At 35.4% G+C, this 72,089-nt stretch overlaps 1 protein-coding gene across 2 annotated transcripts; it reads left to right on the forward strand.

The window, feature by feature from the left end:
* Window positions 1–19,120: 19,120 nt before the first annotated feature.
* Window positions 19,121–55,283, forward strand: LOC149786617 (galactoside alpha-(1,2)-fucosyltransferase 1-like). 2 transcript variants are annotated; one of them, XM_089977128.1, is made up of 4 exons: window positions 19,121–19,374; window positions 32,645–32,709; window positions 49,276–49,338; window positions 51,168–55,283. In XM_089977128.1, exons 3-4 carry the CDS (start codon window positions 49,308–49,310, stop codon window positions 52,361–52,363), a joined length of 1,227 nt encoding a protein of 408 aa, XP_089833254.1. In that variant the 5' UTR covers window positions 19,121–19,374; window positions 32,645–32,709; window positions 49,276–49,307; the 3' UTR covers window positions 52,364–55,283. The 2 variants fall into 2 exon arrangements, with proteins under 2 accessions (XP_089833254.1, XP_089833255.1); XM_089977129.1 differs by lacking the exon at window positions 32,645–32,709.
* The last annotated feature ends 16,806 nt before the right edge of the window (window positions 55,284–72,089 follow it).

A 72,089-nucleotide genomic window follows, 5' to 3' on the forward strand; every position in this document is an offset into this window, starting at 1 on the left:
AAGGTTGACCTGTCTTGAGTGCAATAGACGCAACGGCGCTAGTTAAGACCACGCGGAGGCAATTGAGTATCGTCAGGTATCACTTGTAGTTGCTCGCGTGTAAATCCGCGCTGTGGGGCAGTTGAATCCAGTCTATAGATCGGTGGTCTACCAGTTGATCGTGTTATCGTTGATATGTTATGTGTGGTAACACTCCAGATAGGATCAGTAGCTCTTTTTTTTACCGCCTTCAAGCTCTCCTGGTTCATACAGATATCTCACGGTAACATCGCCGAGAATCAGCCTGGAAACGCTATCTATTTTTGATCTTCCGGGTATATACTCGTATTTAATCGCGTCGCTGGGCTTCATGTTGATTGCTCGGGTAATCTCGTTATTTAACGCTGCAATTACGCCTGGCAACCTTTTGACCCATTCACGAGATCGTTTTTCTTGGATGAATTCCTTCGCGTATTGATACCCAAATAACCGTTCAGCAAGAGTCCGATTGAATCGTTCAACAATTGCCTGATCACGATGTAGCGCAGTATGACCTCGTCGTATCGCGACGCTATGATGTTTCAGCGTTGATAAAACAGCGCCGCGAAATTCATTGCCAGGATCAACTTGTAATAGATTTGGCCAGCGCAGAGGACCCCTTCGATAAATCCGCTCAAACGCATCGGCTACTTCAGTTGCTGACTTTGTTTTTAACGGTTCCGCTTGTTTGTATCGACTCGCAACATCAACTACGGTTAACGCGTATTTGTAACCGTTGTCATGCGGCAGAAATAGTATATCAGCCTGATGAACTTCATTAGGTACGCTGACATCAAAGCGCGAGAAGTTGATTTGTTTAGGCGGTGGTAGATAGATTTGCCTTATAGCCTGTTTGGATAACCAATTAGCCGCAGTGGCCTTTGTTACCTTTGCAGCGCTTGCAAGCTTACCAATTGCGGCCTTCCCCTTCCAGTATCCTCTCGGAGAATAATAGATGGATTCCATGTTGTTATTAATTACCAGCGCCCATCATTAATTTACCTTTCATAGCCGATTTTACCAACCATGAGGCCAATTTTTCTTTGAAGGATTTATCAGGAATAGCATTTAACGCGTGAATTAATTTTACATCCGCGATATGACGCTGTTGCAGATCGCTACTTTTGTAGTAAGCAACATCATGAGCATGACACGCCTTATCGATAGCGTTTATTGGATACTCACCGGGTTTGGGCTGATTTTGATCATCGAGTCTGATATCTAATCGTGTTCCGGGGCCACAGTAGCTATATCCTGGGAGGTGCTTTTCTCCTGGATACTTTGCCCACGGTGTTCCGGGGAGTTTTGATAACTTGGCTGCAATATCACCTCCTCGCTTTTTTTTAAAGCGTCCCGGGGTCTAATAGAAATAAATCTAAATTTCTTTGTACCGCATTGTACACACTTACCAGTAAGTGCCGATCTATTATTTCTTGTTGTAACGGTTGTCATATCATTTGTGCCAGTACGCACTCTACACTTCACACAATATAGATCCATAATTTATGTATAGAGATATGAATATAATTGATTTTTCGGCGACTAAAACAAGAGAACCAGTTAAGCATGTTGCAGCGTTACCAAACTCGATCCGGATGATTATCATCGGACCATCTGGATCCGGCAAGACGCAATTGTTACTTAATTTAATAATGAGATGGATGAAGTGGGATAAGTTGTATTTAATCGCCCCTAGCGTAGATGATCAACGATGCTACGAGGTGTTGAAAGATTTCAACGAGAATGCATCAGCGATCGCTGAAAAAAATGTTATTGAGTTTATTACAGATATCAATGATGCACCGGGTATTGATGATATTGATGGCGACGTTAACAATTTAGTCGTGTACGACGATGTTATGTTAGACAATCAAAAAAACCCAGCTAGGATATTTTCCAGAGGTAGGCATAAAAACACTGACGTGATATATGTCACTCAACGATACACTCAGATTCCAAAAGTAATCAGAGACAACTGTAATATTCTTGCTGTATTCAACGGCGTTGATACACACACGCTACGAAATATTTGGCAAACATGGTGCGGCGGTGACATGGACTTTAATGTTTTTCGAAACTTTTTTAGTCATGCTCAGTCGACCCCACATGGATTCGTAACGATAAATTTACATGACCCTCGGACACGATATCGTATCGGACTTGACCAAATATTCGGTTAAATTGTAAGATTATTGTAACTCTTAGCAGCAGAGGGGGCGATGACAACAACGCGGGACACCCGATGATTGCCACGGGAAAACACCAACGGGATGTTGTCGCGAAATATAGCGTTTTCGAGCAAAAAACACTAAGGCTCCATTTGCCAAACGGAGCCTTTATTTTTTTTTTTGTTTGAAAAGTGAGATTTCAAAGGAAGGCTCTATTTGTCGTTTTAAAACCTTAATCAAATTTTGTCGAAAAAGTTGTCCGATTCGCCCCCTCTGCTGCTTTTGCTTTCCTGGGAATAAGAAAGACTTGCAGCCATTTTTTGATCGCAATGGGCCACCAAAGATCCATGACAATCGAGATACCCAGAGCACTGTTCTAGATTCCTAGCAGAGATCAGAAAAACCGAAATGTCTTCCAAAGATGAATTTGCGTCACCCCTTCCCATATGGACGATTGTGGTTGTTTGGTTGGTTCATTGTGGATTTTTCAACGCACCTGACCTGCAGGGCTACATGGCGCCACAGAAAAGGCGATATATTGTATGATGGTTTGTATTAGAAAGGTATATTACCAACAAGCAATGTAAGTACAAAAAGACAACAATGATATTGTGAAAATATATGAAGGTTCCCGATCAACGAGGGCGATAAGTGATGCGTATAGAGGGTAATTAGATAATTAAAGAACAATCTGCGTAATTAAGAGTACAAATGCTGGGAAAATACTCAAAATTAATATTATTTCACAGAAGCTATACTTATGAATAAATGTTAACTTCTATGAATAAATTTAAAATACAACACACATCTACCGCATCAAAAAGTTGCTTCATGTGATGAACACTGCATTAACGATCGTGTTAAGTTTGGAGATAGAAACAATCTATTATAAAGTAAGTCACGGCGATAGGTTCTCTACAAGTAGGGTTTCGTCTCAGTGCTCAAAGAAACAATTTTTCAGACACAGACAAAAAAGCTCACAAGCCCGGATTGAAATTCCACAAGCCCGGACTCTAATTTCCGCATGACCAAAATTTCCCCTAATTTAATACTGTCACATAATATTGCAATGGCCACAATTCGAATAAAAACTCAATAGGGTTCAAGGGGGTTTGAAAGTAATGCGAGTGTCATTTGTGTTCTTAACTACACTAGGTACTGGATCGTCCTGGTGTTCAAACGTCTCAGCTGGATTCTCTGAGTGAATCGTGGTCACAACGGAGTGGACATATGTCAATGTCTTGTTTGTAGTATCTGCAAAGAATTAATAACCCCTCTTTTCTTTTGTTTTTTTTTTATCTGGCTCGCTTCACAAAGTACAATTAGGAAATCAGCTTAAACGATGAATCACACTTGAACACTATTGCAACAGCTGAAATGATTTTGCTTTGCATTCTATATGCGCAGTATAATCCTACTTGAAGAAAACATTACCGTTGTTCACAACAACCTTTTCACATATATAATTCATATGGCTTAAACATTTTCATTCAAATCGATGAAATGAAATAACTTTCGTTCTCTTACATGCACCTGACATATCTTTGTTTTACCTTTAATGGGCTTTTCCACTTCCATTCCTTACCTATGCATATTAGCACAATGGGTACACCCACTAGAGTATTTACAAACATCTCACTAGCTATTGTTTGCCAGTTAAAAACTATGTGAAATGGTTTATACCTGACCTATTTGTCTTTAATTGCCGCTATTTAAACTGCACACGGATAGTTTTACATCAGCTCCAACCATAACTGTTTACTGTTTATACATGATACATGTAACGGGCATATACTGAAAGTGGTTTTTGTATCTTTCTTTCTAGTTTTGAAGATTACTCAAAATTGCTTTTCTTAAACACAATCGTATCAGCAGCTTTGGGAGTACAAAATCGTGTTTTTGGCATGACAGTCGTTCTTCAATTTGATTAAAATCAGATTTCTACCTCGCGAAGGACAGTGATGATCTGAATTAGACTGCACCATATTACGGCATGTATGTCAACATACATTTCATCTTCGCGATCAAAGCTTTCTCAGGCAAATTAGATTTTTGTTGACAAGCCCGACAGGCACCTCTCTTAGCATACAGGACGGGCTCGATCTAAAATTAGAGAGGTCCCGGGCGTCGAGCTATTAGATTTTTCGATAGGTAGGAGTGGGTTATCTAAGTTTGACCAGTTCTATTTCTTGCAATGACTACCTCGTCTATTCGCCTATGGTTGGTTTGATAGCATGGAGCTTGTTATTAATAACGTCATTCCATCATATATGCCACTTACTAAATAAGGATTTTTTTTTACACCGGGTATAAAATCAGTATATGTACGTTTAAAATCAGATCGTTGCAGTAATATGTTTATTTTCACAGCAGGGCCTGGTCTTCATTATCTTTAATATCGACGTGACTCGGTAACCAGCAAATTACATATTGTGTTAGATACAAAGATGAGCATGCTTGACGAGAATATGAGTCGTCAATGGGTTTTCCAGCTTCTTATTCTAAAAGAAATAATGAGGGCCAATCCCAAAAAATTATAGCGTTTAAATTAAAATTGGTTAAGAGATATTTCTGCTCAAGGTATATTGACATTGCAATGATTTAGACTGCTAATATCAATGAACATCTGGCTAGAGAATGTTTGTATTGTGATGTCCATTCAACAATCCTGCAGCAGCATTTTCGTCATCAGTTTTATAGTATATTCTACAGATAATGTTTCTCTACGATATGATAGTGTCTCATTTGCTTCATCCAAAGGTGCTTCACATGTCAATGACACGATCGCTCCCAAAGCGAATTTTCCTTGAAGATGAATAAGGTCATGCAACTTTAAATGACTTTCTGTCTGAACTATAAACAACACAACCATAGTCAAGTCTGGCATTAATAAAGGTTATATTAGGACCATATTCAGTGGGCGCTACTACGTTGAGTAAATTAATGGCTCTCAAGCATTTAGCTTTCTTTTTCACAATGTTGATATGTTTTCGGTGGAAGAAAAGACCTTACACGTTTGTTTCCTCAATAACTGGAACTTGAAAGAAAGTTCAATATTAAATCGGCGGAATGCCTTCTAGACCCATATCGTGCTGGCCGTTCATTATGCCGCACTTACATGTTGTAACAAAGGCCTTTTCCAAATCGAAGAGAACATCTATTACATGTTCTTTTTTTATTAAAACGTGCCAATGAATGTTTCAACCCTAACCAGATGGCCACTGATACTACGGTCATCTGGGAATCTACTTTGGAAAAATTATATTCAGTTGTTAGTATCCAAATATCAGTGAAGCCTTGTATTGATCACTCGTTTCATCATTTTGGACACTGCTGGTCATGGCAATAAGACGAAAGTTTATAGGATCTGTACTATCTAAAACTAGCTGGAGAACAGGGTTTTCCGTCACCTCTTTCCAACTTTTGTTGTATTGTCAGCGATTCATAAATCATTTAAAATTTTCATAAGAGCTATTAATGTTGGTTTTCGTAGGTGTTTATAAAAACTGGTTATGCATTTTGTATAGAGCTTCGGATGTATCATGGGTCTTTTGCAAAATTTCCTTAAGTTCAAAAATTTTAAAAGTAAGGTTATTACTTTCTGAATTATTTGATGTGAAATTTGTGTGCATCTTTTCTTCTTGGTATTTCAATCAGTCGTGTCAGAAAATTAAATCTTCTACCTCTTCGCCACAGTTATGTGTGTTTTTCGATCCCCATACAATGTTATGGGTCGTGCAACACCCGAATATTTAACAACTGGGTAGATACCAATTGAACGAGTGTGTCTATTTCATTTGGTAGCATGTTGTTGTTTGGTGGTATATACATGGAACAAAATGTAATCATTGAATGGTGAAGCTTACGTCAAGGGCTTGTAAGTTTGTATATAAAGCAAGTTACTCCTAAGGACCCGCCACATAGTTTAGATTAACTGCTTAGAAAGAAGTAATTAATAATGTAGTGTTTTCAGAATATTTGCAGCACTCACATAACGGCAGAATCGTGTTCACTTAAAAGCAGAAGTATATCATCGTAGCAGGTTTAGGGTCCTGGGCAATTCCATTTTGCGATGGTGTTCTTTCATGATGAATTAAAAGTAGAGATGTTGTGTTAATTACGTTCGACCGTTCGCGAAGGAAATCTTGTATGTGCTTATCTATCATGAGGAAATACGTGGTTACATCCTTTGGGGTGGGTAGGTGGGTTGGGTAGGGACATATTTCAGTTACCTGAAACAATTGTAATTTTATACATTTTTCATTAAATATATATAAAATTTAAAACAACGTATGTCGAGAACGACTCAATCTCCATCGCATCACCCTTGAACCTTATGTCTTTAGACTAATTACTTTTATTTTTAATAATTTAATAATTATTTATGTGTCTACTTTTTTAATTGCTAAGTTTATCTAAATACAAGTACTGTGAAGCAAGTTCTTCGAAGAGGCTGGAAACTCTTAAATTATGACCGAAACAACTTAGATTTCTGATTATGAATTAAGGTGTTGGGTGTTTGTAAACATATTTGGGGGATATGATTTAGATTTTTTAATAAAAAGGATTTGTTTGGGGGAAGTCTTTTAAAATTAGGTGGATAGATGAGTGAGCAGCCTGATTGCCTTATTCAGTTATTAATTTTTAATTTATTGCATTCGTACCGATTGTAGGATGTGTATATATAGAGAGTATAAGAATGACATATATGGCCTATGCATTTGTGGATGATAGGATGGTGGATACGGTATTTTTATACAAAATATTGGCAGACAGGAAAATGGATCTGTTTCCTCAAAAATGTGCTGGACAGTTCGTGATCCATTAGGGATGTGTTTGTCGGTTGATTGGTTACAAAAGTGGAAAAAAAAACAAGGACGGGTGGCCTATGATGTTTCTTTTAAAAATGAATTATGTGTTATATACTACTGCTTGTTTGAGGTTTTTAAAGACTAAGACATTCACGACAGTTTATTCATTTAATTCACTTATCGTGGAATGAAGAGTAGCTCAAATGGTGTGAACATCGCAAAACTTATTTTCTCTCTATTTGATATCGAGTTTGGACTTTTTCTTCCACATTCCATGGTCTCGAAATGATGACGATGATGATGACGAAGTAATGATGACGAATACTTTGAATAATTTGTTTATTTTCTTTTTCCCGTATTTCTATGCTGAGTTTTTAATGAAATGTTCTTACAAATTTGAAAACACAAAGTCAATATCGCCAAACCGAAGCCTCTAACCGACCGAGGTCTTTTTTATTGGGTTATTTTATCTCTGACACTTGTATTTTTGTGCCCTCGTTTACGTACCCAGACACTCACTTCCGGTCGTCAACCTCTCTGCTGCTGTGTCTCTCAACCCAATTTCTTTTATCGAGACATACACCATATCACCACCGAGGATCATGCAAATTTATCGTGATAGATCCATGAGGAATTGTTTGAGCAAGAGAGAAGAAATTTCTGAATTTAATCATATCCATGTCCCCTCAACACCCAATCTGATGAATATTTCATAGAGTATGTGTATCGAATCCATTAAACACAACTAAGAGATTGCAGTTATCTGTGAATACTTTAAGTATTTGTGTATATTGCTGAGTGGATTAACAACAATGACGACGAGGAATAAGAAGCGTGCACTTACAGGCAAGTGCATAAAATGTGGTACAAAAATTACACATTTATTTCTAACAAAACAGGTGGAGATATCGCTGCTTCACTGGAAAAATTACCAGGTACTCCATAGGCCAAGTATCATGGCGAAAAGCATCTTCCTGGATACAATTGATGTGGTCCTAAAACCCGAATTGATATCCGATAAGGTGATCAAAATCAACCAAGACCTGGAGAGTATCTAATAAATGTGATTTATAAAGCATGCCACGTACTTGATGTGTCGTATAAAAATCCAGATTTGCAGCGAAATAGTGCTGATGTGATTTTGATTATTTCGTTAAATTCCATAAACTAAATTTTTCAGAGAATTGCTTGCTAATTTGTTTGGTAAGATCTGCGATTAAAGGTAAACTAGTGCTATGGGCTGGTAAGTAGTCGGCCAATTTTTATGATGATAGTATAGCCGATGAGGATATTGGAAGGGTAGAGCAGCGATTAGTATACTTGCTGATGCAGCGGGTGTCGTACGTTCTGTTGCTGAAAATTGGTTAGCACGCCAAGCAATATGGCAAATTTAACTACCACCACCTAACATTATTCAGTACACACATTTTGATGTCAGCAATTCCAATCAAGGTCATCAAGCAGATATTTTGTTTTTACCACACGATATCATTAAAACTGGTAGATGTCAATCGCGCACATACATGATATATGACGACCTCCGCCGTGTGAATCATTGTTGTATCTGAGGATGTTTGCCGGTGGGGCTATTTTTCGCCACGCGCCAACGACCTGTGGATAGTATTTAGCGATGCAATCAGAGATAGCTGGTAGCGGCGTCAACGACGAAATCGTCAAGGAAAAATTTAAGTCGGGTATAACAAATCTGCTTCATAATAATTCTTCGGGTATTCTATAATGTCTAAGAAATAATTGCTTAAGTGTTGTTCTTCTTTCAGGATCAACGAATTCATCACCGTCAACAATCACTGTTTCGACGATAACCTGATTAACAAAATCGATGTCTCAACTAACTTGGTTTAGATGTTGTATTCTTTCAATGACCTGTTGACCCGTATCTTCATTGTAATGTTGTGTTATACTGACATTTGTATTTTAATACATCACATTTACCCGAGACTATTCAGGTCTAATAGCGTTGAAAAATGACTTAATACATTTTTCATCGATGAACGTTTTTTTTTATCTTTGTCAATATTATATTTCTGCTTCTTATCATCTTAGGAGGCCTTTCATCATCAGACGCAGTAAACTAAAGCCTTTCGTCGTTTTCCATGGATATGTTTTTCGATATTCTGGAAGTTTTAAAAATATTCGTTTGACCGTGAAGAAGTCAACACTCTGAGATCCTGGTGGTCGTTGATAAACAGGTGCCATCCCTGGCCATCCTAACACAGTTCGGATCGACGATTGATATATATCGACGACATAATCTAGTGAGTTTGTTTCTATCACGGCTGATAACGTTGGTTCGTGAACAGTGATAGCTATTATGGTTTTTTTTTTTATTCTGCATTGTAATTTATCTTTGATCTGTTCGATTTGACAACTGCCAGTAGGTATACTCAGAACTTTTCAGTCTGGGGTTTCATCAGGTTTATTTTTATATGCAAATACCAGTGAACTATGTATTTGCAACCCACCGAATGGTTTTGATCTAATATTTGGTGAGCTATGATATACTCGCAATTGTGCTAGTGCTATTTCCTTCGCTGAAATCGCAGTTGGAAAGCTAACGCCGAACTCAGGATTGGTTGAGCTTGTATATATCATCGTGGTTTTCAACGGAGTTTTATTAGCGTCGATATGTTGTAGTAATTCTTGCGATGACGTTGTCATTATTGACGATATTATTGTTATTTGTTAAACCCTGATTTTATATCATGATTTGTTGAATCGGGGGTCTAAATATGTTTTTCGTAGATTCTGACACAGTCATTGCCTCGTGCTAAATCTTAATCATTTCTGTAAACTATTGATCTAATATTATTCCATCGTTGACACCTGATGATATCAACGAAGATAATTTTGCGTATGCGCATGTTGCTGTGTGCAACTTTATTGTATACTCGTGTAATTTATCAACCGCGCACGCGGATATTTTTTGGGGGATGGTATAAGGAATATCGGCCATTCCGGTTGCACCTGAAACACAAATTCCTATCACTGGTGCTATCACGTATGACGCTGACAGTGTGCCGATGACAGTTACTGTTCCAGCGATGTCCGCAGGTGCAGAGTTTACAATTATATCAGAAACAACGACACGCATGCGGTATTTTTTTGTTTTGCTGTGTACGCGTCGATGACATGTTTCAGTTGGGCATGTCACGAACACACTTCCTCGTATCTGAAATGTTTAACATCCATTGAGGAGTTCATTATATTTTAAGTAGGTGGTAGATTAGTGATTAATTCAAGACACAAATAGTACAACGAACCTAAGTCTTTTTCTTCGGGTTCCACCACAAATGTTTCATCATCGTTTTGCTCTAAGATCACTAATATAGATCTAGAAGAATCAGTAGATAACGCCCTGAAATTGTGGTTGATATCGTAAATTTTGTAACGCCGTGTACTGAGAATCTGTATATGCCGGTAACCTCAGCGCGATGTTTAATGAATTTATCGAATGGTGTCAATATTGCTGATCCATAAGCTACTGTATATGTTACACCATAGGTAAGATTTTTAATGCCATAGAGATTAATGTCGATGAATGCTGGGTTTCCAAAAGATTCATGAATGTTTATATTTGTGTTTTTACGAAAATTTGTAAACGCGGTTACATGATTTGAATATTCAGATCTAAACCTGGTCAGCCATCACTGATTGTCATTAACGAGTTCATCATCGGAATGTTGCTATCATCGACTTATTTCTTCATTGCAGCGTCGTCGTTTGATTCTGTTTCTCCAAGACCAGTAATTGGATAATCAGCCATATTGAGATTACCAGTCATTGTATCACCGGCGGATAGTAAACGATCATCAATCTCAGTTCTGATAGCGATGTTGTTGCTGTCTACGCATCTTTTTGTTACCACACCACCGTCTGATTTGGTTCTCTCACATTAATAATTGTATTTTTACTAATGTTGAGATAATATATCTAATTCTTCTGACGAGTAGAGTAATCTCTCCCTATATTGTTAAAATCGATTCCTCCGAGTTTTTAATTTTACCGTTTTTAGTAAACACCACTAAGATTTCTTCAGTCGCACCTGGAACCGGCAGTATAATATCCGTCCACGGGATATTACTCGTCTTTAATCATCCTTGTTTATACTGATAAACAACGACTTCATTTTGGTCCACATTTGAGAGACTCAAACGATCAGCTAGTTCATGCTTGACATGGTCGAGGGTTGCATATTTGGATACGTTACCTTGAGGTTTACCCTGAGTAAAACTCCGAGCAGATCTTCCGTAAATATCGACCATTGAATAATCGCTAAGACTCGTTTGAAACGTTGGACGGCGTTGTATACTCGTTCTCGCCTTAATGACGTGGTGTCAGTGACCTTGACATATCATCGAGTGCAGCATTTACTTTACTACCACATATTGGTGGATCGGCTATTGTCTGTGTTGGAAATGTTGAATATCAGATCGGAGTGTATTGGAATCCGCCGACATATTTTAAAAATTCTTTTCGTGGCGCCAACCCATACGAATCGAAATAAACGACTCCACGTGGATCAATCACGTATGCAACGCATTGAGTATCTTTTCCTCAACTGCCATTGAGATTAATCATGCATAAAATCACCACCGAAGGTTGTGATGTTTAATGTTTTAGCAGCATCAAGTAAATCAAACTTGGACATCGGAAGAATCAACAAAGTGTCCCGGGGAGTCTTAGACATTTCCCCGTGGATTGACCTTACCATAATTGAGGGTTTGCTGGCAGTCTTAGACCTTTCATTTTTTGGACCTGTTTAGTCCGTGACCTGTTACTTTCTTTATTGCAGTTCCAACGCTGGTATAGCTACAAAAAATTGGAAATATACCTTCAGTATTGACTTCGCCTTTAATGACACCAGCAAAAAGATTTAGTCGTACGCCGGTCTGTGATTGTTTGGCGTCACTGAAGTGCCTGAGTTGACGTTCATTCAGTGATAGTTTATTTGGACCTTCTGTGATCTGATCCTATTTCAGTATTATTTTGTTCCGCATGTTTTTGCTGATTGCGATTGAAGCTTTTTAATCTGACCAGGAGTCAGAGTAACACTAACATGGTGATATGACATTATAGTGTCATGAGCGATTTAAATACATGTTTTCTACTCGGGCATCAAAGACTCTCATTCGTCCACCAATACCTTCGAGTAGCATTGTTTTGTCTGAGAGCATGACAGCGATTGCTCTATAATCAGTAACACCGACTGGTAGTGCACCTTTACTCGTGCTCGAAAATGTATGTCAACGACTGACTGTCTAAAGAAATCTAGATGTCCAAAGATAAGTAGCAGATCGGATACAATGCCGAGACATCCCACCGAGATAGTTTTCAAACCAGAATATATATTCTGATCACGCCCCATGAATGTCATCAACGATGATAGCCACGTGCTACATGATTATTTTCAGACGGTTCTTGATGTCCATTTATCCTTAAAAGAAACCTCAGTAATACCTAGCGTGTCAAATACGATATGATTTCGTATTTGAGAATCCCGTCGTCGAATATCTTGAAAAGTTATAAACACATGTCATAGTGCTGAAACTCCCTGTTTTGATGCGATATGCCATGCAAATGTGTCAACAGTTGTATTTGTGATCGAATATGAAGTCATTGTCAACCATTATATCGTTGATTTGCCGCCACTGTCAATGAAATATACACAACCGTTGTTCTTTAGCGAGTGATGGTGACATTACTGGCGTCCATAAAAAAGATTTGTCAGTGTCGTATTTCCATGAAGTGTCGCGTTGCAGCTGGATCAACTCCTTCAGCGTGCCAGATAGAATCGTCGCCCGTGGATTTTCGAACGAGAACAACTGTATGCCGGCTCGTCTTCTGCCAATCAGAATTTATAGTCGTTCAACGTCGGAGAGAACATTATTGGGACAACGTTTATCGGGTAACGAATGTTTTTCTTTTTTCGTTCGCACTGCCAGTGGCAAGACCTATTCCGGATTATTTTGCCTGGTTGTTGCAACACTGGCTGTGGTTGTTGTAACCGTGCAAAATAACTATCTATTTGATTGATAACTGCAAAATATTTCGTATTACTATTTATGGCCTGATCAACGTCGTCGTGTATACGAAATATCCATTTTTATTTTATGCTAAGCAGTGAATTACTTGATTTTCTAATTAAAATAATATTGATATTTCACTGTAGTGAAAAAATACTATTTTTTCACTACAGGAACTACTTTTTGGGGTCAGAACATGCTTAGCTCCCTTTGATTTTATGTCAATGAACTGCTTTCCTTATTTACATGGCATTGTCATCTCTGTGGCGTCTGCAACTAAAATTAAAATGGAAAATCTGAGTACTGATGAAAATTGCAGTAGAACTATTACTGTCAGATGTGACAAGTGATGATGAAAGTCTTCAAGAAATAGATTTTCAAATGATACAGCCAAAAGAATTCTTTCAATGTGACAGATTTAAGAAATTGACTTCTGAAGATGTGGATGTTTTCTTGGAAGAATAGGAAAATATCAACACCAAGAAAAACTGAAGGTGACTTGACATTGTTCGTGGCTTTTCTTCAGAGTGAAGGGGAACAACGATTCCCAGAGTTTATTCCACCATCAGATTTAAACCAACACAATTATCATTTCATCTTATCTGTCAGGAAAAAAGGAGTTGATGAATTTTAGCCATCATCACTTAGAGGTTTAACATCATCAATTGATCTACGCACAAAGTCGTATGGTGTTTCCATAATAAATGACATTTAATTTGAGAGGAGTAGATCTGTTCTACAAATGAAGCTGAAGGATCTAAAAAAGTTGGGAAAAGGCAACAAGCCGTGGGCATCAGACCCAATTTCTCACCAGGACCTACAGAAGATGTATGAGGCTAAGACTCTGGGTGCTGACAATACGACTGCTCTTTTACATTCAATTTGGCTCATCTGTACCATGCACTTTGATATGGGGACAGAAAAGGAAACACACAACCTGCAGTGGGGTGACATTTCCCTGCAAATAGATGACAGCAACCAGGAGTATATTGTGTATAATACTGAAAGACAGATAGAAACAAGAACCGGAGTGAATAATGTTAAAATAATTAAAAGATAGAATTAACATGAATAAGTGCGTGATGTAATTAAAAGATAGAATTAACATGAATAAGTGCGTGATGTAAAAAGAATGAATGCACACATTTCTGGAATTTTGCTTAGTGTATAAAGTAAGCCAGTTTGAAAAGTTTTACCTGCTAGAAGACACAAATAACCTTTAATTTTCTTCCGTCACTCTGATGAAACAAGAATTGCCAAAACTCAATGCCAGTGCTGCAGATTAAGCACTTTGCTGGTTATTGAGTTCGTGATATACTTGAAATCAAATAGCAAAGTACCCCAAAAAACTCAAGTTAGCAAGCCTAGGTTTCAGTTCATTATCTTTGTAAAAGCTAAACGAGTTGAATAGATCTGAAAAGAAAATAATGCATCGTCCTTGAATCAATCAAGTTTATAATTTGTCATTAAGACAATTGATTGTACATGTGTACAGCTGAATAAAATCTAATGAAGTCATTCACTCTATTATTTCAGACTAGCAAAACCAAGAGCATATGCCATACATGACATCGATCAGAAAGACCCTGTAGGTGTTTACAAACTTTATAGAAACAAGCGTCCTGCAGATATGAATGGCCCTGAGAGTCCCTTGTTTCTCTCAATAAATTTGGCAAACCCCAAACCTGGACAGTGCTGGTACAAAAAGACACCAATGGGAATCAACACGTTATATGGAATCATGAAGAAAATGATGATTGATACAGGTCTCTCTCCTACTGACAAAGTGTATAATTCCTTACAGGTAAATTCTAAATACTTATTTATCACATGCAAATGTCATCACATTTAAGTAGATGCGATCTCACTGAAGTAAAGTAATCCTGTTCAGTTCAAAATATTACAGATAACCTTTGCTAATCTGAAATTCTCATCTGCACCTTAGCATAATATGAAGACAGTTGTAACAAGTTAAAAAATACAGTAATAATGCAATTTTCCTCTACCATTGCAAGTACTTTGGTGAAAGTGTGTAAGTAAGTAAAGAAAAATGAAAAACTACTGTAAGCTATGAAAACCTGCATGTACATACCACTTACATACATGTAATTATACTGTTTACAATTTACACTTTCTATTTATAGTGTTCGGAAACACTTCATCCAGAAGCTCAATGATGAATGAATTCCAGCGAATCAAACAGTTCAAATATCAGGATACAAAAACATCAACTCATTAAATAACTACAGTAACTTAAACAACGACCAAAGTAGAAATATTTCAAACATTTTATCTAACCAACCTGCATATGTCCTCCAGCCTGCCATACGTGAAACAGCCCCACCAATGTCACCAGCAACCGTCAGCTCCTCTACAAAAGAATGTTAATCAATTCCTGGATATGAACTCCTTGGTATTCTTACAAATGCAATTATTCACGGCGACGTCCATATACACCTTCAGCAAAGAATCGAAACTCAGTCCCTTTCACAGACTACACATTACGCCATTGGTAAAAATGCCAAGAGCAGCGGAAGTATGTCTTCACAGCCGAGGAAATGGAAACGTATTATTTCCAGTGGCACCAACAGTGAATAAAATACACTTGAAATGTCCACTAGATCCTGTATATATGTTTTAAAGTTTCTCACATGATCCTGAATTATTGTTATTTTAGCCAAATTCAGCTTCATTAACTCAAAGCTATCACCGATTCGAATGTTAAAATATGGCGTCTCGTCAGTTTCACTTTGGTTTAACTATTTTAATATTTTCTTGCGCCCTAATAAAAAACCAATTATACATTGATGAATTACTTGTGGTTGTTTTCTTATTAATAATCACTGTCTGTTATCCTTGAAAAAAGTAGTTTGTTATTCTGAAAATATCAGTTAATTTTTATCAATCTGATGTGGAACTAAGTTTGTGCCCAGGTACACATAGCAGAGCAGAACATGTACGGTAAACAGCTGACATTATCGTAAGAAATCTGCTAATTCACTGTGTCACAAACTTTAGGTAGCCAACGTATGTGAGCATAAAATAAAAAGAATATTTGCTTGAAACGAGTGAATAACGGATACATTTCATCTCGTGTGTGAAAAACTCTAGCATTTTCAATCGTGGCTTCGCCACTGGTGAATATACTGAGTTTGTCATCCACTCGATGAAATATATCCGTTATTCATTCGTTTCAAGCAAATATCCTCTATATATCATTTTGCACGACCTACAACATCATTGATGTACTCCGATTTAATTTGTTTTCTCTATTATTAAACGTTTGCCCGGCAAATGCAGATAATATTTCCACGCTGTCAATTTTGTTATGAAGGCAATAATATTCTGGGTAAATTTATCATTCACTTCAGGTCTATATCTTGCTTGTTCTGATTCTGGATCTGATCCGATTCTGGTATACGATCCTTTATATCACCTATATCAGTACGAGATCAACATCGTCGAGTATTTCTCGCATTGGTTGAGCATCAGCTATTTCTTCGTGTAGTTCTCTTAAAATCATTTTGCTTTTGTTTAGTTCTTTCTGCTATTTCTTCAGTGGATTTAGCGGGTTGCTCCAACGTGGGAAGAAGACCCACAGTGGCCTTTGTAACCGGTTTAAATAACTGTTCAGCACCTTCCAAAATCAAATTCCACCTGAGACTCCTTGATGCTCTTGTTATTTTTTTTTGAAATAATCATGGACTGGAATATATTTTTTAATTGTCTCTAGTCGTTGTCGAGCTAGATTAGCTGTGTGAGATTCCATCGTTAGCTATGCGAGATTGTATAATAGGTTGTTTCTGTCTTTAAGGCCGTAAGGCTGATCATAAGTCGGACAAAACGCAAATACACAGTGGTTCATTGCTACGGCATCAACAAAACGAGGAGTCAACAAGTTGAACGCGGTAAAGACCAACTTGTTATGAGCTTACATATTTTCACAATCTTACATTGATACTATTTTGGACTCGATTACTAAAGCTAAGAATTTTCCTGGATTCGTTATTTTTACATAAATAAGTTTTCAAAACACCGTAAGATATAATACATTTGGTATCCTATTCAAGATTGTCCTAATGGGTCACTATTAAGGGTATCAAGCTGATTTGGCAGATTTTAGCCTGATATTACAATTTACTATATTTTATTTGAAAGTTGACCGTTATAATTTGTTTGTTGTGACACACATGGCGGGAATTCAGCGATATAACCAATATATTATGTTGTTTTAATTGTTACCAATATATTATGTTGTTTTAATTGGTATGGGTGTTAATGCTTTTCGTCGCTATCATTTACATTACAGACTTTCCCACTTTGCTTACAGAGTATTTTAGAAATCGTGTAATCAAGCCACGAGCATAATTCTCAGACTGTCATATTTCAAGATGGGTCTGATACAAGATATGTATAGTTGTCATACAATGTACGTTTTAATATTGTTTTTGGTTTTCGAAAACTGACTATTTGAGATGATGCTGTTATTAAAAAACTATCAACATGACACAGACGTTTGGTTTTTGAGGAAAGTCGCAATACAAGCTGCCGATGATTATGCACGTACTTGAGAGCAGTATTAAGAACAAAACGTTGAGGAAAGCATAACCACTGTTTTTGTGTGTCTGGATTAAGCTTTAAGACCTGTTGGTAGTACCGATTATGCAGCTTTATAAGATCAGTATACATTTCTAGTTTCAATTCAGCACAATTAGTGGTTAAACAATGCAGAGAAGAGTCATCTTCAAAGAGACGGATGAGAGAGCTCATACCATTGGGAATATCATTTACTGTAGATTATAAACAAGATAGGCCAAAGTAAGGATCCTTATGATACACCAGCATTTCTAATCGTTTATCGTTTAAACGTACCGCTCTGGTGGCCTGGATGTCCACAGGAGTTCGCAGCTTCGAACCCCGGCCGAGTCTAAACAAAAACTTTTAAAACTGGTACTGTCAGCCGTCTCGCTAGGCGCTCAGCATTAAGAGGTAGGTTAGTGTTAGGACTGGTCTGCCTAGTGTCACAATAATGTGACTTGGTGGGACATGCTGCTACATGTCTGCGGCATGATGCCCCAGTGCTACACATCAGTATAGGCTGACATACTGCATATATCGTAGCGATATGACTAAAAAAAGTGTTAAAATCTACGTTAAAAATCCAAATCACATACATGCACAAACCCCTCGTTAATAAGTATGATGCAAAAGAACAAAGAATCAGTCGTTTGCTATAAATGAAGTTCGTTGAATTTAACTAACAGGGATCGGTGACAGACTCGTGGCTAATTCATATATATATATATATATATATATATATATATATATATATATATATATATATATATATATATAGTTTACTCTTGTACATTTGTTCAATACAGGATATTTCTAAATGTATTTCTTAAAAAGATTGTTGAGATAATGGTATATAATTGTGAATTGGTATAAATTATTTTGATTTTACCCATCTGACCCAGTGACTTTATTGACGGCTAGTTTTAATATATAATTTCGTTGTTCAGAGTTTGAAGTTTCATTTAAGGCCCCAACTCATCTTTGATTTTAATGGAAGTAAAATATTTATTTAATAAGTTAGTTTTTTTCATTTTCATCAAAAATTGCAAAACAAACATTAGTTTATGTTATTTTGATTGGCCCGATGAAATGTGAAGGATTTCATTTTTCAAAAGTGATTCTGCAAGTTTACGTAACTATTTAAGATTTTCTTTACAGACTCTGGAAGATGTACCTGAATATCATCCCTGTTCTGCTTCATGAGTGAATTACCCACGTTGGTTTGAGGTAAATTGAGTAGGTACATTAATTGGATGTTTATTTGCTGCATTTTCAAATATTTCATGCGCATCTGGAAATACCTTTTCCTCGATGTTTGCCAGTTACAACTGAACAGGCGTAAACAACTATGCCATAGCCTGACTTGACATGTAAAATGATATGAGTAACAGTATGTGTTACAAATATCTATCAAGTTTGAACAAGGGACTCAACCAATGCTGATATCCCCATTCCAAGTCCCCTCTGGAGCCTCTCTCAGCACATTTAGCCTCTCCTTGGAGAGTCATTCCGCCATTGTAATCTTCCGTGAAGAAAAGTTTATCATCTGCATGGCATCTTTAAATCACATATATAGGTCTGCTGCCAGCAAGTCATAGTGAAAATCAGTGTCTTCTATGTAACGTACTTCATTCTTGAAATGGAGATAGGAAATGATTAATCAGGGAGATTTTATGGGAAACGTAGATTGAGCATATATGTGAGGATTCATGTTCTTCTTACGGACTGAAAAAAAGGATTTTGTTCCCAGGACAGGTATGTAGCAATTCTCAAGATTCGTATTTCATATGAATGATCCGGAAGTTAAGTGACAAGCTGACACGGCTTTAAACAGTCTGCCATTGCCTTTTTAAAACGCGAAGAGGTGCAGATTCACACTCGCTTATCAGCTAGCAATGCTGTTTCTGCTCTAATTTCCAGGTGATACCGTATGTCTTAATTTAGTCACACATTTCCTCCACCTCTCTAGTTATCCTATCGTAAATGTACGAGGAATAAACCTTTACATACTTCTTTATGAGATTGCAAGGTACTGTTTAATTCCAGTACCATATTGCACATTATTAAAGCTCGTTAAATCACAGATTCTTCGGTTGCCCTAGGTTTGCAACATTAAGAGGATTTACACGAAGATCGTTTGGTATTTTATTGCGGGACCAAAGACAATTAAATCTGAGTCATTTGGATGAATAAGTACTTAGAATAAAGCACGATAACCATTTCCGTTCACTTTTATTTAAATAGACGTTCAAAATCTGGACCAGACTTTGTTTGACCACATTTTAGTTGTTTGCAGCAAAACCGTTTGACGTATTGTATTGTGCACTTGGTTTACACCTATAAAATAAATAAGAATATGGGTCCAATTTTAGCTAGATTGAAACTATTAAGCATCGACAAATCAAATTGTTTTAATTGTGGATTCGATGGCTGTAAGGTGAGTGATTCTATAATATGCTCACGCCTGTTGAAAATAGGTTTATATTGTAAAATCAACAACGTATTTCATTTAATAAGAAAAGCTGTATCAATGGTTTGTAATGTTTGAACTGCAATGTAGGTGAAACTAAAGGACGTTTGACACTTTAGAATAGAAGGATTTATTATATCGCAAACACTTTCAGAGACAAGCAAAACAGGTGTCTGAAACGTTTCGTATAAGCCATGGTAAAGATCATGTGAGAGTGATTGGTATTGAATACAAGATCTGTTGCTCTAAACAAGATAAAATATAAAATTAACAAGCAGAATTAGTATCTTTTATCAGTTTATGCTATTTAGTATTTCCAGCAAACATAGTTCTTATGTCATTTATTGTTTGTTTCGTTTTGTCTTTTCGTCTCTTTTGACTAATTAATTATCATTTTTGTGCTAAACATTATGGAATGACATTGAGGTATAATGTTTGATTACATACATGCATACACACACACACACACACACACACACACACACACACACACACACACACATAGGGGCCCCGAGTGGCCGAGTGGTTTAAAGCGCTCACCGTTCCGGATCACTGCCATCTCACCTCTGTCTGCGTGTGTTCGAGTCCAAGGCTCGGCTAGCGTGGTACGTGGGAAAGCCTGCCAGTAGCTTCTCGTGGGTCGGTGGTTCTTCCCTGGGTTTTCCAGGATTCTTCCTGCAGCAGTTATACTGGCCACCATGTATAGCCCATCTTGTGCTGAAAAATGGCGTTAAACCCTAGAACAACAGCAACAACAACACATACACACACAACCTGTAATGTCCGATATAAATATAAATAAACATACATACATACATACATACATACATACATACACCTACACCAACACACACACACACACACACACAACCTGTAATGTCCGATATAAATAGTACGACGTTCGCTTGTATTCTCTCAGCGAACTTTATATGTATTACTGCATTCATTAATTTCTTCAAAATTATTACTATTGGATTGAAACTATGATAATTTACTGATCAGCACACAAAACACACAAATATCATATCGATGAAATTTACAACTTCCTTGTTTTCTGCCTTGGGCATGTTCGTATTTATGTATCCTTAGCTAGGTCACTGATAAATATAACAACAAAATGTTACCACTATAGAATTTGTACAGGCAAGTGCATGCAACTGATATCCTTCATGGTTGGGTTTAATCTGTCTGGGCTTTTTTTATCTGCTTGTTTATAATGCCGACTATCGAAGAGCATACACTATAATCAAGCACGTGAGTTGCAAAATTTCTGAGGTAAAGTCTAATTTCCTAATTATACTACATTGTAAAAATATATAAGGCTTCAAAATGTCATTAATGGAAATTAAGAAACCTAATACCAAAGTTTAATATATCGCTAAAATATTTTTGCTGTATCAGAAAACTCAGTATTTAAATGTCACTACTGAAGTGCTTGCTATCTGGAAGTTAGATCTCATATTCGATTCGTACGACGTTGTTTCTTGACTTTGTAAAATGCATTTAAAACATCTGAAGTGGTATCATTTATACAGAAAGTATACAGTTTAAAGATGCAATGCTAGTTTTCAGAGACTTGTATTAGAAACTCAAATTACAGCATTGTGCAGACTTAAATTCTGGTCTCTTTTCATATATGTTTGTAATGTTTAAACGAATAAAAATAATTATTTGCGTGAAGGTTAAAGTTGAACGTAAATGTTAGTGCATTTTGTCACACGATAAATAAATAACAAAGTAAATATTTAAGTATTATATCCACAATGTGTGAGAGGGAGGGTTTGAAATCTTATGTTAAATATGTCCGTACGTAAACGTTGATAGTACGGATCATTCAAAACTCTGTCTAGTACTATGGATCATTAAGGATTCTAGATAGTACTATGGATTATTCAATCATCTTGCTGGTATCATGAATCATTAAGGACTATATATAGTACTATCGATTATTCAGTCATCTTGCTGGTATCATGGATCATTAAGGTATCTAGATAGAACTATGGATTGTTCAATCGTCTTGCTGGTATCATGGATCATTAAGGAATCTAGATAGAACTATGGATCTTGCTGGTACTATGGATTATTATGGACTCTAGATAGTACTATGGATTATTCAATCATCTTGATGGTATTATGGATCATTAAGTACTATAAATATTAATATGGATTATTCAATCATCTTGATGGCATCATGGATCATTAAGGTCTATAGATATTACTATGGATTATTCAATCATCTTGCTGGTCCTTTGGATCATTAAGGACTATATATAGTACTATGGATTATTCAATCATCTTGCTGGTATCATGGATCATTAAGGATTCTAGACAGTACTATGGATTATTCAATCATCTTCCTGGTATTATGGATCATTAAGGACTATATATTGTACTATGGATTATTCAGTCATCTTGCTGGTATCATGGATCATTAAGGATTCTAGATAGTACTATGGATTATTCAATCATCTTGCTGGTATCATGGATCATTAAGGACTATAGATATTACTATGGATTATTCAATCATCTTGCTGGTCCTTTGGATCATTAAGGACTATATATAGTACTATGGATTATTCAATCATCTTGCTGGTATCATGGATCATTAAGGAATATAGATAGAACTATGGATTGTTCACTCATCTTGCTGGCATCATGGCTCATTAAGGACTATACATAGAACTATGGATTGTTCAATCATCTTGCTGGTATTATGGATCATTAAGTACTATAAATAGTAATATGGATTATTCAATCATCTTGCTGGTATCATGGATCATTAAGGACTATATATAGTACTATGGATTATGCAATCATCTTGCCGGTATTATGTATCATTAAGGACTCTAGATAGTACTATGGAATATTTAATCATCTTGTTAGTATTATTGCTCATAAAGGATTTTGGGTAGTAGTATGGATTATTCAAGAAGCTGGCTGATAGTTCAGATCATTCAAAACTCTGGCTAGTATTATGGATTATTCATTAATATGGTAAGTATTAGTGATCATTAAAGAATCTGACTAGTTGAATGAATCAATCAAGACTGTGGCTGACTGTATGAATCATTCAATACTTTGGCTAGTACTATTGATTATTCAATAATATGGCAAGTATTAGGGATCATTAGAGACTCTGGCTAATATTATGGATCATTCAAGACTCTGGCTGGTATTGTGGATCATTCAAGTCTGAAATTTTGCCTGACTCGGTGATTTCAATTTTGTAAAAGTCCAACCTACAAATCAGTGATTCAATGTTAGTTAACTAAGAAAGTACATTTAGATGAAATTCACGATGTAACACTGTAAGTATATTTTTGCCATTCTTATTACCAGCTAAATGAGACAGCTTATGCCTTGTAACTTGCATGTTATTTGTAGGTACCCAGCAGTTTTATGAAATTTGGCATCTTTCGCCAAAATCCGAAATATTGTATCAAAAAAGTTAGCGCCGAATGTGGCAAAGCAGCTGGTATATGACAGTCCACGAAACATGTTTTAGTTCATTCAGAAACAAATTTAATCAACCAAACCTTAAAGCGTCTGCTACACGAGTGTACATGATTTGTTTAGAAAGTAGTTTCTAATACGCTATTTTGCACACGTATCCTGCACGTGAATGCAATATGATGGTGTGCAATATCGTAATACTGAACGATTCTGACAATGTAAAGCTAACGGAGAAAAAAATGAGCATATAATAATTCAGGTTACAATAGTGATTTACAGTGATCATCAGATCTATTTAATGAATAAATAAACACAGTAATAAACACTGAAGTGTTTAAAGATGGAAAACCAAGAGTTTCTATTCAGTTTGCAACCATTTGTTAGACTAAAAAAACGTCATAAAAGAAAAGATTTTCTTACACGAGGACACAGATGGTCAAAATCTTGTAATCGATACAAATGAAAATGTACATGATTTATAAGAAAATGATCATAAAACAAATCAACAAGCGTTTGTAATTATGACAGTGCTTGCAGTAGTTGGTGTAATTTATATTTCATTAGCGAACCAGTTAAGTTATATTTCATGTTTATATAAGTTCATTTTCTTTTGCTTGTTTGGTTAACAAATTTACACCTTTAAGAAATACTGCGATGAAGATTATATTTAATGAAAAGATTCACAAAATGGTAGTACTCGCTAAAAAATGACTTTTCCAGCCAATGTAAATGTCAGCTAAATAAAACTGATGATAATTTAATGCCTAATTAAACAATGTATTACAACTGTTAAATTAGTCAAGGAATTTATATGTGCTAGCGTTATTACCGTTACCACTAGCACTTGCTCAGCATAATTTCCTATTAAATCTTTTACAAATTTTGGTATGGCTTTTATGAGCATTGTTGCTATCAATTGTAAAGCTGTTATAATAATAAACCATTAGTTTTTCACCTTTTATTTTAATTCTTGTTCAACTCATTCATCCAATGGTACCTTTTTCTTCACCTATTGAGTCAATATTGTCAGTATTTTCTCTAATATTATATTCCAATTATGCTAAATGTCGAAATATTTCGAAAGGTTTTCTTGCATGTTTCCAATCGCTTTTGCATTTTAGCTTTAAATTTTGCATTTTTTATGTTGCTGATATATGTTTATTTCTTTTCGTTAAAATTTACAATCACTGATTTCATTCATAGAAGTTTTGAATTTATTATTATTTATTCTTTTGGTAAATTAAATCATATTTTAATATTATAATCTCTTTCTATATTGCGTCTAATCTTTTCATTTTCATTTTCAGAATCATTTTTCTCTTTTCACATATCATTATATATCCTCCTACGTTGTTTGGACCTGCTGATGCTAAATCTGCGTCGTCATTTTTGTATTGGTTGCCAATCTGTAACTATAAGGTTGAGTAGTTTATTTATATCAAATAAATGTTGATATTTTCAGTACCTTTTATTTAATTTTGTTACAAAGCTACCAACATCTCTTTGTATATGTATCGTATTAGGTGCTAATATTCTATTTTTATAAATTTGCCTAATATTGATTTTCTTTCAACCATAAATCATACTGAATAATATTCTTTGTATTTATTACCTATTTTTAAAAGTGCATGCTCACTACTTGGTACAACTTCGTCCCTAGTTTGTTTAGGCATGTCTGTAGTTTGTTCGTCAGATTCAGTTATGCTGTAAATTAGTTTTATCGAAATCTGATTATGAAAGATTATTTAAAAAGATCAAAAGCAACATGAAAACAAATTTTGTTTTATACAAGATACAAATACTCGTGATTGAATCAAGTTCGTGTCACGGAATAAACCTGCTGTTATGAAAGTAAATACATTGCTAACTTTGTTGAAGATGTGTTCGAAGAAGAGTAAAATGAAACTTATTGTAGGAAAATTGGTACATAGAAATAAATAATTGATAAATATTTAAAGTTAACCTACAGATATTTAATAGATTTCTTCCAACGACAATGTTTGAAAAAATCTTGAATGCACGCCTCTCAAAAAAGATGTTGTACTGGGTGTCATCTATTTAAGTCAGGATTAAATCCTACTGCACTGGATGAAAGTCTAATAACTTTTTAAGCATGTCAATTTAAATAAATGAGTGAAGATAAAAGAACATTAAAAAAGAAAAAGATCTTAATAATATGTACTGAATGGTATTTTAACTAATGCATTTAAAACTTTAGCAATGTGGAACAACCGTCGCTATAACTGTTATAAATGTTTGTTGTAGAAAGAGTTTAAAAAGGCACGAAAAGAATAATACGAAAATAGGTATTTGAGAAATACAGAGAAAGAATTATATTAGCAGCATATTATTCAATTAATTCATATAACAGCAATTGCTTTAGGTTTGTTTTTAGACTTGTTTTCGTTAATATGCGTATATATTGTGTCTGACCAGTAGAAACATATTAATTGTTGTTATGTATATAGATTCACCATCAAGCAAGGGTAATATTGAAGTCAAAAGATTAATTAGTTCGATTTCAGTATAGAAGTTTACAAATGATTATCGAATAACGTAATAAACACTGCCAGTTCACATCATTATTTGTAAATAAGTGATTGCGAGTAAAATAAGAAACAGCGAGCATTCTGAGAAGTAAGAATAAACAAAAGTCTACTAAAATTTATGCCATTAAAGTGGGAACTCAAAGTTAAAAAGAAATGGTGTTAATTGTGTACATATGAATGGAGGAAAATATATAAGTACACTATGGACATAGCCATATTACAGACAACGTAATTATTATTAGATTTCTAAGGACCAGTCAAGTTAATAACACTCTTGCTATTATGATGGAACATTAAAGAATAAATTAGAGGAAGCGTAAAGAACAGGTTGATAATAAATTAATAACTACAGAACAATGCCCAAATGTAAAATCAACTAGATGTTCAGAACTACCAAACGAAATAGACGGCAACACAAAAATTTAAGATACTCATAATTTATCCATCAGAGAATTTCCTGTTTTATTTCTCTGGTGTTGTTTTAGAAAATCTTAGGCCCTAGACAATCTAACAAAGTTTGCATGCGACGAGATACATAATGGAATATCTGAATCGGTAATAGTCAGAATAAATAACTTTGTCATAAATGACAATGGTGAAACTATTAGATGCATAGTTGTCTTTAACTTCAAAGCTAAATGGTCTTCATAAAATATGCTTGAGGAAATATGTTTGGTACCTGTGGTAAAGAAAGAACAGATAGTTTAATAATTAAAATAGATTAAACGATTACAGCGTCTAATGAGGATGAATTCTTGCTGATTTACAATGTGGCAGGAGAAGGGGTTCGCTTTATATAAACCCCTTATGGGTGAGAATAAATATCAGTTAAAATATTTATCCTATCTATTGATGATGCTAGTAAAATCAGTATGTGTCCTTATTGTTCGTTTTGGTAGCTGTTTACCGCAGTGGAACACGATACTTAACATCACACTAGGAGTAGGTATTTAAAGGAATTTGTTTGAAATAGGTATCTGTCTCCAATATCTGCAAACGTCTGTGCACCTACTGTGTTCAATTTGTGTGTCTAAATGTACCGTCAGATAGTTAAAAAAGGTTAGTGTTGGAAATAATATCGTAACAGTCTAGACAAAAAAATCCACCCGCATAACATGTTAGTTCTTTTGTATATGTCTTTGATTTCGTCAAATTCAAGTCTTTAAATTTCGGTAAACCAAAAAGGCGTCTACTTCTGTGCTTCTGATACCATTACATACTTTATGGTTGGATTTAAAGTAGCGGCTCAAAACGTTAATATCATAAAACACGAATTTTAATCAGTCCATTTTTAAATATCCAAAATGTATTTAAAATCGTCTGTTGTATGACAATGGGTTCATACAGACATGTATGCATCCCGGAAACACTTGGAAAACGTCGTGCTACTGGTCCATCGATGTATTTACAATGATACCCCAAGACAATAAACATGTTACAGTGTGGGGCCATCACGGGGTGGACCAAAAGCCCCCAACCTAGGATTGTTGAGAGTGTAATTACATGTCGTTCCATCAAATGCGTAACTGCAAACAATACCTATTCCATCAACGTGCGTAAGCCGTATCATTCTTCAAACTTGCATAATGCCCACGCGCATAAGTGGTAGTACCATCGGGTAATATCCATCGTGTGGTATCAAGAGGCAACTAACTCATTCCATGAATCATATTTAATAGCAGTTGTATGACGCTTTTGTCATCCCGATCATTTTGTTTTGTTCATCATCAAACATATAAAAAAGTATCGAATTAGGAAAGGTCACAAATATACTTACCTTTAGAGTCAGTTGTAATTCAACCATTGCATCAAAATGCATGCAGATTATGAACCTCGACGGATAGGGAACTTTAAAGAGTCCAAAATGCAATGTGATGACAAATCAAAATTTTAAAACAGACATTGTCAAATAAACAGATGAGCTTTGTGGAATCATCATAAAATTCTGAAGCAAACTTGGACAAAATAAATTCGAACTTACTGTCAGCCCAAAGTGGCTCAAATGCCCAACTCAAATACAACCAGACTTTGCGCGCTTGTATCAAATAATAGTATGTGTCCTGGAGCGTTGCTAATTGTACTAATAAATTTTGCATCATTAATTTTTATTAATCGCTTTTGCAAACATTGTTTCCAGTGCTTCCGCTGGTCCGCTTCTGCTATGTGTTTTTTAAATTCTTTCATCGACTGAAGATTGGTGAGTTTTGATACCACTGTTATATAAATACCAAAACATTTATCTATTTTTTTGTTCTTAGGGATCTCAATTACACCTAGGATATTTGCTAGAATATTCCCTCTCATTATCAGATTTTTCAGACGTATTAGTTAATTTAGTCAATATCTGGGGCTTGATATTTTTCTTTCCTAATATCAAATAATGTTTTTTAAACTAAATCTTGACGAATCTGACACTGACCAAATATACAAACTGCCACCATAGCGACTATTTAGAGCAATGTATTATCCCACCTCCTTCTGTACATTCAATTATACCAATATGGGTTTTCCTTATAAGACATATTACTATATCTAGCTGGTCAAACATTAACATTTTGCTGATATGACCTCCAAAAGAACCGCTAAGACATCCATTATAGCGAATCGATTGTTGCTGCTCCTGAATTTACACTGTGATACAGGCTTCGTGTTGACACGTAGATTAACCTACATGACAATGGCAATACTATATTGTCTAAGATTGCTACAACAACGACAATCTTATTAAAAGTTATTTGTGTTCTTTTGTTATTTTTCCAAAAGGCTCCTGTCTAAAGTTTTACAGGAGTAGTGTAACCGGTAAATTATGAACAAATAGTTATATTATACACGTTCTAGAAACCTTTGCTTTTACCTTTCTGCCCTAGTCCTCACTGTTCATACCTTTCAATGTATTTCAAAGTAACATATTACTTTTCTGTAACATTAAAAATAATTCTTCAAAGCTTTGCCAGTAAAAAAATCGTTGCTTTTGACATGATATTCAATGCTTGGGGAGTTATTTTATTGGTTGTGCAAGTAAAAACTGCTGTTAAAAGTTCAAGTAAATGGAGATGAATCTAATTCATACTGTATTCAAGTTATTCCTAGTTGTTGTGCAGCCTTAATCATTTATCTATCAAGCAATATATAAATCGCATTCCACCGCACCACTTCCACAAATGTGCACAAAGTGGAACAAAGCCAGATGCATATCTCATTTTAAGGTACACATAATTCGCCTTTCAGGTTCACACACTTTCCGCTCCTCATTCGTATCCAATTGCAATTGCCTTTCGTAAATAGTGTCGGAACGTTTTGCGACGATCGTTTTTTGTACGCATCAATGAATACTGTGCCCATGGCAGAATATAGGTTTGAGTGTTCGCGTGACTTATAAGGTCAACAGGATTATTTAAATATACTATGTACTTTATTTTTGTACATAACTATTGGTCATTCGTGTTGAAATATTGACACACATATTTCATTTCGTGAATTATTTCGGAATTTTTTATTATTTCATATCCAACCTTGTTGAGTTGTCTATGCGAATTAATCTTGTCTCCGCATCATAAAACGCTGGAAAAGGAGAGGCACATTTTGAAGAGATTTTATAAATTGTCAATCTATATCACGTGTACCAAGCTGAATATGTCGTTTGTGATCACTTGTAATTTTAAGCGTGATTATGTTTATCGACTTAAGTAAGTATCAATTGTTGTATGTATCTGGTGTAAGCACGATGCCCTCAAACTAGTACTCATTGCAGAGAGAGAGAGAGAGAGAGAGAGAGAGAGAGAGAGAGAGAGAGAGAGATAGTAATCCAGGTTTAAGCAACAAACATGCAGTGAAGAATCTGAAAATATTTGATATTATATTGTTAACATTCAGTGTAATTTGAATTTCAGCATCTTTATCGTTTATAGAAATTTCAAATGTCTTTTTTGGCATTTGTCTCGGCTGCTCTTTCCAGGTCTTTGTTAGTTACAATTGTATGCGGTACCTGTGTTCTCTGTTACATATCCAACATATCTTTTTAATTCCTGTTTGTGCCCTAACTTATCCAAATGTGCTGATAACTGATTGCGCTACGCATATAGGTTCAGTTGCAATTAATTGTCTAGCTGTAGTTTGTCCTTTAATTCGATATTGAATTAACAATACAATGGCTAAATTTCGTGGACAAAAGTAAGTTGATTATACTATTAGTCTTGCCAGTTGTTTTCTGGGTAATGTCTTTAACATTATGAATATGTTACTCCTGTCAAATTTCAGTATCTTTAGCGTTTATAGAGATTTCAAATGCCCTTTTGGGATTTGTCTCGTCTGCTCTTTTCAGGTCTTTGTCAGTTACAATGTTATATGGTACCTGTTCTGTGTTATATTTCCAACGTATGTTTCCATTTCCTGTTTGTTCCTAAAAGTTCAATTGCAGTTCACATCCAGCTGTAGTTTGTCCTTTAATTCGATATTTAAATAACAATACAATGGCTAAAGGTGGTGGACAAAAGCAAGTTGATTATACTGTTATTCATGCTAGTAGTTTTTTTTTTCTGGCAGTGCCTTTAGCATTAAGAATAGGTTGCTCCTAGCAATGATGCTAGTGTGTCACGCTGAGTTTCCGACATGCATGCGGAAAGCGTAGAGGGAAACCTTGGAATGATGGAATGTCAGTATACATCGGAATAGCAACATAGCAAAATAACATTAGTTTCAAGAAAATATAAAATATATTTACATGCACAAAAATATAACAAGATTCGAATTTCGAGGGAAGGCAACAATATATGTGTGACATGCTGTACTTTCGACATGCATGAGGAAGATGCAAAGGTAAACGTTGGAATGAGTGAATGTTATTATACATTGAAACATAATATCATTAGATTAAAGAAAATATAAAATATGTATCCATGAACAAATATATATCAATTTTCGAATTTCGAGGAAAGGCAACAATATATCAGTGACATAATTCTGAATTATAACTGACCAGAACTGGAAGGGGTCGTTCACCGCATTAGGTTCTATTAAGCTAGGTGACCAATGGTATATACTAATGACAATAAAGACTCAATAGGAAATAAAGAGGAAGTGAATAGACAGTAGTGAAGCTTTTGAAGAACATGTAGATAAAACTGAGATCATAATTGATTAATACCACTTTATTTTCTTAATATGCATACAAATATTTAAGGGATATGTAAATATTGTTCAAATCATTTCTCCGAAAACATCATATATGAGATCTGATGCTGATATTAAAAAATACATCAGCAAATATTCCAGATGGAATAAAAAGGTTGTGAGACCCGTAAAAAGGTAGTGAAAAAAGAAGCGCATTTAGTTGCTAATTTAATACAGATAGAGAGACATGCAGAAGAATATAATGCAAATACCCCCACATAATAGTGTATTTATTCGCTAATATAATTGATATTTGTGCAAGAAACATTCGGGATTTTTCACGAAAATTTCTTAAATGCTTTTCTTTGTTATCTCCGATGGAGATCACTACGATTGGTACATCATTTGAACCGGTACAGGCAGATACCGTGAATATTTTACGCACGATACATTGGTTTTGGTTACATTAACAACTATACAAGGCATAATTATCTATAATTGCAACAAGATGCGGTATTTCTGTATCGTTTATAACAGCTTAATATTTTTAGATTGATAAAAATGACTTCTATTCCTATTGTTGTTCCTAAAGCCATCAATCATATACTGAGTCATATTTTATGTCTGTTAAATCTTGCAATGTTTTTCATATATTCTCAATCTAGTTTTTGCTAAATCGTGTGTAGATTGTAAATGTTTCGAGATCTTCAAGTTGTACTATAACTATCCATTTACACAGTGGCAGTTACCGTCGTCAGATGTATTATTTATTATTTCTACATACGATACGGTTTTAACCATCATGCCGTCAGTATTTTTGATGCTTTTTGGGTGATTTTACCATACCTATATAATATACCAAGTCATCATATTTTCTAACCATTACAATACATCTTTATTGATGCTTGAAACATTATTATCTATATTTATTCTGTTGTATGTAATTGATTAACATAAACAATTATGACCAGGTTTTGTCCCATCCAGACCTGTTTATAAATGATACAAAACTTGTTGCTTTCACGTTAAACGCCAGAAATGTCTCTTCTACCTGAATGAAAACTAATGACGTCAGCACAGTCTAGATTTGCGATATTAGCATCGTTTTAAATGTAAATAATGTAAAAGTAAAAGAAACGATTGCTGGGCTTTGTTAACTGTCTTTATAGGGTAACTTGTTTTGCCTATATTTTCGTTTCCGCACTCTCGTATCTCGCACCCAAGTATATACTACTTCAACGAAACATAATGCATGTTAATTAATTTTGTGAACCGTTCTTTATAATTTTGAAGGAAGTTTCAACCAAACTATTTTAACGAAATATAAACTAAATTCAATTATACCCAAAGGTAGGTCAGTGTGATGAAGAAATCGTGAAGGAAGAAAGTGCGATGAAAGTGGATTACTAATTGATAAATGTTTTACGTTAATTTTCTATTGCAGGTTTCATTACTTAAGATCGAAGACTGAAAGTAAAGCAAAGGGTATATTCGATAAAAAAATTATATGTAAGTAAACTGATTTACATTTAGTTGATATATTTATTTTTCTTTTAGAGAAGAAGCAATACAGTTTGATTTATACCTAATATCTTAGTCCCAGGACGATCAAAGTTGATATGCTTAGAAACGGAAGGGTGAATAGATTCTGCTTCTTTTAGAATTCAAGTCCATATTTGCAGTCTAAGGTTTTCTAATGTGTGACAAAGAACATATAGGGCTTTGGATCTTGTTCTGTCTATTTCTATTGGTACGATTGAGAGCACATGGGTAATATTTTGACATTATTTTTAACCTAGTTAATATGTCATACATCCATAATCACCACATTCAGTATACTAATTTGAGTAAATTAATGGATTTCAAGCATTTATCTTTCCTTTTCACAATGTCGGGAATGAAGGTATGTTTTCTGTTGAAGACGAGTTTAGCCATTTGTTTCCTCAACAATTACTATAATAGAATCGTCGACAATTATTCTAGGATCATCATGTTGCCTTCGTAGCTTGATGAAATGAAGGCAAACTGGTTTTGATTTGAAAATTTAGAACCATCGGCAGTGGCCTAATTTTGAACCTTGCATATATTTTGTTGTAATTATCTCCTAATTTTATGCACATGTTTCGAGCGATACGTTATTAGTAAATCATAAAAATATATAGAGCAATCCAAAATATACCCCAGCACTTAGTAATATTATTGATTTTGATGCAGAAAAGAGTTAAAGATAAAACACCGCGTTGGGGTACACTCATCGTTTGTTGCTCCTACGTATCAGAGAGAGTGGGGTCCAATGTACCTAGAACTCTTTATTTGAAGGAAAGTTCGATATTAAAGTGTAGCACAGCCTTTTCCCAATTGAAGAGAACATCTATTAAATGTTCTTTTTTGATACAATAATTCGCCACTGAAAGTTTCAATATATTTCCAGATGGCCATTGATACTACAACCATCTGGGAAGCTATTTTCGAAAGAACATATTCATTTGTTACTATCCAAATATCAGATAAGCCTCGTTTCATCATGTTAGAAAGACAGCAGGTCAAGGCAATAAGATGAAATGTATGTACTCTCCATATCTCATTTGGGAACAGGTATTGCCATCGCATCTTTCAAACATTTGGTGTATTACCAGTGATTCATATATCATTGAATATTCAAAAAGAGCTATTAATGTTGAATTTGGTAGATGGCACTGGACAACAAATTTTTACAAAAGTCATGTTACTGAAATAAAATTAGTCAATTCTTATCAATTTTTATGTGCTGAACACGAATATGACAGTCAAATTGCAAAATTGGCTCTAGTTTTTTTGTAATCTGCAAGAAATTAATGTTTACATAACGAAATGCATTCCAATAGTAAAAGGTCAACTGTAATAGCCTACCTATAAAAAATCAAGTCATTGACTACATCTTAGATTTCATCGCCTGTCTCTTGTACAGCTGTTCGGGAGCATCTCTGAGGAGTGTCCAGCAGTAGTCAGCCAGCATTGTAGTGGACCATTTTCCCTGGTATCTTTGTTCCATTGTTGCGATATCTTGATGAAAACGTTCGCCGTGTTCATCACTAACAATACCACAGTTGCTAGGAAAGAAATCCAAATGGGAATGAAGGAAGTGAATCTTTAGAGACATATTGCAGCCAAGTTTCTTATACTTCATCAACATGTCTTCTACTAGTTCCTTATAGTTTTCTGCCCTAACATTTCCGAGGAAGTTTGTAGAAACTAGGCGAAAAGCATTCCATGCTTGTTTCGCGTCACCTTCCAGCAAGTTGTTGAACCGGTCATCTTTGAAAAGCTCTCGAATCTGAGGACCCACAAAAACTCCCTCTTTAATCTTTGCTTCGCTGAGTCGAGGGAATTTTTCATGCAGGTATCGGAATGCTGGCAAAGTCCGGTCAATGGCTTTCACGAAGTTCTTCATCAAACCTAGTTTGATGTGAAGGGGTGGTAGCAAGATTTTCTGAGCCTCAACCAGAGCTGGGTGTTGGATATTCTTCTCTACAATGGCTACATTCTGCCTGTGAGTCCATTCCTTCCTCATGTAGTGCATTTCCCTTGCTCGGCTATCCCACTCGCATAAGAAACACATGTATTTTGTATATCCTTGCTGCAGTCCCATTAAAAGGGCAACTACCTTCAAATCACCACAGAGGTGCCAGCTGTACTTGTTATACTCAATGGAATTCAGTAGCTGCCTTAAGTTATCGTATGTCTCTTTCATGTGGACAGCATACGCTACTGGAATAGATGGAAGAATGTTTCCATTGTGCAAAAGCACAGCCTTGAGACTCAGTTTCGAAGAGTCCACAAATAGTCTCCATTCTTGTGGGTCATGAGTGATTTTTAAAGCATTCATGAGGCCCTCAATATCGGAACAGAATATCAGATTACTTTCCTTTCTGAAGAAAGGCTCCAATTGCTGGTGGCGCTTTCGATATGCAGTAATTGTGACATCTTCTTCTAGAAGATTCCATTGTTGGAGTCTTGATCCTAGCAATTCTGCCTTGTTCTTTGATAAGTCCAAATCACGAATCAGGTCATTTAGTTCTTCCTGTGTTATTCTGTGTGGGGTTGATGATGCACCACAGTGAAAATCTGGATCACTGCATGCTGATGGACCAGGAGAAGAACAGGTCGACTCACCTTTGTCTTCGTCAGATGAATCAAGAGAATATTCTGCTGGAGGTTCTGGAATAGGAAGTCCCTCACCATGTGGAACTGGTCTCAATGCAGACGGAATGTTTGGGTAGACTATTCTCGACTTCTTTCGCTTCGTTATTCCGCCGGAAAGAGGAGGAACCAAGCAGAAGTAACAGTCATTTAGGTGGTTGCTTGGCTCTCTCCACACCATTGGGACTGCAAACGGCATTGATGATCTTTTGCAATTCAACCACTGTGAAAGCTGTGTTGTACATGTAGCACAGCATATATGCGGAGCCCAAGGCTTGTCTTGGTCACCAACCTTGCATCCGAAGTAAAGATGATATGCCTTCTTCACTTGAGAATTGATACTTTTCTTCTGGTTGGCAAATGTCACTTCCCCACAAATATAGCAAAAATTGTCCGCGGTATTAACACACTTTCGAGGCATTACTGTTCTTTATTGTACGTAAATGGATAAAATAATAAGTTTTATGTAACAGTAGCTTGAACTGTCTCGCACAACGTCTAAAATATTTTAAATGCTGAACCTATCTGATTGGGCTTTATATAGTACACTGCTTACGTCAGCTTCAGCAGCCGCCTGGCATTAGTATAATAGGCCTACACATGTATAGTACACTGCTGACGTCAACTTACTTCAGCAGCCGCATGGCATTAGTATTGCACTGCATCAGAAAATGATGCAATCAACTGTGGATGATGTGAGCATGATGGTATTATGCAATGTTACATCATTATTCCGGATGTTGCTGCAGTCCTACTGGAGAAATTTACACAGTGAAACATAGAAAATGAGGTATATGAATATCTTCAAAACGAGAGCCAATACAACTTTTTCACGGTTATATTCGTGTTCGGCACACCAAAATACTACAGATTAGGGCCTTTTCAAGTCAGTAATGATTTCACTGTTGACCAGTGTGGTTAGAAAAGCCAGTAATGTATTTTGTATGGCCCGTCGGATGTATTATGGGCCTTGTGCAAAACTTCCAAATTACAAAGTTGTAAACGATGGATTATGATTTTCTGAATTATTTGATGTGACCTTTATGTGCGTCGTTTGTTCTTGGCATTTCAAACTTCGAAAACCTGCCGAATAATGAGATGATGATAAGCGTTGAGAGAGGCTATCAGCAAAGTATAGTTGCTATGTTATATTTGGAGCTGATGTTTTTATCGTTTAATTTCAGATGTCGGATAAAGGTGTTCTTTCCATTTATATTTTATTGCGGATCGTGTGCCACACATTCTCTGTAGGCAAACGAGTGTGAAAAGTAGAAATATATTTTACCCATGATGTTCTCTTGTCTTATTTAATTGTTCGGCGAGTTTAACCTACTTAAATTGTTTGGGCGTACTACAATTGTTAAATTTTCTTAATGCTTTTCGGCGTTGTTTATTGGCTACTTTAAGTGTCTAGTGCACCATGGCTTTTGATTTTTTTAGGGTTAGATGAGAACTTAAAGAATGAAATTTTCTGAAATATCGATTAAATAGATGTAAAATGTTTAACAGGATCATTGACGTTTAAACATACATATATGTTGAGTATAAGTTTTCAAAGCGTTTCAAGCCTGGCCCAGTCGGACTAACTATTGTTTCCAGTCTAGATTGGCTCATCGGTGGTAGAAGGTAGAGTTAATCTTCTTGAGGTAGATTATGATGTGAGCACTGCTGTGAAGTTTATCAGCGACTTTCTAATCATAATTCAAGGAGAACAAATTGTCGGATCTATGCATCTATATATACGGGCTACTGGATGTAAATAGATCAGATACTTGGTGATATATATACACAAGTCGTGTCTGGAAATATAATATTTTACCTCTTGCCACTGTAATTTATGTATTTCGATCCCAATAAAATGTTAATGGTCTTGAAACTCCCAAGTAATCAACAAACGGGTAGATACCAGTTGAATGAGTGTGTCTATTCATTGGGTAGCATGTTGTTGTTTGGTGGTATATAAAGGAAAACATGTAATCACTGAAGGGTGAAGGTTACAGCAAGGGCTTGTAAATTTGTATATAAAGGAAACTCCTCCTCAGTAGTACCTGTAAAACCATTTTGATCAGGTGTTTAGAAAGGTATAAGGTAGAATGTGGTGTTGTCAACACGTCTTCAAGATGTTTCCCGAAGTCACAGAACTGCATAATTGTTTAACTTAAAAGCAGCCGAATATCATTGTAACAGGTTTCAAGTCCTGGACAACTCCATTATGAACCAAAAGTAGAGGTATTTTATTAAATACATTAGACCTTTCGCTAAGGAATGTATATCTCTCTCTCTGTGTGTGTGTGTGTGTGTGTGTGTGCGTGTGTGTGTGTGTGTGTGGTTGTGTGTGAATTTTTCAGTTAACTGAAACAGTTGTAATTTTTAAATGTCTCATGTAAATATTTATAAATGTTAAAACAGTATATGACTTGAACGGCTCAGTCTCTATCACATCACCCTTGAACTTTTGTATCTTGAGCTTGGTATCTTTTCACCAATGACTTTTGTTTTTAATAATTTGATAATTATTTATGTGTCTACTCTTTTAAGTGTTGATTTTGTCTGTATACAATTACTGCAGGATGTGTGGGCCTCTGTGTGGCTGTGAAGCAGATTCTTCAGAGAGGCTGGGAAGCCTAAAATTATGACTGGAAGAACTTCGATTTCTGATTATGAATGATGGTGGTGGGTGTTTTTTAAAAAAAATAGGAGGATAGGATTTTATTAAAGAAAACGATTTGTGAGCGGGAAGTTTAGATTTATTTTAAATTAGAAGGATAGATGGGTGAGCAGCCTGGTTACCTTATTTTGTTATTTTTATATAATTTATTGCATGTTTATATATGAGAGTTTAAGAATGAAATATGTGGCCTATGTGTTTGCGAAACATTTTGGATGATCGGATGGTGGATACGATATTTTGTTTATATACAAATCGGGTGTTTAGGAAAAATGGACGTGTTTCCTCACAAATGTTGTGGATATTATCGTGATCAATTAAGAAAGTGTTTGTCGGTTGATTGGTTGCAAAAGTGGAGGGAAACAAGGATGTGCTAATTTTACCATTTGCTATTTTAGATTATTTAAAACAGTTTATAATAATTCACAATTAAACAAAACGGCTTTATAGACAGAAACAACATCATATACAATCTCATATGGTGTCGGTTTGTCCGGTAGTTTACATTTCAGCTCTTGGTATTAACGGGTATTATTTATACATAAGCACAACACGTCTACCAGGAATGTTAAATAATAAATCCAGACAAGATAATAACATAACATTAAAAACTCAGCATAGAGATACGGGAAAAAGGAAATAAACGAATTATTCAAAGTGTTCTTCATCATTACTTGTGTCATCATCATCGTCATTATTTCGAGACCACTGGATGTGGAAAAAAGTCCCTAACTCGATATAAAATATAGAAAATAGATGTTGTGATGTCTGTACCATTTGAGCTACTCTTCATTGCACAATGAGTGTATTAAATGAATGAACTGGCGTGAATGTCTTAGTCTTTTAAGATGGCCAGTAGTATATAATAGCTATCACCACTAGCCCATAATTCATTTTTAAAAGAAACATCACAGGCAACCCAGTTAAAGTTCATAAACAGATTTATTTTCAAAATACTTTTCAGTACACCTGAATCTGAGCAGCAAACTATGGATATAGCTTTACAAACTATACATATAGCTGAACAAACCACGGAAAAGGCTTAAAATGTAGTCAACAAGTACCATTAAATATAATTGATAAATGCAAGGAACACAAATTTAAGCATGAGTTTAGGTATAAGAAGTTCGATATTACGCAACTTATTAAAAGAGTAATTAGACTAGTGTTAGTACATGATGCCATAGATGCACAAAGACATGTAGGTGACTTCCAAACGTCTATAGGTTGAACAGAAGTATAGGAAAGGAACACACACAATAAATAAAAACTACTGAATATATCAACACGGATTTGAAAAAAAAGCTGACAATTACAAATTGGTGATTGATTGATTGATTTTTTAACGGCGCATCAGCACTGTTAGGCTATTTAGCGCCAAACAAAATGTTATTTGTATAATCTTTTTTTTTTAAAAATTATAAAAGGTCCTATATCGATCAGCGATATAAAAGAACAAATGGTTGAAATTAAAAACGGTAAGATGGTAACGGTGCAAAATAAAGTTTCCCGATCAACGGGAGATGTAAATGTTCTATGTTAATGAAAAAAGATGAAAAGGTATTAAAATGGGACGGTATATATATATATTGCATAAAACTGCACAAGGTGATAGCATAAAAGTCGGAGTTTAGAATAAATATTTACGGCTTTCAGGAACTCTATAATACGAGTGATGTGTATGGTATCAAAAAGTTATTTCATGTCATGCACAATGTAATAACGATCGCGCGTAGGTTGCAGGTCAAAACACTCTATCATAAAGCGCTTGACAGTGAATGGTTCATTGCAAGAAACACACTCTGGTGGGTCTTCACCTTTTAGTATGTGGGAGTGGGTGATGTAAGTATGACCAATTCGGATTCTTGCAATGACTATCATCTCCTCCCTACGAATGGTTCTGTAGGAAGGAGTCCATTCTCCTAGAGTTGGCTTGATTGCAAGAATTTTGTTATTTACAGCATTATTCCATGATGCCTGCCACTTCTGACGTAAGGACTTTCTGATACTAGGTTTAAAATCAGTATACGGTATTTTAAAATCAGATGGTTCTTGAGTAAGGGCCATTTTAGCAGCGCGATCAGCTTTTTCGTTACCTTTAATACCAATATGGCTAGGTAACCATCAATATATTATTTCGTGGGAGATACTCATCTCGGTATTTTTGACGAGTATGTTTTTCAATAATGGATTATCCACTTTTCTATTATGTAGTGACTGAAGTACTGATAGTGAGTCGGAGAAGATGATACTGTTTAAAATACGTTTGCTTCCTATATGTTGCAGAGCAAGGTCTATTGCTCTGATTTCGGCTGAAAATATTAATGTTCCATTTGATAAGCGAACTTGCGTTGTGTGATTTCCACAGACGAAGGCTGCAGCGGCCTTTTCCTCATCCTTTGATCCGTCGGTATAAATTCTTTTGTAGTTTTTAAATTCGGTGAGGAGTTCTTGATAACAGTTGTGGAAGACGGAAGGGTTCGTCTCAGATTTTTTTCCATCGTGTAACGTAAAAAGTACTTTTGGTTGTTTAAGTAGCCAGGGTGGTGTTTCGGAGATGGACGTTTGGTGAATTTTAGAAAGATCAATTTTTGTACTGTCAAGGCTGGATGATATTCTAATGCTAAAGGAAGGTATGGCGTTTGGTTTATTTTCGTATAAGGTTTTGTATTTGGGTTGAAAAACAGCCGAAAAAGCAGGATTCAGAGGGTTTGATTTTAATTTGAGAGCATACTGTGCGGAAAGCATTTCTCTACGATGCGATAACGGTGGTTCGTTCGCTACAACTAGCAGCCTTTCACACGGGGATGTTTTAAATGCTCCCAGAGCCAGTCTTATTCCCTGATGATGAATTGGATCAAGCATTTTAAGATACGATTTTCTGGCTGAACCATACACAACGCAACCATAGTCCAGTTTGGAGCGAATAAACGTTCTGTATAAATTTAGGATGACTTTTCTATCAGCACCCCAGTCAGTGTGTGCTACTACTTTAAGTAGGTTAAGTGCTTTTAAGCATTTAGCTTTTAAGATCTTTAGGTGTGGTATAAAGGTCTGTTTTCTGTCAGAGATTATACCTAAAAATTTTGTTTCCTCAACAACTGGAATACGTGTTCCATCCAGCGTGAGGTTCGGTTCATCGTGATGTCTTCGTAACTGACCGAAATCCATGCATGCCGTTTTTGATTTCGAGAATTTGAAACCGTTTGCATTGACCCAATTTTGAATTTCGTTTATATTTTGCTGCAGTTGTCTTTCAATTGTATGCATGTGCTTTGATCGATAACATATTAGAAAATCATCAACGTATAACGAGCAATCCACACCAGGAGCCAAACACTTGGTGATGCTATTAATTTTGATATTAAAAAGCGTCACAGATAAAATACTGCCCTGGGGCACGCCCATCTCTTGCTCGTGCAGATCTGAGAGGGTAGAGCATACTCGTACCTTGAATTCTCTGTCGGAGAGAAAGTTGGATATGAAAAAGGGCAGACGGCCTTTTAGACCTAGATCGTGCAGGTCATTTAGTATCCCGTACTTCCATGTAGTGTCATAGGCCTTTTCTAAATCAAAGAAAACCGCTACTAAATGTTCTTTCTTAATAAATGCATCGCGAATAAATGTTTCCAGTCTAACCAGATGATCATTGGTGCTCCGGCCATATCGAAAGCCACTTTGGAAAGGAGATATTAAATTGTTAGTTTCCAAGTACCAGACAAGCCGAGAATTGATCATTCGTTCCATTGTTTTGCATACACAGCTTGTGAGTGCAATTGGTCGATAACTGTTGGGGTCTTCGCTATCTTTACCGGGTTTGGGGACTGGTATTACAGTTGCTTCTTTCCAGATTTTTGGTACATTACCAGTAATCCATAAATCATTGAAGAGTTTCAAAAGAGATATTAATGATGATTCTGGAAGGTGTTTCAAAAACTGGTAATGTATTTCGTCAGGCCCAGCGGATGTATCATGGGCCTTATCTAAAGCCTCCCTAAGCTCCGATAGTGAGAACAATTGATTATAACTTTCCGATTTGTTGGATGTGAATTTTAAACGTGACTTTTCTTTTTGAGTTTTAAGTTTTCGGAAGGCTTCTGAATAATTAGATGATGAGGAATTTTTGGAGAAACTGTCAGCAAGAGTATTTGCAATGTCACGTTTTGAACTAAAGTTGTTATTGTTCAGTGTCAGATGTCGGAGAGGGTTTTGTTTTCTCTTTCCGTTTATTTTGCATATAGTGTCCCAAACTTTCTTAACAGAGGAACGAGAGTTTAAAGAAGAAACATATTTCTTCCATGATGCTCTTTTACTTTCTTTGATTGTGCGGCGAGCTTTCGCCCGGACAATGCGATATATATTTAAGTTTTCGGGCGTCGGATGATTATTAAATTTTTTAATGCTTCTCGGCGTAGTCTAATGGCTTCCTTACATTCCTTAGTGACCCAAGGTTTTGGGGTTCTTTTACATTACGGCGAGGACTTGGGAACGGATTCTTCTGCAATCTCTATTAAAATAGATGTAAAATGCTGAATGGGGTCTTTAACATTGAACACTGTATCCTCATTCAGCCTAGTTTTACAGAGTGTTTCAAACTTGGCCTAGTCGGCCTTCTTTAAATTCCATTGTGGAATTACTTCATCAGTTGTAGAGTTAAGATTTACAAGGGAGATTGGGAAGTGATCGCTGCTGTGAAGGTCATCAGCGACCTTTCATTCATAGTCCAAAAGCAGCGAAGGAAAACAAATTGTCAAATCAATACATGTGTATGTACCCATCGGATAATTAATTGCTATATAAATCATTCTACAAGCTTCACAAACTGAAATAGATACTCCAGGAGAATATCCAACACAGAACATTGCTTAGTATCATTTGTACGAAGGATAAAAAGCCAGATATCTGCTATAATGAGGCAGAAATTCCTTTTATTTACAAGGTGGAAGGAGCAAGGATTCTCTTTACATACTACAATCCCTATGGTCGAGAATATGCATAAGTCAAAGTATGTACTCTGTCCACTAATGATGGTATTAAAAACAGAATATCTCCTTCTTCGGATATATTGATAGGGGCTTATCGCAGTGGATCACTATACTAAATAAGGATTGAAGTAGGCATGTATTTCCAATATTCTTTAGATTTTGGTGTACATACTGTGTTCGAAATGTGTATCCAATATCTAAATTTACCTTTGATAGTTCACAATGGTTGGTGCTTGAAATACTTTCGTAAAAGTCTAGCCCAAGGCAACCCGAATATAATGTTCCTTCATTAGTATGTTTCAGCTATTTCGTCAAATTCAAGTCTTCAGTTTCCAGTAAACCGAAAAATGTTCCTCGTCGGTACTTTGGTTAATCGTAGTTAATTTATTATTTATTAATTTATTTAGCTATGTTGGAGAATTTCAAAAGCGATATCACAGATTATTTCACACGCTGCTGTTATACGTCCTTGAACGAAACCAATGTTGATATTTCGCATACAATATACCATTTAATTTTTGATGGATTGATTTACATCAGCAGCTCAGTACGTTAATTTTAGAATTTATGAATTTGAATTTGAGTCCATTTTGAAATAACCAAAATGTATTTAAATTCATCTGTTCTAAGACACAGGGTCTAAAAAAGTGCGTATGCATGCGGGAAACATTTTCTAAACATATTAGGGATGTGATGAACAAATAATTGGTTCTTGTTTTAATCCAGTCAGTTGCAAGCCATTTTGACCCGAGTATACAGTAGTGTTCAGAAATAATTCTAGAGGAATTATTTACTTAAATTATTTATTGGAATTACGAAAGTGATGTTCACTGTGTCGCAGATGCGCTAAAACGTGGAAAATTAACATAGCCATGTTTATAACAATTGGATCCTGCGCTGTTAAGAATACATAAAGTACGAGTTTGACATGGATTTTTCAATCTACATTGTGACAAAGATATCGTGAAAATATTTAATCACATACATTCGGATTAGTTACATAGCAGCACTGAATAATCAAATCACACGTGTAAATGCATTAATGTCAGCTAATTCGATTCGACAAAAATCAGTCAGGGTTACTCAGAAAATTATTTCACAGCCGCTATCTTTAGAACCCCCAGGACAAAAGACTATTCAGTATGGATCTGGAGCGTTAGAAGGTGGACAACCTCTTTCTACTGGTCCATCGATGTATTTATGCTACTCCAATACAACTGACACGTTTTTTGGCTATCACAGGGTGGACCAAAACACTACCGACCGAGGAGTTTCGAGAGCGGAACTACAAATCGTCCAGCAAATGCATAAGTGCCATCAATATCTATTTCAACACGTCAACGTGCATCAGCCATAATGTGATTCAAAATCACATGATTCCGAAGCGCGTAAGTGGTAATTATATCGGGTAATATCCATCGCTTGGTATTAATCTGCGTCAAACTCACCATTCCTAACACTAACCTCTTAATGCCGAGCGCCAGGCTAGGCATCTGTTAGTACTACTTTTGTAAGTCTTTGGTATGACTCGGCCGGGGATCGAACCCACGACCTCCCGCATCCGAGGCGGACGTTCTAACCACTAGACCACCGGAGTGGTCCATTTTGAAGGTAGGCGGACAGAAAACGTTACAGATTCCATTACGTGATTTGAAATTTTAAATCAGATTTTTTTCTTCAAATTAACAGTTTAGTTATGTTTGGAATCATCATACAATTTCTGAGGCAAAACTGGACAGAATAAATTCAAACTTACTATCAGCCCAATGTAGCTTAAGTGTCCTATTGCTAAGTATTACCTCAGCTCGAAGACAACCAAACTTTGTACGTTTGTATCCAATAACATCACGTGTCTTGGAGCGTTGATACTTTTCTAAATAGATTTTGCTTCATTGCTTTTAGTAATAGTTTCCGAAAACATTGTTTGAAGTGCTTCCAATGGTCCTCTTCTGCTTGTTGGCATTTAAATTCTTATATCCAGTGAAGATTGGTGAGTTTGGATACCATATTTATATAAATACCAAATATATTTATCTGATGATTTGCTGTTCAGGATCTTCATTACTGCAAGGATCTTTGCTGGAATATTCCCTCATATCATCAGATTATTCAGACGTATAAGGTGATTTATTTAAAATCCGAGGCTTGATTATTTTCTTGCATAATATCATAAAAATGATTTCACATTAATCCGTGATGAATATGGAGACGTCTGATATCAGAATGGTCACCATAGCAACTATTTAGAACATTATGTTACCCCACTGCCTTTTGAACACTATATTCTGCCACTATTTGTTTTCATTCAAAGATTCATTATCATATATAGCTGGTCGAAAATGAAAATTCTGCTAATATGGCCTCCAAAAGCGTCGAGGAGACGGCCATGCTACTCCTGAATATACGCCATTACATATACTTCATGTTGATAGGTAGATGAACCTAGATGACAATGGTGATAATCTGTTGTCTAACATTGCTACCCCAGAGACTATCTTAAAAATATATTTGTTCTTTTCGTTAGTTTCCTGCACGAACTGTCGCTTGGGCAAGGCATCTTTGTTTAAAGGCTGACCATGATAAATAAATGGTCAGTCATGTTACATGTTCTATGTATGTTGTGTATATATATATATATATATATATATATATATATATATATATATATATATATATATATATATATACACACACACAAAACCGCTCGACGACTACTATTAAATATGATTCATGGAATGAGTTTGTCGCCGATTAATACCAAGCGATTGATATTACCCGATGGAATTACCACTTACGCGCTTGGTAATCATGTGATTTTGACTCAAATCTATCTATCTGTATATCTATCTATCTATTGCTCCAATTATAGAGTACGTGTAAAGCGGAAACAGTATATATATATATATATATATAGAGAGAGAGAGAGAGAGAGAGAGAGAGAGAGAGAGAGAGAGAGAGAATTATACGTATACACCGGACAGATGGAAGAGTGCTATCCCTGGATTATGTAGGAGAATGCTTGATAAATAAGGCAGAATTAATTTTTAATACAAATGATACTATCATGTAAGTTAGAGAATTTTAATTCGTAGACTGTCTAGTCTAATGACTGGGTAGATAGACGAGAATTAATTACTAGGTCGTCATGCGAGTGTGTCACCTACACACGAGTGCTTATAACACCTACTCATTTTCATCAATTTTTTGTGATGTATGCTTAGTCGTGATAGAATATGGAGTGGTGTGTGTAGGCAAGTCAAATGGTGTTGTTATCCCGCAGACATGGGTTCAGATCTCCGTAGACTATGAATTAAAACTTATCTAACCCATCGGCAGGAGCATATAAGACTCCTGTAAGTCTAGACACTATCCACTCCTCATTCACTATCGTAAATAGTGATGAACGTGTTGCGACGATCGTAGTTTGTAGGCACCAATTAACTTTATTTTTTAAGTATCGTGCCCATGGCAGAATCTAGGTCTGAGTGTTTGCGTGAAGACGATAATGTGTAATATGTAAATGTATTAATCGTACCAAACACACTCATAACGAAACTTGTATGCACGTTCTGCAGCAAAAGCTACAGGAGGTGGGAAATGTTTAATTTTATCGATATGAATGCTGAAACAATTTGTTTTGTTTCATTTATTGTATTATTTGTTTTAATTGCTACAGCAGATAAACTTCAAATAAATATACCAGTTCCACTTTGCACAAAGAAAAAAGACAAGACTTGAAATAGACGTAGTAGTATAATGCATTTGAGGAAGAACAGTTTTCCTAATGTTGTTGGGTAGAAAATTGGATGTTCAAAAAGTAACAATTTTCATTTTGTACGCGGCAAAATACAATCGCATAATATACTGATCAAATCCATAGCATTATTAAGCATACTGTATACTTTATGTCTGTGCACAAGTACTGGTCATCCATTTTGTAATATTGACGCAAGTATTTAATTTCACGAGATAATTGGATTATATTTTTTGCTTCACATCCAACCTTGTTAAGTTGTATATGCGTATTCCTATTTAAAAATTCATTTTCCCGGTCATAAAATACGGAAAAATGACAGGCAGGTTTTGGAAAGATTTTATAAACTGGCATTCTATATTACAAACACCAAGTTGAATAGCTGAATAAAAAATTGAATCCCGACGTATGTCTTTAGGAATGACTTGTAATTTAAACCCTGATTATGTTGACATGAATCAGTTTCATTTATCGATTCAGTATGTATCAGATGGTATCTGGCTCATTAACGTGTTAAAGCACAATGAAAGGGATAACAATCAAGATGACTAGTTTTATCATTAATGAGATTGTACGAGTACATATTGCATGGCACGATCATTCACACACAATTCTAAGCATTATTGTCTAATCTATTTTCTGTGCACATTCTTTTCGATTGACTTATTTATATTGACGTGATTGAATGTTCTCAAAGAAGTACTCAATGCAAAGAGGGTAATCCAAATTGAGGCAACAAACATGCAGTGAAGAATCTGATAATATTTGATGTTAACGTTCAGTTCTATTTTCAATTTGAATTTCTTAGTAAATCATACTACATTCTGCATAACAATAGTTTGGAAATTTCAGAGTCTTTTGACATTTGTCTCGTTTGCTCTTTTCAAGTCTTTGGCAGTTACAATTATATATCATACCTCTGTTCTATGTTACAATTCCAACGTATGTTTCCATTTCCTGAATGTTGTTCCAAAAGACTCAAAAGTACCCTAGGAAATAGAGAGGAGATCAATAGTCAGTAGTGAAGATTTTGAAGAACATGTTGATGAAACTGACATCATAAGTAATTAATACCACGGAAAATTCAAAACATAGTGCTTACATAGTGCTTACATTTGCAAGGAGAATGTTATATACTCCAAATGCGGAAATATAATTAAGGGTTTTGTAAATATTGTTCAAATAATGTATCCGGAAACATCATATATGAGATCCGATGTTGATATGCAAAACTACATGCAGCAACAAGGTTTTGAGACCTGTAAAAATGTACTGAAAATAAAAAAGAGCGCATTTAGTTGCCAATTTAATACAGTTAGAGAGAAATGCTAAAGAATATATTGAAAGACAACCGCCCACAAACCCTCCCCCAAAACAGAACTAAACAAAAACTTCATCGTTTTTTATTTGTACATATAATTAATATTTGTGCAACAAATATTCAGGATTGTAGCAAAGATTCTTTAATTGCTGTTCTTTGTTTGCGATATTCGATGGAGATCACTACATTTGGCACATCATTTGAACCGGTAAAGGTAAGTCCTAGAAATCATTTACGCCCGATAATTTGGTTTTGGTGTCATCAACAACCGTGCAAGGCATGCTTATCTATATTTGTAACAAGGTGCGATGTTTCTCTATCGTTTCTAACCATTGAAGAATTTTAGATTTATATAAATTACTTCCATTCCTATTGCTATTTCTAAAGCCATCAATCATATACCGAGTCACTATTCTATGGCAATGTTCTCCATAAATTCTCGATCTGGTGTTTGCTGAATCATTTGCAGATTGTAAATGTTTTGAGATCTTCAGGTTGTACTATAATGATCCATTTACACTGCGACTGTTACCCTCATCAGATGGGTTGTTTATTACTTCCGCATACGGTACGGTTTTAACCATCATACCGTCAGTATCTTTGATGCCTTTTAGGGATGTTACCATAGCTAGATAATAATATAAAGTCATGATATTTTCTAAAGCATTATAGCATATCTTTATTGGTTCTTGAAATTAAATTATCTATATTTTTTCTGTTGTAAGTAATTGTTTAACATAACAAACATATCCAAATTTTGTTTCATCTAAACGTATTAATAAATCAAACAAACCTTGCTTTTTTCTAATTAAACGCAAGAAATGTCTCTTCTACCTCAATGAAAACTATTAAATTCAGTACAATCTAGATTTGCGACATGTAAATGAAAGTAATTTAAAGGTAAAACAAAAGATTTGCAGAGCTTTGCTAATTGTCTTCTTAGGCTAGATGTGTATGCTACTTCAACGAAATATGTAGCATCTTAATTAATTACGTGAATTGTTCTTGATAATTTTGAAAGAGGTTTCAACGCAAATATTTTGACGAACTATATAGACTACATTTAATTTTACCAAAATGTCGGTGTTAAAACGAATTCATGACGGAAGAAAGTGCGTTGAAAGTGGAATATAATTGACTTATTATGTACGTTAATTTTCTATTGCAGGTTTCATTACTTAAGATCGAAAATTTAAAGTAATGGAGAGAGTATGTTCGAAAAACTGTAGTCGTAAGTAAAATTATTTACATTTAGATTATATATATTTATTTTCCTTTAATATGTGAGACCAAAGTTCCTATACTAAGAAACAGAAAGGTGAATAGATTCTGCTTCTTTTAGAATTCAAGTCCATATTTGCAATCTTAAGTTTTCTAATTTGTGAAAAAGAACACTTGGGGCTTTGCATCTTGTTCTGTCTATTACTTTTGGTACGATTGAGAGCGCAGCGATAATATCTTGACATTATTTGTAACCTAGTAATATGTTAGGCATCTATTTCTTTAAAACCAACGAAATGTTTCACAGTGTTCTTTGATACGAATTCATACAGTGAAAGGTCTACATGAATGTTATTTCAACTTTTTTAAAATGTCTTTATATATATCCTAAATCTTTCTGTAATGCACAATATGAATGCACTATTTTGTCAATATTAGGACATAACTTTCCCATAAATAATTCCAAAGTTTCGTCATCGATAACTAAGGGTCGTCGATCCACTTCGTTCTACATCAACCATTAACATCTTTAGCTAGTGTAGATGGTTTATACTGCTCCGCTCATTTGATGCATCATTAAAACCTGATCCAGTCTGATCTTTGCTTACATTTAAATTGGACATTGTTAGAAATAATCATAGTGGCCTCGGTACACAAAGACACATGGTTGAAGTGTTTCCCCACTTCAAACAATTGATACAAATTTTAATTTTGAGTCATTGCCTAAGGGCATCAAGGAAATCGCCTTATTAAATAATTAGCCGTTCACGTTATGAACTCTCGCATTGGATCATAAAGTTCGATTGCTATGGGCATATAATTTGTCCCAGCAAGAGTGCATCTATTCAAAACACTGTTTCCGCTAGCTAATGATGCAAAGGGTTGATGTGAAACAAAATGGATCTACAAATCTTGGGTAGCGAAGGTAATAAATTTACATATTGAATATACTGGTTGGATCCTCAGGAACTGTACTCCCAAGTTACTCACAACATAGCATACGACTGTTTAAAAACAAGATAAGCAGATTCCGCAATCGACCAGCGATAAGAAAACACTCTACTATGCATTCTTCGAAAACTGATGCATCAAAAGTGCGTTTGAAGAAAGGTTTGCAAACTTTGAAGCCTATATACGCTAGACTCACTTTCATTCGATTAACATAAGACTTTCATTTAGGCTTAAGAAGAGTGCCGCGTAGATATAAACGCAGAGAAAGATGCTGCTTCATATATCAGATTATACGACCTTGGTGGAAGAATATTTTCTGCAAAGATTTGGCAGTGATTATCAAGATTTAGTCTGTTGCATGGGTCACAGTTAAGCATTTTACGTACCTTACTTTTGAAAGTGTCACATTTAACATTTATTCGCACATTATCTTTTACTAAGGTTATTGTTCTGCTTTAGACGTACACAGGCTTTTGAAATTGACGCATAAACTTTATACGTCCTTTATTGGTTCAGCAAGGTAACACACACACACACACACACACACACACACATACATACATACATACATATACATATATATATATATATATATATATATATATATATATATATATATATATATAGAGAGAGAGAGAGAGAGAGAGAGAGAGAGAGAGAGAGAGAGAGAATTTATACTAAGGCCATTTAAGCCTTATACGTATGCAGTCCTTTGTTAGGGAAATTTGTAAACTCTCTACGTGCATAGGTGTTTGTCTGTGACTAATTTGATCATTTTCGTACGTAGGTATGTTGCTTGACTCACATTTACGCTGTTTAAGCGGCATATCTCTTGCAGCTTTTATGCCCTTTTCATTGCTGTATACATCTATTGTATATTTCTTTCAGGTGGTTGGTGTTTCCTTGTGATTGTAGGCTGGAGTTTTGTTGCATATGTTTATGTTTTCAATTTTAAATTTGGAACTAGGCTATTACCAATGAATGAGCTCAGTATGCCTAGTCACATTTTCCTTACCAACCATCTCAATGTCACCACTCAGCAAACGTTCAGTATAACAAGCCAGAACTTCGTTGCCAACCTGCTCAATACAACTTCCCAGCCTCCGTTCAGTATAACTAGCAAGGATCTCGCTACGAACCTTACCATTATTACTACCCAGCGTCCGTTCAGTATGACAAAGAAGAGTTTGGTTTCTCTCCTGCTCAGTGCTACTACCCAGGCTCCCGTAGACAGGCGTCATTACATATGCTATGTGCCTCAAGGAAGGCTTGGGAATCATCTTTTTCAATATGCGTCCATATACGGAATAGCCACACTTAACAACCTGTCAATAATGACTCCCGAAAGCTGTGAGATCTGCCATTATTTCAAAGTGCAAAATGTGACCGTTAGCAGTGATAAAAATGCTTGCTCTAAATTCAAGTTATTGTTAGAGTCTATGCCACGTGTTTTCACTCCGGAATTATTAACGCTGCCAAGGAACACGGATATTTTTCTGAGAGGATATTTTGAATCCTGGAAATATTTTCAAAACGTGACTGACAGCCTGCTTGGGCAACTTAGATTCAATGAACCTATAGAAACGATGGCAAGAAGGGAGATGGATAATCTGAAATCGAAATACATAAGTAATAACGGATCTAATCTAACAGTGATAGGAATTCATATCCGAATGGGAGATCTTTCTGATGATCCCCAGTTCCATAAAAGAGGCTTAGACCCTGCGCCACCTGGATATATCAATAAAACAATCCGATATTATATGGCCAAATACGATAAGATTTTATTCGTTGTTTGTTCTGATACGATACAACAAGCTAAAGCAACTATTGAATCTTTGAATCTAACCGTAAACATTTTCTATATGGAAGGCAAACGCAAACCAATCAATGATCTTGCCATCCTGGCAAAATGTGATCACGTGATTCAGACGGTAGGGACTTTTGGTTGGTGGGCTGCTTACCTATCGGGAGGGACAAGTGTATATTACAAGTTTCCTGCTCGACAAGGTTCATCAGCTGAGAAACAATTCAACAGCTATGATTTCTTTTATCCAGAGTGGATCGGACTGCAAGCAGCCTAGAACTGATTTTTTCTGAATGTCTCAAGCTTTGTAGCAGCTGTTATCAAATGAGAACACGGATGTGAATTGACAATTTTGTAACCTCCAATCATTCTTATTGTGTGATATATACGTCCTGCCCGCCCTCTTCCCGACAACGTATGCAGATACATTTTCATTTTATACTTAGTTACCCAATTAGTGACTCTATTGATCCAGCTTTCATTCCTTTGGAGTGTTATCCATATCGATGCTGATATTCAATACTTCAATCCTGTTGACACAACAGCACCACGATTTCGAGATGATCTACCCAGTTGGTCGATATGAACTTGTGGTATGTATCTTCAATTGAAAACCATATTAATGTACGTCCAGACTTGGTAAAATACACCAAAAGGAGGAACATCCCCCACATTCTGTCACAGATTGTTACACACAAATCCCACTTCTGTCCTCGACATGAGATTATTCTATAAAATCAGTATATAAACATCAGTAAGATAGTAATACAACATGTTATACGGATATTATTCAGCTGACAAAGATTAATAGAGTTTCATAGAAACGGTACTCATAGAATTCTAAACTTTGTTAGAAATTGAAGAATTCTTTATATGAAGGATATCAATCGGTAAATATGCGAATAGTATACAAAACTGGAGTTTCTGGAACCCTCATATTACCGTGCTTTAACATTTCGTAAAGTGATGGATAAAAAACAACAACAACAAAAATAAACTAAAAAAATAAAAATACCCCACCCCAAAAGACAAAACCATACAAAAAAACAATGACTAAACTCAGCATTAGTTTTCTTTGTCTCGTACATTGAAATTAATAAGTTCTACTATGTTTTGCAGATTGTTTCATCTGCACACATGCCGTAAGAAGGGTTACCTATGGTGCATTTGGTCTTGCCTTTGCCCTTGCTCTTCGCAATGTCTTGTCCTTTTTCACACATGTTCTACTGTGCGTGTATTGGCGATTACTCCAATTTGTAAATGAAATAGCCAAACCCAATCAGCAGCAGAACATTGGTTATGGACAATACCCTAAATGAAACCTTTTCCTCCTTAGATCTGCTATATGATCTTCTTTTAATTCCATTCCCATGTTTTCCTCCGTATGCTTTTGATTTCAATTGTTGCGACAGTATGATCAGTACTCACTCAAATATATAGGACAAAATGATTCTTTAGATCTTTTCCTCATCATATTGTTTGATTTATGTGTACATGTTTTTTGTCCAATTATTTTCCTGTTGGAAGAGGTATTAAGGAAGGTTTATAATAGTATAATAATACCATCAAGTCTAACTGGATTTTCATGATTTTCAAGATACCATGGCCTGTCTAGGATTTGGGATTTTTAAGTCTTTGCAACATTTAGGAAATATCATATCCTAACGTGACTCTTAGTTTCATGTTTAAATGTTCTCGGCCTTTTGAGGGTGATAAAAACACAAATGAAATATAAATGGCATGGGAAGTTTTAATTTTGAATTGAGTTTTATCGGATACTAATATGAGACGATGATACACACATATTCCATGAGCGGTTTAGTATTCCAGCTATGCACACTACTGGAATGCTGCAAAGATTCCACATGAGTACTGTTTATCGAATTACTCAAATTACGTTTTTATTGGGTGCAAAAATATGAATTGTTTTAATGCGGAAAAGAGTATCTTATTTTTTGTTTTCAATCACATCCTACGTGATCATGTCTATTGAACTTTCGTTTAAGAATGTGTATGCGCGCTCGTGTGTGTGTATGCGTGTGTCCGTGTGTGTTTGTGTGTGCATGTACATTTTGGTGTAAATCGAGGGTATTCATGAGATTACACACAAATGTAGTGGGGACACAGCTCCAACCGAAGACGCAATAGGTTGGAAAAAGGGTAAAGTTTAGTTTCTGCAAACAATTTTAGCATTGAGCAATGTAAAAATGTGATTGTTAGTAAGGTCCCCGTTTACAAGCTTTGTGCGTGTTTGAAAGTTTTAGAGTGTACATTTTCTCACAAACTGGCGATACACACGTTTTGGAACTATTTCTGTGCTTGATCGGTGGAAATCTTGAATTGAGATCTTTGTGTATATTTAATATGCATTGTTTGTTAGTTATTTTTTAATTTTTTATTTCATAATAAGCTATTGACAATGTAACATTCCATGCTGGATTTGACCTTGTCCAAAATCACTTTTCTTTTCTTGCTTGTCCTGAATCATTGATGCTTTTATTCTGTAAACAACTAATACATAGCTTAATATTTTCCTTATGAGAATAGGCTAAATATTAAAATTGTTATCTCTGTCTGAGTCAAGGATATTGTGTTCACCATATTATTTATTATTATTATTTTATCTAGCAAAGATTTGGAACCTTCTAGAAAGAAACTTTCCATTAGGAAATAGTTGTTTTTAGAGAATGCTAATTGTGACCTAAGGTCATGCAGAGGACTATATAATCTTGTTTTTCTAGAAATTATTTATTCGTGCTGTAAGATCTTAGCAGAATGAGTTATATTATTATTGTGTCGATTAATTCATATTTCCTGTAATTTATATACACAACGTATAAACTAAATGGAAATACATTGTGCGCATAAAAAACGGTCTTGGAAATAGAGACTTGGACTTATAGGGACACACCACAACCACAAGTGACACCACCGGCATATCAACACTTTCAGCGTTGGATTTATTTTGGGTTACCACTAAAGTTTTTTCAGAACTTTAATTTTTAAGACTTGTGTCAGTAATTCGATGGTTATTTGGGATTTATTTCACAATACCGTAGGTTCGATTTCCTATTTTCACTTTGTTTTCTACAATTCTCACTCTTTTCTATGTATTTATATTAAGACCATAATGGACAAGCGCTATCAAATTGCAGGGCTCCACAAATAAAAATAGTACCTTTAGGTACAAACATCAAATAAAAATGGCTTAGTTAAATAAGAAGATGCAAAAATCATGCATTAAACTGTTCATGGTATTTTTCATTGTTGTTTCATACATGTAAGTCAATATAGTGATTCACATATCCAACATAATCAAATAAATCCACGACCCTTCATACGCAAGAGGTACATGAAACTGCTGTTTAAATTAGGTATTCTTGTAGAGTTGTTTCAAAAATGCGTCATTATCCTACCTTAATGTAATGTAACAATGTCCTGTTTTCGATGAGGTTTCATACGTGCAAAGCCCCTAATGAATAACATTTGTAATATTTACCGACCTATATCTGGTCGTATTACATCACTGCCAGTTTTGCGTTCAAAACAAGAGAGAATAGTTGCGCATCCCATGAATTATTTTGTTATAGTCTCATTGACAAACCGAAGTTTGGACATTACATGCATATAACTCAGCAGATAAATATATAGATCGATATATCAATATATAGATAGATAGATAGGATAGATAGATAGCTAGATAGATGAACGTGATATCCATGCTTGAAACAATATGCACTAGCAGATCATAAACATATATACATATACATATATATATGTATGTATATATATATATATATATATATATATATATATATATATATATATATATATATATATATATATATATATATATATATATATATATATACATTACACTATATGTGCTCCACTCTTACCTCAAATCCTCAAATCTCCACTCAGTCAGTATGGGAATGAGAGAAAGCTTGCCAGTAGATTCAAATGGGTCGACGGTTCTTCCTGTGTCATCTCGTTTTCTTCCTTCATCAAATATACTGGCCGCCATGTATAAATTATCACATGCTGCAATCCTTATTTCTTAGTTGATGAGATTCAGTCCACGTGGAGAGGACTGAAATGAAGAACTTATATGATGCTTTGAAGACAATACACGGTCCACATTCATCAAGGATATCTCCAATAGTGAGTGCTGATGCACCCTACGTCTCAGCGACAAAGAAAACATATTCCAAAGATGAGCAGAACACTTCAGTAAAATTCTGAATCAACAGTCATCTATCAGTGAGGAGTCAATTGATCGACTGGCCCAAGTGGAGACCAAAATATCACTAGCGACTGAAACTGAGAAAGTAATTGACTTACTATCTAATGGAAAAATAATTGGAGCAGATGCTATACTAGCAGAATTATACAACACTGGGGCTTGCACATGGCACAGAAATTGACTGAAGACTTCCGGTAAATGAGGACAGAAGAAACTATTCTTCATGTGTTCAAGTATATATCCATCGTCAAATTGTACAAAGGGCGAAGCAACATAAAATACTTCTACAGCTATGTGAGAATATGTTTGTTATCAATAATCGGCAATTTCGTCCCCAGAATTCTACAGAAATGCCTTGTACAACACATAGATCAAAGGCTCGAGATTGAGTCAGTGTGGGTTTAGGAAAGGCTAAGAAACCATAGACTAGTTGTTTGCAATGATAAATGTCAGGAAAAGAGCACCAACCTCTACTCGATATTCACCGACCTAACACAAGCCTTTGATACATTCTGCTGTGTCGGACTTTGGAAGATAATGGCAAAATTTGATTTCCCAAAGAAACTCATCATACATATTTTACAACAGTTCCATGGCCGGACGTTGGGGAAAACGGCAAGTAATCTGAACCATTCCCAGTCACCAGTTGAGTCAAACAAGGCTGTATATTGGACAAGGGCTTTTCAAATTACGCTTTCTGACGTGCTTGATGATGCTTTCCGTGACCTTAACACTGGGATCGATATCAAATACCGGACTGAAGGCAAGCTTTTAAATCTAAGAAGACTACCGGCAAAGACGAAATTACAAAAAGTGACCGTTAACTATCACCTAATTTACTGACAACTGTTACCTGAGTGCCAGATCTCAGCATGACATAAAACAGATTATGAACTATTTCTATTCAGTCTGATAGACTCAGTTTTGGTCTTCAAGTAGGATGAAAATGACAAGTGATGCAACAACGTGCACGAAGAAAAGCTTTTACATTGAGCTTTCCGTCACAGTAAACGATCAAACCATCGTGGCATTGGACAAGTTCACCTATCGTGGCAACACACTGTGACATGCAGTCCACATCTATGAAGAAACCAAAGCCAGAAATGTGTGGCCTTTGGCATCCAACGCGCAAATATATGTGAGAGCAGAGTCAACAGTATACAAACAAATCCGAAGATTTTGCCAACCCTGCTGTATGCTTGCGAAACATGGACATTGTACAGATGACTTGAAATAAAGTTGAATCATTTTTACGTGGTCTGCCTGTGGAAACATGAGTATAAGATAACAAGACATTTACTGAGGCCTTCACACTGGCAGGAATTCCAAGGACGCATACTATTCTGATGGAATTTCAGTTAGATTAGTGATGGCAAGTCACAAGCATGTCAGAAAAATGATTGAGCAATAGGAGGGAAAGCGATGTCAGGGTATTGGGAATAAATGCTTCGAAGTGCTTCTCAATTCATCCGAGAAACACTTCAACATTGGCTATGAATCTTGGGAAGATCCTGAACTTGATCCCGTCACTTGGATCAGTCTCAGCCATACTAGATACACAGACTTTGAACTGATGAGAATTGCAGAGGCAGTGCAGAAGCATGAGCATTGTAAATCTCAGAAAGACAGCACGTTCTTTATTGATCAAGTAAACGCAAGCGACATCTGGTGTCAAGTGTGCCACAGTCAGTTCAGAGAAATCCTGTTTTGAACAGCCACGCCCGTACTCAAAGAAACCGAACCCGTTAGTGATGCCATATTAATCTTCAAACTCAAAGGACGAGCAAAACACATAGCTGCCCATTAGTGTTCACAACAGGAGTGAACATTACAGCAGCTCATCACAAATCACAACTACGACAAACCGAATTTGGACATTTCCTGTCATCAACATGTCTCTTTCATCATGGGAATCGTAAGGCATGAGACAATAGATATGCAAGCAAATCATACACTATTTCATGCTTTAAGTGTGTTCGTACAGTAACATGCCTTCTTCCATTGATGACTTCAAGTCTTTTGATTTACAGAACACGCATTATGCCCGTATTCATGGTTTCACTATGCATAAAGTATCAGTTAAACAATACACACAATATCAACACATCAAACACCAGTATGTCTACATATATTGAAGTGCAAATCAGATATTGTTACAATATCTTTTCCTTCAAAATTTGAGCAGGCTTTGAGTGACAGCCAAAAGTCACAGAATGGTGTACGGGGCAACAGGCATTTCGTACATGCTTCATTGGTAAGTGACAAGCGCATATTGGGTCAGTGAGTGCATTAATTCCACGACAAGATGTCCACGTACTGAGCCAATGTTTCCAGTTTGCATTTAGCAGAGTCAAATGAAACATCAGTAGACAACTACGTCATAATCGACACCATCACGTGGCGGTGCAAACTACAATAGGTGTTGAGGCATTATCACAGATGCTACACGATGATTTTTAGCTTTGAGAATCAAGCTTCCTACTTGTGGGGAATCAAATCAGCAAGTTCTTTCCGCATGAAAGCGTTTCCGAAATGTTTGAGTTTGTCATTGCGAGTAAATCAAAAATCGTCAGTGTACGTTGTTATTGTTTTTGTTGCTGTAGGGTTTAACACCATTTTCAGTACAAGATAGGCTATACTTGGCATCCCGTATTAACGGCGGAAGAAGAACCTGGCAAAACACCGGAAAGAACCACCGACCCACGAGAAGCTACTGGCAGCCTTTCTCACATACCCACATTTACCGAACCCGAGACTCGAACCCACGCAGAGGAGTTGAGATTTCAGTGATCCGTAACGGTGAGCGCTTTAGACCATTCGGCCACTCGGGACCCTGTCAGTGTACGTACGAGATGCTCTACTTGTGTGCATTTCAACCTCGAGGCCACAGGCGATGACTTTGGCATTATGTACGCTCCAATAGTCGAAGACATCTTCCGCCTTTTCAGAATTATCCCAGATGCGGTTCCGATTGCCCCAGCACAATTGCTTTCACAAACACGTAAGCTTCAGCACTTATCAGCAATGGAAATACCACGATCCTTGAAAATATGCATGTGTTGTCTTTCATTGCCGATACCTTGTATGTACGGAAAATAAATAGCGGCAGCTTCGGAATTGTGCACCTGATTTGGTGTCAATATCAGTAGGGTTCGTATTTTCATCACAGTTTCTCTAGTTTTTCCGGTTCAACATTAGAAGTTTGCTGCTGGGTCGCCAAATGGATTTGAAAACCTGCAGATTCAGTTATCAATTTATGGAAACCATTACTAGTTTCCACAGGCGCTTTAACGACCCTCATTTAGACACTTAGGCTCTACAAAAAAAAAATCTTCTCGGAGTTAATCACGGCAATATATCTATACTGTGAATCTACATTTTCAGCAAGGAAGACGTAACTAAGTCTAGATGCTCGAGAGACTAATGATAAATCTGGTACATCCTACCGAAGTCTTCTGGGAAATCTGTAAAGCTGTGTCAGCAGTTTGGTCTCGGTCCATGTTTACGAGACCTAAGATATTTATCTTGATCACATAATAAAATGATTACGCTAGGGTAATTCCAAATTGGTCAAACCACCTGTTATCCGCGAGCGATTTTCACATTTTGTGATTCGTCTTAAGATTGAAGTCCAGGTACAGATTAATACTGAACTAGATTCAGATTATATCAATTTGGTACAATGCACCGTAAGCATAATTTGCAAAAAACATCATATTTGTTGTTTGTGACTGATGACAGGTATGAGTACTGCAATAATATATGAAGAAAATTTATATCGAACATACGGTCATATTTAGGTGTGTACATATCTAAATATTACTAATATATTGAGCACCTGAGCTCAAATTCTAATGTACCAGGTCTCAAATGTATCGAATAATAATATGCAGCCTGATATCTATATACTAAAATGTTACAAACAATTGCAATCCTTGCGTTATAAACAAACAAAGTAGCAAGCAAAGATAATATTACCTTTTCCCACTTACGTCGGCCATAACTTCATATGTAATTGGAATGCAATGTCTGCACCTGGAAAATTTCATCTTCGTTAGAGACAGTCACCAGGGATGATTTCTGTTTAGATTTAGTGTTATTTTATACTGAATGACCACAAACCAGGTATCACCATTCTATCAGTCAAATTTGTGTTTGAAAGGAAGGAAATGATTTATTTAAAAAGACTATTTATCATTAATCGTTATTTGAAAAAAAATCCAGAACTAGGTTTAAAGGACGCTCAAATATTCAATTAAAATTAAGAGGTGACACCTATTAATTCAGTTGCGCGTAATTCCGTTATGTTTTGGGAATGCTCCAAAAGTATTAGCGTCATAGATTCAAACAAATCAGGTAGTGAGTAATCTAATAACATTCGCACATGGCGAACAAATTGTTTAAAGGAGGAAAGAAGAAATATAGGCCCCCTTTTAAAGCGGATATGGGAAGAAAAAGCTTACCGAAAAACGTGTATTATATAACGTAATCTAGAATAATATCATGTAAATTTCACCTAACGTATCCGACATAGCGCCGTGTTGACTTTTTCCGTGAAAAATGATCGTGAGACTTTATCTGATGAAACGTAGATATTATCTAGTTTTAAAGGCACCCAACGATGGATAGTACCAATATATTTCGAGATTCAGTATTACTTAGGATATTTCCCATATTCGATTTTTTCTATACTTGGCCAACCGCTCATATGGCCTAAGTGGTTAGAGTGCCCGCCTTGGATGCGGAAGGGCGCGGATTTGAAACTGGGTCGATTCATGCCAAAAACTAATAAACATGATACTAGCAGCTGCCTTGCTATGCGCTACGAATTAAGAGGGTAGTGCTGGGTGGAAAAACATGCTATTAGACATCACTATAAAGTACCACACTGTATAAATCGTAGCGATGTAGCGGAACAATTGTTAAAGCTAGGTAAAAAATCCAAATCACATAGCACTATACGTGACCTATTTGGCACACTGTAGAATCCAATAAAGAAAAGCACATGCATATATGCATATGTATATATATATATATATATATATATATATATATATATATATATATATATATATATATATATATATATATATATATATATATATATATATATATATATCCTCATCACGCATGTTGGGCTATACTTTGTTTAACCTTCATGAGTAGTGACCATCATGACAGCCACCAGACTGCATCGCTCTTTTCGTGATGGTGAGTAGAGCTCAAATATTTTTAGCGCGATTACAAGTAGTTTTGTTGTGGGTTGTTTTGACCACTGCAAGTGCTTATGTCTTGTGACACTGTCTTAAGAACTTTGTTTTGCTATAATTGTCTTTCTTGCATATTTCAGTGGAACTCTGATGAGGATGTTTGCTTCATTTTTGTGGTTATTTGCAAACCCTGTTACAGTTCTCTTAAGATGCCCTTTATGACTTTTTGTGTATTCTCGTTAATTCTTTTAAAGATTTCCAAAACAAAATCAGGATGTGTTTCACACAATACACTGTACGATGATAAAGAAATCTCAGCAATTTAGTCTGTGAAATTTAGTTCGCACTTTTCATACATATCTGAAAATGTCTAAATTAGAATCCATCTTGAGGACAGGGGTCCTAAATTTGGGTAAACAGAAGAGGCTGATAACACACCACCCTCCTGGGTGCCAACGTTTGGGTTACACCCAACTTAAATTGGAGGAACGGCCTAGCCAAGCCGAAATACTCACAACTCTATGGGTACGAGGTGTGAACATAGAGAAAATTGATGGAATACGAAACGATGGTCAGAGAAAATTTCTCCTCTACCCGAACTGTTATACCCATTCGCTCCCCAATGATTGAAACGAAGTGAACGGAAAGGTGTTAGAACGCATTGCTTTTGCAACGGAGAGACAAATGTAAGCGAAAAGCGTATTAATGCACGATTCAGGCATCCCAGATGAAATCTCTGCAGAGGAGGTAAAATACAAACGTTAAAATAAATTTTGTGTCAGGTGACTGCAATAAAGGCCAGCAATTTTTGGGGTTTTCCAAGCAGTTAAATCTGGAATTAGACTATTTGTCATCGCTTAAAATGATACAAAAATGGTACCTACCTTGTTTCGCACCATGGGCATCTTCCTGTGAACATGATAGAATGGGATAGAAAATGTCCCCAATGTCGAAACTTTGGCCATGTCCCTAGAGATTGTAAGAACCAAAGAGAGAAACGAGAGAAACACATATGCTGATAATGCGGCAGACACCACACCTGTTGGACACCCCACTGCATATGATCAAGGTGACGAATAGTTGAAGGATGTAGAACAAACCTATAATATTACTGTTACATATATAAATGCTGAAAATCCGACCACTGACCGACAAATCAACCGACATTTAAAAAGGTGAGGGAAGCATGCCATGTTCCAATCTAAACCTACCCCCCAAAGAATTAAGAAATTGCGTAAGGGAGCAACGTAGTGCAAAGGCTTTGGCTGAACAGAACAAATATTACGTACTTGCGACGAAGAAATTACCCCCTCAGGCGACGAATTTGAGGGACAAGAACCCTCAGCAGATGAGCCAGGAGATCCCGGTTGAAAGCTTCACAACGACTACGACCTTGCATCCAAACATTAAACGTCAGAGTACCCTTTCCGAGGATGGGGCAAATCGAAAATGGGGATCCAACCCTTCCAAAAGGAAGAAAGCTTCAATGACAACCACCCAAAAACAAACGAAAGTTATTGAAGAATGCATAGCAAGGAAACAAATAAACATAAGAAATCAGGACGACAAAGGAAATGATAACATTAGGATTAACGACAAAACAGCGGACCAAACGAATGACGATATGGACAAAACAGTGGACGAGGCCATCAATGACAATAGAACGAATGAACAGGAGGATGGTCATGATATAGAAGAAGACAAGGAACAAGACAGGTCAGTGAACAATTACCCCCCAAATGACGATATACAGACAAATGAAGAATCAATATAAGAAATAAAAGAATAAACTGACACTTATCCAATAATTACAAAGATTTCATACCATCAAAACAGGAAACCACGAAGGAAGCAAACCTGCGGATGCCAACCCTGAATGTGAATGTTATAAACCGACAAAAACCACAAATAATTTCCATCTAAAAACACAAGATCATAACATCATTCAATTACAACACACGCACAATATTGATGAGGAGATCATATTATATATAGAAGAAAAAGTAAATGATTTTGCAATTGTAAATAATGCAAGTGATCCACGCGCGGGAGTAGCGACATTTATAAAGTTTCAATGGAAGACACTGTTTGGGAAAATGTTAATGTAGGAGATTTCTTTAGGATTGGACTTTTACATCTTCAAATATATGTATGGCATTTGTTGATTGTATGTGCTGTTTCACAATATAACATAAAAGGTAGACTTTGTGAATAAATTAAATGACTACATACATAATTATTCAACAGAAAACTGTATTATTATATAATAGGGCTATGGGCTTATCTAGAAGCTATGCGATCAAGAAGAGCCATGAAAGATCCATAACATAAATTGAAGCTGATAATATTAATTATACAGACGACAACCTTAACTTAGAACAAACAAAAAAATGATATGAAATCATTATATACTTCGTAAAATATTAAAGACGAGTTAATCAATCAATTCTGTGAAGGAGAACAATTTGCGAAAATAAATGACCATTTTAAAACAACTTGTAATGAACCATAAATGATAATGAAATTGAAAACTAGAAACTATCGAATATCTAAAATGGGAAAATCCCAAGGTTCGCGTGTCCTAACAACTGAGTTTTTTTTTTTAAATCCTTAACAAAAAATATGACCAATTATAGAATTACTATAGAATTGTATACATTTTAAGGGGGGATATAAAAGCTATTTCAGAAAGGGAATAATAACTATTATATCTAAGGAGAAAGAGGAGAAATGCTTTTGAAACAATTGGCATCCTGTATTGTTATTCAGTATAGAGTATTAAGGTCATATCTTAGCAGGTAGAGTCAACAAATTGACTACCATATAATAAATGCAAATCAAAGTTGTGGTGAAAAAGAATGTGATATACAAAATAATATTCTTAAAATGTGTGCTGTAATATATATTTTAAATATGAAGTGAGACACAGGTGCAATGATCATATTTGATCAGGACAAAACGTTTGATAGACTCAAAGTCCGTAGGACTTAAATTGTTGTATAGCTATTTATACATAACTTGCTGGAAGATCCCCGACGTGAAATTAGAACCTTGATCAGATTGGAGTGGAAGGACTAAGAGTGTAAAGAACTATATTAAGGCTTTGACGATAGTTTTTAGTTTAGTCTTAATATTCAGAACAAGAATTGCGTCTGGAATCCTTGTCGACACACACGTTATGGTAAAAACATATTGTCTGTTTGACATGGTCTTAAGTAAGAAACCTACACATGTTACCATTATTGTGCTAAATGGTCCCTCAAATGCAGGAATATGTTGTAAATGAGCTTTAGGTATCATTTGGCTGCGCTTTCCTATTATTTGACAAGTGTGAACGACCTACGGTATTTAGAAAGATTATTGTTAATTTTTGGCCAATAAAAATATTGTAAGATCCCGTGATAGATTTTATTTACTTCCGAATGACCAGCCGAGGGCGTTTCATCAATTAAACTAAGAATTTCCTGTCTATACTACTTTGTAGAAACAATTTGATAACCCACTGACCAATCGTCCTCAGCGGGTACCTCAGGTGGTCCCCGTTTTTCAAAACATAGCAAGTTCTTACCTCTGCAGAATCAGCTTCGCTCATAGCCATCTGAAACAAACAGATCTCACAATATATTTCCTGTTCGAGAACACGTGATTGTCTTTTGATACCCTGATTAGAAATAAGAGAATGGGTGGTTAAAAGTGAATCACAAAAATCAATATCTTTTAAGTGATTAGTAACAGGAGCAACAGTGACCTCATCAAAAACCTGACCAATACATTGTCAGCCAAAGGAATAATTTCCTGATCAGCACCATTCTCAAGATCTCTTCGTGTTATCGCTAAAGTAACTGCACAAGGAGGGTATAAATCAGGGATATCATTTCCATAGGATCGACCACTGTTTTGATCCAAACAAGGCTTCCATTTACAAGTGGATTAGCCACAACCTTATCTCCTTCTAAGTCATTGCCTAGCAATAAATGAACACCCTCAATGGGTAAAGTCACTGGTCCTAAAATAAGTCTGATAACAAATAAACATTACAGAGTGGAATTAGAAGAAAACCAAACTCTACTCCCTAAACAAGAACTCTTTCAGAAGAAGAAGACTTCTGAAACAAAGGCAAAGTGTCTGATAATAAAATACTTCGAGAAGCTCATGTGTTCCTTAAGATTTTAATAGAGATAGGACTGGCACAATCACCAATAACTTATATAGAAACTATCGATATGAATGGTTCATAATTTTCTATAAAAATCAGACAGGGTTTGTTTGACCTAACATATGTATTGTTTCTAATATATGACCTTAACCTTGACCTCTGAGAAACAAGAGGATTTGGAATAGCAATGCCTTTTTATGTTCGTTTAACTATTTAAAATAAATTATTTTATATATCCTGCCCTATTGTATTGCAATAAGCGCACGTAGGAAGAAATAAAGATTTCTGATCAGTCTTAGCGGACGTTGGATTCTTATAAATTGTTCCATATTGAAATTAGTAAGTACTCGCTTGACATTGAATAGACTATTTACTATGAACCTTCTGAGAGGGAAAACGTATTGACAAATGAAATTTGGTGAATCAAAGAATAGCCATCAGCTGTACGAGAAGCGTTTACCAAAGTGTCTACATAGTGTTTATCAAGGTAAGTCTTGATGTCACTGTAGACGCTATTCATGAACACTTCGAGCAATATGACTTGTCTAAAGTTGTCATAATTTGTATCAATCTTTTTTATGCAGACTGTTGTTAAATAGTTGCTTTTTTTCCCTAACAAACTGAACATGTAAGTGGTTATTTTCTTGTTCTTTTTCTTCAATGTCGTAACCTCTGTCAATCTGCCTCGGGTACTAACTTATAACCCTTCAAGATACATTATTTGATCCAAATATAGTGAAGTATAAATTTCACCAATAAGTACACCCTGTAATAAAAAGTCAAGCACTGTCTTCTCCATTTAAAATTCTATGCTATATTTTCAAAATATGAAAAATAATGATCTGTGTCTTTTTCTTTAAAAGTGGGTACTACTCTAATATCATTGATATTATCAAAAACTGAACCTTTGTGACGGGAATGCATACTGCTTGCCAGTCATAGTTCTTTTAGTCGCAATTGCATTTCCATCCTCTTTAGCTGCAGTGTTACTTTCAAAGATCCTAGCATTTTTCTGGTTGGATTGGAAACAAAAATCTCCACCTTAGATGAGATTGTGAAAGCTTGTTGGTTACACAATGTAAAATCCAAAGACCAGGATCAAAGAAACTGAACTTAATTTAAATTTCAAAAACAACGTTTTCTGTCATATATCAACAATTGTATCCTGGACGAGTCCCCCAATTTATGTTACGACCCAGTTGTCATAAACTAAATAACTGGAAGTAGTAAAACCAAATACACATTTTATTACGACAACATTCGCAACAGATCTTACTACTCAACCTAATAATAGAAAATACCTATTCATGGGACCTAACTGATCCAATAGGAAAATGGTTAATTGTTCTAAGAACCCACTTGACCTAGACCTTCCAGCTAATGAGAAATTACCCCAAAGTTGTCAATAGGTTTATGATTAAAAACTCGAACATCTATTTATAGCTCCTATGTAATCTATAATCGTAATATCTTAAAATAGAATTTTAATTCCAAATACATGAAATTACTTATCTAATATCAAGATTACAGTTGATCAGTACAATTTATAGGCATGAATAAAAGCTACAACCTCAACATAAATACCGTCATGAATCAAGAGCTACAAAAATAGAGATCTACATAGCACCAAAACAGCATTGGTTTCAATACATAACTTTGACAACGGCCTCTTTGAAGTTAGAACATTTGGAATAACACTGTAGTTATTCTGGTGCATATTTTTCAGTATGTAGCACTAAAAAATGACGTGCAGATTTTTCTTGTAATATATGCACTTAGGAAGATATGAGTTTGATTCCTAAAAGTTGTACCAGATTGAGATTTGAAAGTGCTTGTATGCGATTGAGATGGTTTTATTACCAAAAGAAAACGGCTGCTATAAAGACTTATTGATAAATGAAACTTTGTGAGTCAATGAAGAGTCAGCTGTATAAGCAGAAATTTCTAAAGTATCTACTTTTAGCTTATCAAGGTAGATATTGACGTCACTATGGAATAAGTTCTTGAACGGCTAAACTAATATCAGTTCCATGAGGATATTGTAATCTTGATCAATATTCTTTGCTGAGCACAAACTATCAAAACAGTTGTTATTTTTCCGTACAAGTTCAACATGGATCTGTCCAGATAATGTTTTCTTAAACCTTTGTCGATATGCCTCAGGTACCAATTCATATCCTTCAAGATACATTCCGTAACCACAGCATAAGTATTACGTTGTTGTACGGAGAGTGAACTATAGATATCACGAACTTCGCCAGTAAATACGCTTTGTAATATCAAAGTCCAGTGCTCTCTTGGTTTTTTCAAATTTTCAGCAATATTCTCAGAATTAGGAATATATTGATCAACGTCATTAAAAGCGGGTACTAACCTTATATTCCTGGTAACATAGAAAACTGAACCTGTGTGTAAAGGGGTGATTTCCGCTTCATAGTTCTAATTCCTTTAATTTAAACTGCATTTTCTTTCTTCTTTTCCTCTTTCTCTCTGCATCTGTATTTCATTTTCTTCTTTTATATTGGCATTTGCATATGCCTATTTTCTCATTTCCTCTCTCTCTCCCTTTCCTCTTTCTGCAATTGCATTTGTCTCTCTCTTTCGTCTTTCTGGCTACGATTTTTTTTATCATTTCCTTGTAAAGCTGGAGCCTTCGTAAGTCAATTTTCATCTGGTGTTTTAATTTCAATTAGTTTAATATCATTTCAAAGCCAGATGAAAACTTGCTCATCAAACTCAAAGCACATTTATCCAAAAATTCTTTTCCACCAAATATTGGACTAAAATAAAAAAAGTTTCTTGTTTCGGTATGTAAACCCATATATATATATATATATATATATATATATATATATATATATATATATATATATATATATATATATATATATATATATATATATTGTTCAACAGTCATAATCCTTTTTCTCCCTCTTCCAATCTGACCTTTCATAATTTCACGAGGAATAAACTTGCACAGACTTAATGCAGGCTGCACGGTATACTGGTTTAACGCTGTATTTCTATCCTATGGTAATTATCATGGTATTTTTCACTGTCCAGTACATCAGTAGTTTCTGTTAGTAGGGAATTTACGAAAATTATAAATTATTGTTTCTTTTACAAAAAAGGTGACACATAATTATTTTCAAATATTATAAATATGATTATATTTACGAACCTTTAATAAACTTTTGACAAAATTCGGATGTTACGTATGCCTCGTGGCATTCGAATGGAATTTGGAAAATATTTGGATATGAAGAGAAAGGAAAACAATTTGTCATTGTAATTATTTACGATCGTATGCTAATGTGTTAAGTACACATCTACATTTGGAGGACCGCAAATCATCATACGATTTTCAATTGAGCATTTGTTTCATATATGAATTGTATGTAATATTCCTAGTCGACCAAATGTGTTCTCTTTTTATGAGTCAGTGTGTTTACTATTTACTGGCTCTCTCAGTCAAAGCATCCCACTCAGAAATTCCGTGCAGAGTATACCAACAGTAACTAATAAAGTGTAGTCTATGAAAACACTACAACGTTTTATCGACAAACTCCGCATACTGTCTTTTACAGGGTGTCGTCTATACTATAAGCATTATCAGCCCATTTTACTTACAGTATTTGTATGACAACATATACAACAATTGGCATACACATAACAAATTAATGTTCAATAAGGTTCTGGGCATTATCTTTTGGTGGTTGGGGAGTGAATGTGTGGACTGTGATTTTCTTTCTAGCCGAGCTATTATATTTCCTTTTATCTCTAGATAATTATTTTTTCAATTACTATAATTGATATAATATGTTTTTAGTTTGCAAAAAAAAAATGTTTATTTTTTTTCACCTATTTGAGAACCAAATAATAAAAAATAATCACAAGCCCCTGTCTCAGAAAGTTGCAGTCTTGGTCCCTATTATAATTGCGGTATTCTGTGTTATGTATAGACTTACAGGAAGAGGGAGAAATACCACATTTGAAAATGATAATGCTTTTAGTTGTAATAGTCAAAAAGAAAATGTTTCTAAAAATTATAAATTGTGAATTGTTTGAGAAAAGATGGTTATTGTACAAACAGTTAATTGGTTGACAGAGTAGAAATTTCCTCGCTATACAGGCCTCTGAATTCCCGGCCTGTAGTCAGAATTTCATATTCACAAGCAAACATATGTTTCTTGATGAAGGCTACTCATGTGAAAAGATGGAATTTTATATATAATGCTAGAGATACATTTAGGGGTGTATTTTGTGGATGAGTAAGCATGCATCCTCAATTATTTGTTCCGCTGAAAGACAATATTTTCCAGATATATTAGTTTGCGAACTTGAAAAAATATGTTTGTAAACAATAATCAATACTTTTCCTATTCTCCGCTCTTTTCTTCCTTAGCTCTTACATCTCTTTCTTTCGTTGACACAAAATAACTGTGTAGAACGCCCTTTTGTATTAAAATATTGTTGAAACACTCTTACAAGTTTTATTTATTAGAGATATGTTGCATATCAAAAAACACCTTTGTTTAAAAGAAAACAATTACAAAATAAAAGAAAGGAAAGACAAAAATGATGATCTTTAGTACATATTCTGCTGGCAAACATGACTATGAGAGACAGTTCTCTGCACATTTAACCCCATCTATACGCACTACAGCCATCTGACCCATTCACTTAATACATTCAATTCTGTTTATGCTTAAATATTACAGATACGGAACTGATTTTGTAAATATAAAAAATTAATGTTCCCTGTACTGATCCAGGGAGCTTTTTTCTCCGCCGTATAAACATCTGAAATGAATTCCACTTCACACCTGGGCACATCACCAGTCCACCTACACTTGCACCGAGAAAATAAAACAATTAGTGGACTTTTTAAGATATTATGTTACGAACAGATTTACAGAAACAAAATTAGAGGATATCCATGTCATATACAAGTTTTGTGAAACTATTTAGCTAAGAGCAGGTTTGTACAATTACTGATTGATTGATTGATTGATTGATTGATTCATTCATTCATTCATTCATCCAGTTACTAATGCATTTTAGACCAACGTTTTCAGTGTATGTCACGATGTTACGTACATATTTAAAACTGAAATATGTACATTAAAGTTTTCCAAGTTAAGTTACAATATTGAAACCCTGATTCAGAATTGTAATGCACATTCCGTGGAGGGGATACAATAACTGAACTGTTCAACGGTAAGGTTAGGTAGAAAACTGGAAAAAGAAACGCTAGTTTAAAGTTTGTATGCGTTAAACATGTTTATTGATTGCATGCACTTATCTGACGGTTGATACATATCTAATTTACCGAGGTGCAATTTAAATAAACACATGAAAGGATATTTATGTTCTTTTCTTAAGCAGTTTTTAAATTGCCTTTTACCACAGCCACAAGTAATAGCACAAATTATACATACACTGCAATACCAACTTTTGTTTTCAAATAACTATTATTCTGCAATTATAATCACATTTCAATTTAGCCATTTTATCATAAGTTATACTTTGATTTTTTCGAAACGATTCAAAACATGTAAATTGTCAAAAATACTAGCGACGGAGAAAGGAGAAAAGTGTTATATCATCCTGAATTTGTGCGATAACGTTTTACATCAGAACATTATCGATAGGTTTACACTTCGGATAATCTATTGACAAGTAATACGATTGCAACTGATATCTTATAAATAAGTAAAATCAACATTATTCATCATAAATTTGGCAATCAAAGTATCACATGCATACATTTCAGATCATTTAATATTATATGGCTGTCTATGACATGCCGCATTTTGGCATGCAGTTTTAAATATTTTGTTTTTAAATTGCACCCACTTGCGACAGACAAAAAAAAAACAAACTGGTTTTGTAAGATAGCTAGCTGTGTTGAGGCATGAATAAAAGCAATCAAAGTTTCGCTGAATCTAATTGACAAAAACTAAAAATATGTATATGTTTTTAATTTCATAAACGAAAGAAGTGAAGGGAAACTTCCAAGTGTTATAAGGTAGCCACTTAAGTTAATACTCAAAAAATTATAGTTGACATTGGGAGGTATATATTAAAATTATGATAAAAATAATTAGTACGTAATTGAATTTTTGTGAAACTTAAAATTAAAAAATAATTGGTATTCTTCAATAATATGCCAAATTAAGTTATACACGCAAGAACATTTATCCTTCTACATTTTAAATTTTTAATGGTTCAACATAAAGCAAGCCAAATCCTTTTTCTTAATTCCCCAGTCTATATATGATTTGCGGCTGTTCGGCACGAATACTGGTTCAAATATTTTTAAAATTACTTTTGTCTTGATTCATATTACAAGAAACAAAGAATGGAGTAAATGTTGGGAAATTCCAAG

This window comes from Sinohyriopsis cumingii, chromosome 12 (assembly GCF_028554795.1).
Source record: "Sinohyriopsis cumingii isolate HCF-2022 chromosome 12, ASM2855479v2, whole genome shotgun sequence".
Classification (NCBI taxonomy): Eukaryota; Metazoa; Mollusca; class Bivalvia; order Unionida; family Unionidae; genus Sinohyriopsis; species Sinohyriopsis cumingii.

What these genes read in the sequence shown, in the direction of transcription:
- LOC149786617 (XM_089977128.1), top strand. Translation starts at nt 49,308, where the DNA reads ATGGAGAGAGTATGTTCGAAAAACTGTAGTC. An exon ending in ATGTTCGAAAAACTGTAGTC is followed by an intron (nt 49,339 to 51,167) that starts GTAAGTAAAATT and finishes TATTTCTTTCAG; the next exon opens with GTGGTTGGTGTTTCCTTGTG.